We start from the raw sequence: 63,022 nt of genomic DNA, 5'->3' as shown, positions 1-63,022 counted from the left end.
AGGACCAAAATTTTGGAATTGAGCCAGGAAAATCGCTTGTGTGCTCACCAGAGACTAAAGAAAACTGGTGAGATGATACTCGGTGCAGTTTGCTTGCCAGGCACTCAAGCAGATATTAAATGATTTCTCTGATTGTGTGATTCACGCCAAAGGACTTTACGGAAGAGAATAATCGGCAAAGCTCCACTTGGGCGTAGGCCACTTATTGATTCGAGCCATTCGAGCGAGTTGCAGTGGGCATCATCGGTCCTTTGTCGTCACTCTCTAGTAAAGGGAACCGCTATATTGCGACGCCGGTGGATTTCGCCATGACCTATCCTGATGCTGTACCACTACCGGCGATTGATTGGGCTACTGTGGCTGAATGGCTATATGGAATGTTTTGAAGTGTTGGGTTTCCGCGCGACCACCCGTGTCGCAACTGATCGTATTTCGCATCAAGTTTAATGAAGGAGGTGACTGAAATGTTAGGATTCAGCAGGGTTGGACAAAGATACTTTGAACTCGTATAGAGTAATGATACACGATACTAGGGTGGCAAGTACCTGAGATGAAGATACAATACACCAACCCCCCTTACTGTATACGATAGGGTACTTTGAAATTATATCTCAAGACACTTCGACATATTGAAAAATTTGTTGTTATAGACGAATACCGGGTGCTTCACGCGATGTCTCCGAAGATACTGAAAAAGAAGAAAAATGCAATATTTACTCGCTGCCTACACACACACACACACAACACACACACACACACACACACACACACACACACACACACACACACACACACACACACACACACACACACACACACACACACACACACACACACACACACACACACACACACACACACACACACACACACAGCTTTGACGAAGTTGGAAAATGAGACAGCGTGCGCATCTCAACTGCACAACAGTGCCTCGTTTTTCGGGATCATAGTCAGTACAACATGCCTTCTTAACCGTCAAGGACGCCACAGCAGCTGGCACTTAATGGCTGCTCTTCTGGTGGGCTCGGTAGGTCTACCTAGACCTACGCCGTCTGCAATCTAGTTTGAGCTGTTCATACAGCGCTAATTTTCGCGAAGACAAGTAACATTTGTAATTATTGTCGGGCGTTAATATATACATTTAGCTTTCTCAATGTTCTCGGCATGAACAGCAAAGGTGGAAGCGAAGCGAGACGCTTCAGTTGTCGCTGTTTACCTGCGATATATGTACTCCTATCCGGGCAGTCGCGGCTACCGATCTCTCTAGGGGTTTCCTACTACGCTTTAATTCCGAAAGAGCCACATATTCGACATAATTTTCTTAAGTTAGGCAATATATATTGTCAGAAACAAATTGTAGCTGACCCTTTTCATGCCGCTGCGTGCGGTGGTGCAGGCAAGTACCTTGGTTGCTTTTGCGATGCTGACGCGTGTCAACGCGCGGCAACTCGAAAACTGTGTAGCTGCGTGCCCTGTCCCTCCAGAGGAGCTCGAAACGTCGCAGAGTCTGCACGTCACGCGCTAATACTTTATAGCGAGTACGAGTTGTTGGAGCGTTATTCCGGATGTCGTTGGCCTACGGAGCTTTCTGTTACTTCAAATCGCCTGTTTCACTTGTGAAAAACGGGATTGTGGCAGAGAATTACATCGCTTTGTGTCGCCTTAATCCGCATTTATTGGATTACGTCTAAGCTTGTCCAAGAACAAGCTTAGGACGAACAAAGGAACCTGTGCCGTTGGAAATCGCTTTGATTGCGGATTATAGCATTTGAGGAATTCGAGAGCTGTGGTTCGGGCGGAAACGGAGTCTGTTCCTTTCCTTCTCGCAGTTTCATGGAGTGATTGGCATGTCAGCTTCACTGTTGAGCCGCATTGTTCTAGAATGCGGTTATTGTGGTTTACTTCAGATATTAATCTTATAAAGATTTGTTCATAAAATTAGATTAAGTAACACAAAGAAAGACCCCATGACCATTATTAAGGGAGGACAAGCTAAAGTGACATTATAAAAGTGAATGCTGCTGCGTTAAAGAGATTCGCCGACGATTACGATACTGCCTAATGTGAATTCTGGCCAACTGTGTTTGAAGTTTCGGCTTTCCGCAAGGTATCGAATACGCCATAAATCGTAATTTTTCTTAAACAGGACAGCACCTACTACGACATTATTCGTCTGTCTGCGGATAAGCGAGGTACCGCTACACATCCGTAAGGCACTATGTGCACTTTGTCATGCTGCGTGTGGCTGCTGTCGATGAAGAATTATGGCTGAGCGCTTTGCAGTGGGTGGGAAGCATTACACCACCACACTCATAGCGCAATTAGCATTGTGCGTTGACTGGTTGTTATTTTACTCTTCGGCCACACCTGTGTCCGCAATAACGTAGGTAGGAGCATCGGTGTCTGCAAAAATAGAAGCGCTTAGCACAGTTAAAACAGCCGGAACTACCAATCCAAAAACAAACGGTGTCTGCTGAATGACTCGAGACATTGAGGTGGAAAAGTGACTGTGGCCATTGGCTTTCATGAGGGGCATGTCAGGCTTTGATGATGACAGGCCCGACAGTTCTGAAGTCTGCTGGCCGAAGGAACATGTTTAGGTGATAAAGGGCGATTTTTTTCTTGGCAGGTATAGTTAATGAAAACAGACTTCGATGACATGTGTAGCGTGGAGAGCACTGACAGCGTTGACGTCACTGTGCAGTTCGTGGAAACGAAAGAACAGAGCTCAAACTTGTACTTTCGTCCTTAGATGAACGTATGGACTGTACCAATAGCGGACGTCGTGATCAAGCTGCCAGGGCCAAGAACTACTGCAGAACTGAGTAGGATTGAAAGTAGGGCGAGTTGGTAACGATTCACAGCTCAGAGAAGATAGCTGGTAGACCGGAGAACATAGCGTCTGTGGTCGGCTTATAACGTTCGCCGAAGACTTTCGGAACGATTTGTTATGAACGTCCCACTCTCCCCAAGTAATGCCCCGCGCAACCCATAGAGGGGGAAATGGGGCAGGTTTCGGCTGTTATAACCAATTTTTGTACAGCTGCGCCACATATGATAAGAACTAGTGATTCTCAAAAATAGTCTAGTGCGTCTTGAATTTTATTAGAATCCAGTGTACACTGTCTTGCCTTCAAAAGAAGACAACTAAAAATACAGTTGCGAAAAGTGTCCCCACTTTTCGGCGGACAGTTGCGAAAACTGTCTGCTATCTATCTATCTATCTATCTATCTATCTATCTATCTATCTATCTATCTATCTATCTATCTATCTATCTATCTATCTATCTATCTATCTATCTATCTATCTATCTATCTATCTATCTATCTATCTATCTATCTATCTATCTATCTATCTATCTATCTATCTATCTATCTATCTATCTATCTATCTATCTATCTATCTATCTATCTATCTATCTATCTATCTATCTATTTGTCTGTCTGTCTGTCTGTCTGTCTGTCTGTCTGTCTGTCTATCCGCGAGAACAATATTTGCGACGTTGCGAGCAGAGTCTGTTCTTACATATAGATGTGGCGGTGAAGAAAGTACACTGGCTCCATTGTGGTTAGGTAGCCGAAAAAGTACAACGTGCCGAAAACGCCGCGATGACAGTACGACCCCACGTTTTATCTGTGGTCAGAATTTCTCTCTCTCTCTCTCTCTCTCTCTATATATATATATATATATATATATGTATATGTGTATATATATATATATATATATATATATATATATATATATATTATAATATATATATATATATATTATATATATATGCCAGTAAATTTCCACTAGTGTTGAGCCAGCGCTCGTAATGCTTCCCTTTCCCTTTCTTGACAATTTCTTTGTGTGGCGGTGACCCAAACTTCCACGTGTCTAACAAAGAAAAACGAGCCGTTAAAATTTCCCTTCTTTTGTTCATTCATAGAAGGGGTCTCGTTGTGGCAGACATCATGCGTTCAGGTAGTATGCGCGGGATTATTGGTCAGCTGCCAGCTCGCAGAAATATCATGTGCTAAGTGACGCCAGCAGGCAGAAAAAGAGTGTTACACACTCGCCGTCACGGCTACGAAAGGCGCTGATTAACACTCCGAGGTTTAAATGCACGCATTACCCGATAAAGTGGACTGGAGGATGACCGCCGTAGCTTTATTGGTGGAGCATCGGACACGTCATTCGAGGGTTGCAAGGTTCGGTACCTGTAGGCGTCAAGTCATCTATTTGTGGACTTTAATTTCTTCTCATTTATATCATAATTACAACTAGTAACGTCATGCATACTTTCCTTGGCTTGATTGTCTGGAAGCCGGCCGAACCCGTCCTGTGCCCGCAATGTAAATACACTTTACCCAGCTCGGCCCGACCTGTGGGCTGGGAGTGGTCCGGGTTTCCGGGTAGGCCCGAGCCTGTGCAGTGCTCTAGTGCCTACTATGCCACAAATCATCACAATTTTTGCGAAGTAGGCAACCACCAACTATGTCATTATTCGTCAGTATTTGGAGAATTTAGGTACCGGCTACACATCTGTAACGCATCATGTGGACTTTGTTGAAAGTGTGGCTGACGACGACGAACAATTATGGCTGAGCCCTTTCTATTGGGTGAGAAGGTTCTAACCACCCATTCGTTACGCAATTCGCATTGTGTGAGGCTGCTTGTCATCTTACTTTACTACCACGCTATATTACGCCTGTTGACGTAATTTCTTGCCTGATATGACGCCTGTATGGGGTCTTTTTGCAAAGGAGTTTCAAGCATCAGCGTGGCTCTGTGGTAGAGTGCTAGCCTGCCACGAAGAGGACCATGATTGAAATCTTGCTCCATGGTGGATATTTTTTGCTCATTTTGTGCGATAGTGGTTACGGACAGCGGCGGCGAAACTTCACAACTACGGCACCAAAACGGGCTGTGTGTGTAATCTCATAACAGCTTTCGCTGTCATAAGTATCAAGCGTGGTGTATGCCCTTTAGTGAATACGACTCTCGTGTTTGTTCCACGGTGGTCGATCGGAGTAAAGTTTATTTGCAGTTGTTGAAATGAATGGAGCGCGCGATGACATCCCGCGGCAGACGTCGGAAAGCTTTCAATGAGCGGTGACAGCAGGCTTGACAGAAAAGTTACAGGCCCAGAAAACTCGGCGTGATACCCAGACAATGGTATTAACATTGCGCATGACGTAGCAGAAGCCAGAAGCATTCTGTGTATAAGCCAATATGTAGTTTGTTAAGGTAACGTCACAGAAGCAGGGCTATGGACATTTACTGAAAGATAACAAAATCAAGTGCGACAATATCTGTGCATCATGACATGCTACAATACGTGAGTGCTTGCGTGTGGATATCAAAATGTGAATTAACTCAAACGAAAAATGCGTGCAGTAGTAACAACTCGTTCCTTTTCAGATAGCTTTCTTTAAATTCGACTGCTGCGGGATGTATGGAACACAAATATGAAGACATTGCGCGGGACACTGCTTGTTATCATCGCAAGTTCTGTGTGGTCAATTTGTGACGGTAAGTTAGTTCATTGATATGATTATAGCTCATTGCACGTACTTACTGACATAGAGAGCTCGGATAGCGGTACTGTGGGCGCTGACCATGTAGTTCATTGTCTTTATCCTATATACAAACCATCGCAATCATGAATATCGTTTGTGTCGCGGGCTTTGGCACCTTGACCTCGCTCGACAGCGTTCAAATGTAATCTTTCTTCTGTCATACCGGACGTCATCTTATAAGTGGTGGAGCGTGCTTTGATTTCGCGTCCTCTTGCTATGCCGGTCACCTTGGAGCTACGGTCTGGTCGACGGCTGTGCTTGTAAACAACAGTGATGACACAAAACAACGCGCCCGCTGTGGCGACCCCTTCTGCTCAGCCAGCTGGGTCTAAAAATAATGTGGGGACATCGCAATGAGACCCTGCAGTATTTTTCGGCCTTCGTTGGAGACGTCGAAGACTGGCTTGACAATTACGACAGAGGCAATGCTTGCGATTATTGGGGCGAGGCACACAGACCGCGCTATGTTCCTTTTTACATCAGAGAGGTTGCTAAAACGTGGTTTTAGAACCATGAAAGCGGCTTTGCTGATTGGGCACATTGGCGGAGCCACTGCGTCAGATACTTGGCACATCTGCAGGATGCTCCTAGGTAGTGAAACAAGCTGGTTATTCGCATCCAAGGGTCCGACGAATCATGTGCGTCGTACATTGAAGACGTTCTGGTTCTCTTTCGTGGGGCCCAAATTGACATTACGGAGTCCGATCGTATCTGCCATATACTGAAAGGCGTAGACTCCATTGCCTTCAATGCTCTTGTCATCAGGGCCCGAATATATTTCAGTACATTATCACTCCATGCCAACGCCTGGACGGGCTCTATTCTATGCGCCTTCCACACACCTCCTGTGACTCTCGCTTTACCGGAGAACATAGATTGCGAGCGCTGGTTCATACCATTGTCCGAGAGGAATTTAAGGTGTTGTTCTGGGCAACACATCTATTTCTTCTGCGCACTCTCCTCCTCTTAATCTGCAGGATATTATCAAGGACGAACCGGCGTCGATGACAAGCGTCGCACGTGCCCCGTGTCCGGTGGCCTTTCGTTCCCCTCCTTATGCAGAAGTTGCATCAAGGCCTCCTTCACTAATTCCATCTGTGGCTGCCGACGTTGTATGCGAGCATATGGCCTCGATGGCGGCTAATGCGCCAGTGCAACCACATTACTCTAACTGATGTCCTTCGTGCCCCGTCTGTTCCTACTGTGGCATACGGGGTCATAGGTTCATAAATCCCGTTTCCGCCGCTGGTGTGAGCAGGATGAACGACATGGCTATTCTGCCTATGGAATAGACTGCCCTAAAATCTGATGCCTACATAGCAGCACCGCATACATCCTCCTCACATCAGTCGCCCTGACCTCCACTGTACCAGGGCGTGTCTCGTCCTTCCCGCTCACTTCGCCACCTGTTCTCCATCACCATTCCGGCGTACGTCATCGTCCTAGCGTCCTGCTCCGATTTCTGCGGACAGCCTCTAGGAAATCTAGAAGCGGAAGTTTTTGGAGCTGAAACTGCTCGTTACCGAAACGTTACAGTTACTCCGTCTCGCCCAGCAACTTCCCTGCCCGTTTGTGTGGAAGGTGATTCTGTTGACGCCTTTAGAGATACCGGATCCGCCATTTCCGTCATTAACCGCGAATGTTGTTTTCGTCTACGAAAAGTGCAAGCTCCTCATGCCGTTCCCATGTTATTCGTTTCTAATGACAACCTGATTTTCCCTACCGGACAGTGTACTTCTCATATTCTCATCGACAGAATCCCACGGGTAGTGTACAGCTTGCTGTGTATTCTTCATGCGCTCATCAGATCAATTTAGGCTGGCATTTCCTATCAGCTGCGTGTGCTGTCATTTCATGCGGTGAACCTCTTACTCGTATTACGGAAACTGAGCTTTCTTCTGCTTCCGATTTTTCGCCGTCCCACTTTCTCACAGCTGCGGATTTTCCTCTGCCTTCAGGCCAAGAATGTGATCTTACAATTACGTCAAGAAACGTTATAGACGTCGACACAGTGGCTATCTCTAACCAGCGCTGCATCTTTCCAAGAATCGCCATCGCCACTTGTCTAGTGCGGTTCTCACGCTGTTCTGCAAGCATCACCGCCTACAACACGTCAGAACCGCCACTGCTTCCGGAGGGGCCACTGTTACCAACAATATCGAAAAAGCACCGGTATGTGTCATCACTGTTTCGCCTGTCTCGTCATTTACGCAGTGTAGGCTGTCGGAAGGATCATCCTGTGCTTTCCAAAACCACTTTTAGTACAGATCTCAATCCTACTCAGACAGATACCTTGCTGACCCTAATAATGAAAATAAGCCGCCGGAGGACGAGAGAGAGGGAGAGCAGAGGCCTGCTGCCGGTACGACACAAGCCGAGCATGCGAGGGAGGGAGAGGAGAGGCTTACTGCCGGCACGAGACGAGCCGAGCATACGCAGTGGGGGTGTGGACGGCGCCGCCGACGCCGCAGGTGCGACAAAGAAATGGTCCGCATTTAAAACAAAAGTTGATATGACGTTGATTCGGTTGGCCAGGGTCAAGCAACGGTGGCCGCTCATCATATCGAAACAGACAAATGTCGAGTCATTCGCTGCCGGTCTTATCGCGTATCAGCTTCTGAACGCAAGGTTATAGAAGTACAAGCCATTCACATACTCGCACGCAACGTTATCAGGCCTTCGGCAAGCCCGTGGTTCTCTCTTGTTGTGCTAGTAAAGGAAAAAGGTGACTTGGTGCAATTTTGCGTTGAATATAGAGCACTGAACAAAATTAACCTTAAGCTAGTCTATGCTATGCCCCGGATTGACGATGCTCTTGTTACTTTACAAGGCGACGAATTCTTTTCAAACCTCGACTTGCGGTTTGGTTATTGGCAGATTCCGATGCACCAGTCCCATAAGGAGATAGTGGTCTTTTGAATTCGATGTGATGCCTTTTGGACTACGCAATGCCCCAGCCACATTATAACTAATGGCACAATACTGCATGGATTAAAATGGAAGACCATCCTTTGCTACATGGACGACATCTTCATGTTTTCATCCAGTTTCTTACAGCACATGGAACGTACAGACGAACTTCTAACGTGTCTAGCTCAGGCCGGCCTACAGCTAAATGCTGTGAGGTGCTTGTTTGCGAGCCGTAGCACCAAAGTATCAGGTCTCGTTTTCAGTAAACATGGCATTCAGCACGATCCCGACAAGGTTGCAGCTGTACCACACTTTTAAACACCAACCGCTCCTAAAGACCTGCGCAGCTGCCTCGACTTAGCGTCGTACTTCCACTGCTTGGTGCGTGATTACGTCACTATCGCAGCTTCTCTTCACAAACTCCTGATCACGAGCCCACCCTTTGTCTGGTCGAAATAGATCTGAAGCCGCTTTTCACAAACTCAAGCTTAACGAGGCCCTGTATCAGGTTGCATGTCACCGAATTAGATTTCTTGAGCACCAGCCGCTAAATCAAATCTTTTTTGTTACTGTGGGTATTTTGACCACATGACTCTTTGCACGGGCATATATGTGTGTGCTTTTGAAGAAAACTCAGATGATATTGCGCCGTGTTCGAGTGTTCCTTTCCTTATCCCTGTTTTTTCTACTAAAGTGTACTAAGATGCCGAAGCTACTCGCCCAACAAGCCGCTCTTCTGAAGTACAAAGAGTTTCGTCCCTATTTATACAGCCGCCATTTCACAATCGTCAGTGACCGTCATGCTCTGTGTTAGTTGTCGTCTCTCAAGTATTTGTCAGGACGCCTTGTCCGCTCGGTGCTGCGTTTGCAGGCGTACGAGTACAGTGTCACATTTGGGTCGGGTAGGCAACACCAAGATGCCCACGCTTTGTTGCGCTACCCGCTCTCGCCAGACGCGCAAGTGTAACCTTCCGTCCTTGCGTCACCGACCAGCTAAGTGACCAAGCAGACAGCCATTCGTCCGGAAGCGTCCAGTGCCTCGGTGGACTTTCTTTCATCTGCAGATCTCGTCTCGCTCCCGCATGTAGATACATACTGCCTTACAGTCATCGATCGCCCCACTGGCTCATCCCGTGCTCCCAACAACCGCTTAAGACGACACCTTGTACGTTTCAGACTTAAAGATGGAATATTATATCGACAAACTTACCATGCTCTTGGTCGTCTCTCGCTGGCTTTTGTCCAGGTAGTACAGGCCTTTCACGAGGACGCGACGGCTGGCCACTTAGGTTTTCACAAGACTTACGTCCGGATCAAAACTCGCTGCTTTTTTTCTGGCCTCTCCGCCTGTGTGGCCAAGTACATTGGTTCCTGCGCGTCATGCCAGCACTCAAAGGGTACCAAATTTCTCCCCGCTGGCACTTTACAAGCTCTGCCGTGCCCGTTCATTTTTTTTTAATTCGTTGGTATACACGTATACGGACCCTTTCCCCTACCACCAGCCGGTCACCGCTGTATTGTTAGTGCCGTGACAACCTGATTCGCTAAGCGGACACGGCAGCTCTTCCCTGTGGTGCTGCTTCTAATGTCGCGATCTTGTGCTGCGCCCCATTATTTTGCACCACTGCGCCCCGTGTATTCTACTTGGTGGCTGTGGCAAGACACTTCGTTCCCATATCTTTGCTGAAGTCCTCTAGGCTTCTAGCACCATCCATAGGACCAAATCAGCCTATCATCCGCAAAGAAATGATGTTAGCGAGTGTTTTCACCGAACTACGTCTGGCATAATATCCAAGTATGTTCCACCAGATCACAAAAACTGGGACACTATTTCCTTTCCTCACGTTCGCCTATAAAGCGAATATCCTGCACTTTGTACTGTTAAACCGCGCATGTCTGAGATTACTTTGTGCGGTACCTCCAATTAACGCATATTCTATGCCATCCATTACTAGCCACTAGGTGGTTCAACCATCTTTAAATGGGCCTTCTGTTCCTACGTGCTCGTGGCGCAGTAACTCCATACATTGCAGCAATGCACCATCAAGGACCGGTATCGACGATGTGGGCCAGGTTCGCGAGTAGGCCAACGTCCTCAACCATTCTGCTCAATAAAGTCTTCCGTAAAAAAGGCAGGGTGCCCTTATTTTTAAGTCTGGTAGTCCCATGCCGCGAATTTCCCGTAGGGTGGGTCCCCGCCCGAGCGATCATGTGATTCGTTCTGCCGAGCACGAGGTCGGAAGTGCGCTTGTACCTCTTTATCATAAGGCACCCGGCGGCAGCAATTGTGTGCCTCCCAAAGCAGCGGTAGATGCTCGGATATTTCATCAAGGCTGTGGTGGGTTAAGGTGGCGTCAGGTGCCTTTAACGACCTTTATGGGGCCACCTTTCCATATGAATACCCAAGATCAACGGAGCCCCAGTTCGTTGTACTCAACAACCTTTGAGGAAAAAGAGTGGGTTTTCGGTCAGCACTGAATCAAACCCGGTACGTACCACATAGGAAATGAACGCTCTACCATGTAGCCACCGCAGCGGTTAACAGGTGTAGCAACGCGTGGTAGACGAGTAAAATAACTACCAGGGCTCACATAATGCGAATTGCGTAACGAGTGGGTGGTTTGGAGCTTCCACTCAATAGGAAGTGTTCAGCCATAATTCATCATCGTCATCAGTGACGGCTTCAACAAAGTCCACACGATGCTTTACAGATGTGTGCCCTCGGCGTGTGAAAGCGGTTTATCCACATTGTGAGCTATTCCGCTACTTCCGCTTCACATCTGAGATGGCCAAAAACGCTTTTGTCGTAAGTACACTGAACCCGCTCCTCGCAAGCATTGGTATGGGGCATGCCTCATGCTCGAATGCCCGCGGACCCGTATAAAAACGTAAAACGATAGTTGCTTCAGCACCGACTAAGCTCTAAAAGTACAAAAGAACCCGTGCAGATGCTACCTCTCGGCGTCGCATCCAAACTAATACGTTGCCCAGCCTTGCAGTCCACCACTTTTTACCCAAACCTGTACCTAGATCAATGTCGTTTCTATAGGGGTCACCCATCACTTTTGTAGTCCTGGCTCAAATGTCCCAAGCCACTTGCCCAACCTAGAATATCCAATCGTTCACCCTCAGTGGAAACCGCTTTTTCCAGCATAGCCCTCGAAGACCAGTGAGGACTGATATAGCAGGCCAGCCGTATTGCATTAAATGAAGCACTGGACTAAGTGTTCCACCCTCTGTGACAACGGAAGCAAAACAATGTGGGCAACTTGCACTAATTTTCTTCATTAGCATGAACCCGATTAACGTTAACCTAATTAGCGCGGTCTTAACTAGAATTTTGTGAATAGCAAGGTCTTATTTAGCCTTGTGGTAATTCGCGAAATCGTAATGAGCATGGTCTTAATTTTCACGATGCTAATTATCATGCCCATGACTGGCATGGTCTTAATTAGCAAGGACCTATCTCGCTCTTTTCCTGTATGTTTCTTTCTCTAGTTTTTTTGTTTATTTATTATATGGTGTTTAGGGGATGTCTGCGCTTATTTATAGCGCCGGTTACTCCTTTTCGCAGATAATATGACGCTCTTTGTTCTCTTGCGTTTATCTGTTCTGTGTTCAGAGCAAAGAGTAAACGATTCAGAGCACATGTACTACGCTAAGTGAGAGCAAATGCGGCCCCGCTTTCTAGGGATCAATCCGTGTAGGCCTTGTGACCACTAAAACATTGTGACTACCAACCATCTGTGCTCCTCTTTTGTTTTCTATTTTGGTTGTATCCGAATTTCTCGAATGTACGTTGCCAAGAACAAACCGCCTTTACTCATTTTCAGTTCTAAGATGAAGAAGAGGTCGAAGAGAGCGTGCCGACCGAGTTATTGCGTTGCACGTGCTATGCGCAGCTATGTTTTCTGGTCACACGAAACGGAGGAACGAAAAGCTTAAACAAGACCGCTGTTACACAACAAAATAAAAGTTATCTACTATTGCTACAAAGCCAATGTGGCGTTTACCTGCTGGGCTCCTAGATACGTTCACTAAATGCCTTCTAGACAAATGGATTACTCCTTTCGTTTTCACTGGCACCACAAGGAACGACAGCTATAGGAAACTTGAGCACTCCTTAATTAGAGCTCTGTCTCCCCTCCTTTAAATAAAGCACATGCGATATGGCACTCAGTTTCACTGTGAATGTAACGAACTCGCTCAAATTTCAGCTGCACGTGTTCAGCGCCCATCGAAGCAGTCTCTTCGTGCAAAACAACCCACAATCCTACGGACTTCCTTCGGTTCGTCTTGGCACCGCTCTCAAAGGAGGTAGTGTGTGCTTGCAGCGGATGCATATTTCGGCGTGCATTAGTTTGGACAGTTTATTTGAAACCCACCTCTACTTATATACAGCTCTACGCTAACATCCTGTCTTACTATTGGGACCGCAATTTATCAATTACCGCTTCGCCACAGCCCCTATCCTACAAACGTGACCACATTTCTATTCACATCTCTGTTGTACTGATCCTTCAGAACGCTGCCAGCGCTCCGATGCAAGTACCAAAGGATGTGTCAGTTGAATACTTGTAGCGTAACATTAAACGTTTCACATCTATAGTTTACGGACGCAGAGAGACTGCTTCTGTCGTTTGCTTGAAAGAAGGCAGCACTTCCGGCTGCGGCCACTCAGGGGACGTACGGACTGACGCTACTAGAGAAGGTGCATCAGCAGTTGCGAGCGTTTAGACGGAGGTCGTTCGGCTCAACCCAACCGCAGCTGGCAAGGCTGTTACTTCATTTGCGCCCCAAAAAGAACGGGTTTAAGCATTAGTGTGGCTCCGCTACACTTACATCGAGCATAAGTAGGACTGCTGAAGAGCAGCGTGAACACGTGCTAGAGCAAAATGAAAAGCGTCAGCAGTATCAGCATAGGCGGCAGCGTCAGTGAAACACACTGATTATAGAATTGAACCGCTGCAATAATGACGAAAAGTGTATCACATCAACAGTTGTGATTGTAAATGACGACCGTGGTGGCAGTGATTGTATGGCGTCGTCTAATGCCAGATGTGGCGATGGCACTTGGCTAGCGTCGGTTCTGCTTGTCCATACGCCGAAAACATCTTTTGGGTACCTCCATTTTGTCAGTGTCGAGTGAACGCTGATTTGTTATCAGGACTCAGTTAAAACCCGAGCATGGCGTTTCCACCGAAACTTGCCGAAGCGCGTTGATTATTAACCTGCAAGCTGAACAACAATACGACCAACAGTGTCTGCGCTTGTGATATGCTCGCAGGAGACATCACTCTGCGACGTTTCTCTCAGCGACGATCCTATATCTTTTTAGGTTCCTTGATGATAATTATTGGGCTCAACGGCAAACACTGTATTTCAGCTGCGTGTGTTTAGAAGCGGCTGCTGGGTATATGTTAAGGCGAAGGCCTTCGATGCCTCAATAAACAAGCAAAGTGACAGTCAGCGTCGTCGTCAAAACGAGCTATGCAGAAAATCGTGACCTAGTGAAGTGACCATATGGCGTCAACTTGACGTGAAAAATCGCGAAAATTTTGCGTTTTCCGCAACGCCGTGAAAACGAGCTAAGCAGAAAGTCATAATCACGTAGTGACGTAACCATATGACGTCATCATAACGTGAAATATCGTGGAAATTTTGTGACGTCATCACTTGACATTGTCGCTCCGTCTTAGGTGGGCCTATCCATGAGGTATGTGAGATGCAGAAAGCTTGCAATGCCTCCGATCTCGGAGGCAGTGCGAAACCACGCTAGAGGCCGAAAACGTTCGGGGAAGGGGTGATCAATGAAATGCAGTGAGAAGAGAAAGGTGGCTTTCGCCTTCGAGTCATCTAAGGAGAGTCCATGAGGGACCCAGTGAGTTTTCAACATGACGCACGCCAGGCAACAGAGATCAAGTGGAGACGTAGGTAGCGTTAAAACGATATGCAGCTAGACACAAATGAGTTCAGTCCTCCCTTAAAGGGACACTAAAGAGCAAAACGATTTTTCTCGCATTAGTAAAGTAGTCTTCCACGATGCCAAAGACACCACAGTTTCTGCGAGGAGACGCTTAATTAGCGAGAAAATGCGCAAAAAGAAAATACAGGTGTCGACGCCACATTAGAATTCCCGAACCATTTGCCGTGACGTCGCATATTTTTGACGGCGCCTTCTTGGGCCTACGTAGTTTCTAATCGGTTAAATCGAAGTACGTTGTACTCTGAGGGGGCCAGAGACTTGACATGACGAGTTTGTGGAAATTTCGTCGAGCCAGTGGCGCCAAAATACGTTAAATGCTCTTTGAAATCCTTTACGTCACGAATTACGAAGTTCGGCGCGAAATTTAAAAATGAAACTTTGAACTTAGTTTTCTGCTCTAATAATAAACCTATGGTGGTGAAATAAAGTACACAAGAGTTCTCCGAACACACTTTATCAATCTAAACCAATTCATTGTTTCTCTTTAGTGTCTCTTTAAGGTCACGTCGCGCGCTGCAAGCGCGCCAAAAAAGTTCGGACGTTATGAGTAACATTTCGAGATATCTGAGTGCCTTTTAACGTTACGATCAGTTCTCGAATGCAGCATCTGCGTCTGCTTCATTCAAATGCAGTACGTTGAAATACTGCCTATAAATAGCACGTTAACAGACGCTGCACATTTTAACGTTGTTGAATACACAAAGGCAAATAAGATGCTTTTTATGTGTTGCACAAACTTTCACGATCAGTCATGTTCAGTCATATTCAGTTATATTCAGTTAAAGAAGTGTAATAGACCCTCCGCAAATGCTTTACTTCACTTTGGCAACTTTACCCGAAGAAGTTATCATTGTTCCTCAAATGCGCGCGTGTGTGCGTGCGTTGTGTGGGCATAGAGTTTGGCTAATTGGCACTGGCTTTTTTGTGCCATAACGAAATATGAGTCGTCTTCTTTTTCTGCCCTATATCATTATGTTTCATGACTGTGTAAATATTTGTGTCAATGACCGCCCGTATGTTGTTTGCTGTTACAACCACACAGAACAATTTCACTGAAGAGTTCTCTGCAGCAACTGATAGCCTGGGATCAAAATGGCTATGAATTCCACAAACCATTTTGCAATGTCCTTAACATGAAACAAAATAAAGAACGTTTGTGCGTCATTTACAATTTTTGACAGCATCTTCGACTATCCGTCGAATAGATGTTTTCGTCGAGTCATCTGTAAATCACCCGAAATAGGTTCAAGACGTTGGAACATTGAAGAATCCTGAACGCCCCACTCTAGCTGTTTGTTAAGCGAGAAAGAATTTGCGGGCATTAAAACGAAAACGAAACTTGTTTCACTGTATACGCTGCATTAGCCTGCCCTTAGTCAAACCATTTCAGTATAGTTTGGATCACGGTGCAAGAAATACATTAGGTGAGCGAACGCCAATACTGCCCGTTGTGCGATAATGTGCTGCTTTGCAAGAAGCCCGAGAGGTGGGGCTACCAACTTCGACCCGGTAGGCTACCTTGACAACCGCGCGCGTCGAGACGCTCTACGACCCGTTCAAGCGGACGCAACGTCACCGTTTGCACAGCGGCCGGAGCCTGCGCCTACTGTTGAAGCTCTTCCAGTTAACCAGTGGGCATATAGCAAATATGACGAATGCAACGGTGCCTGACGTATTTAGCAGAAGAGATATCATCCTCTTATCACGTTCAGCGAAATGTCTTCGCACACACGATGTGTCCTTTGCAGCACGCGTTCTTTTCGCGGTATGGCACGTCTCCATGCCTGAAGCCTTTCTTTGTTAGCTGGCGGCGTGAAAAGCGCGTACTCCTCTTTGAAAGATTTGTAATCACTTTTGTAAAAGGACACAAAGCACTTGCCCATTCTTTCGCAGCGCAAAAACGCTTGACCAATATGACAGTTTCAAAAATGAGCTCAAAAAGCAACGGCAGCAACAAGAAAATTGCGTGCGCTGTACGGCTAAAGTAGCACGTGGACAGAGAAGCCCAAACCACATATGCGCAAAAATGAACTGCACAGCGACGAACGACGCTATGAGCGACGAAACGGGCCGTTCGCGAGACGTGTCCGGTGGTCGCTATCACGCGATAACTCGGTTTTTCAGATTCGGAAACCGTCGCCCACGTGCCGGAGGTGCTTTGCGAAATTTGCCAGCAGCCCGCAACGGTCCTCAGTCCGGCGCGCTCAACTAAGTATTTCTTGCACCGTGATTTGGATCCACGGAAACTCGCCGGTATCAGCATTCAATAAAAGTGCATAAAAAGTATTTGAGCTAATTCCGATAGTTATGAAACCGACCTACGTACATTGTTCCTCCTTTAAGGTACAATATCGCACATCTGGTGACCTCTTTTATGGTGATCGGAGATTTTTTTGAGATGCAGTGACTGCCTATACAAGTACAACAGCTTTTACGCAGACGGTCGAAAATTACCCTTACCGGTATATTGTTACGAGATCGTGACGTCGACGAAGGCAGGAGTCAGCGTATCGAAGATGAATCTTTTATTTGGCCGAACTTGTGGCCGGGAACATGAAAGTCAAACTACAGCAATACACACTGTACACTGATAGCGGCGAACAGAGCGTGGGCCGTTGAGAAAACTGCTCATCGCTGGGACGCGCCGTCTTTTTTACATCACGCATCGAACTTTCCAGCCTTATCACTGGTGCTCGCACAAGCTCTGGAATAATCTTGACTATTCGCGTCACGTGCGCAATCTAACAAAATGATCTACTACAATCTCGAATGTTCCCAGACATTCTGGCGCGGCTTGCGCAGGGCGATAGTAACACGTGTAAGGGGGCGGTAACATGAAACACAGAAAGAAACGAGAGCATGTGGCAATATCAAGCGCAGTACATCTTTCTTTGCTGAGCCTCTTCCTCAGATGCTTCCGAGTCGCTCTCCTCTTCAGGTAGAGGCGCCTTACGCTTTGCTTTAGTGAGACCTAAGCGGGGTACCTGTTCGACTGCCTCTGGCGACTGGTTACTCGCGTCTATTTCACAAGGCCTGGGGTTTGTTATGACGGATTTGAGGTGGCGTACTCCTCTCCAAGCTCCTTCACTTCCTTAAGCAATGCATCAACGTGCGACCTACTACCATGCTCTGGCGAAGCCGACCGCGCTCCTCCTTTGGTCTCTGCTGCTCCTTCTTCTTCTTCCCTTTGACACGATCCGCCCAGGTAGGCTCCTCCTTGATTCTCACGCTGGACACCGAGCACCCTCTGGATCGAGAGCGGTCCCTTGTGGCGTCGCGCTACCGCGCTGCTGGCGTGCGTGAGCGGCTCCTCTCGGTGGTGCGCTCTCGCAGAGCTGGCGTACGCGAGCGGCTCCTGCGACCCGCCGTGCTGACGTTGGTCGAGTCACGTGACCGATGAAACCCCTGCCGCTGCTCGGCGCGTCGCCTCCATTGCCTCCGTCGTCTTCTTATGATATATGGAACTTGAAATTTGTCCCTGCACTCCTTGGCCGCCGTCCCACCATCTGCCGCGTGTATTTCCACCGCCTTGAGCCGAAGAATATGCCTCCCTGCTCTTGCCGGGCCGGCGGCCATATGCCACCTTCCATCGCGGGTCGCATGCCTCTTCTTGAGAAATCTCTTCTCCTTCCACAACTTCAATCCTGGGTTGGAAGCCCCACATGTGCGGGAGTAGGCCTAAGCCTACCCACGTCGCTTCGCCGTGGTAGGCTTACCACGGTAGGGTTAGCTGAACCGCGGCGTGAACGAAAGTTCAGACACTCACAAAACATTGAAAAGTCCTTCCACCGACGAAAATCCGCTAGCGGCAGAGTCCTCGTAACTCGCCTCGTCGATTAAGCATAAATCACCGGTTCTGCAGGGCTCACTACCCGAAAACTTTTATTATAAGCCGGATCCTATGTGAGCGCGGCCGCACTAGTCGGCACTTCTCCCTCAACAAAGTCGCCTTCAGGTGGAGAATTCATTTTTCAGCCAGAATTCCTCTCTTTTTCTCTCTATCCATACTTTTTTTTCTCTCTAGCCCATCATTGTGTTGCATTCAACAGCGGACAAAGTGCACGAGTTCTGGGAGGGAATCAGTAGATGAAGAAGAGGACGAAGAGGGAAAGAGAACAAAGATAGTGCGTGCCGGTCCCTGATTATGATAGTTTCTGTTGACGGATTACAACCAACGGCTTACACGGACAGCTCCACTGTTATAGCTGCTTAGACGAAAATAAATTGATCTGCAGTTTACCGACCACAAATGGTAAGAGCGGTTGACCTCTGCGGCCATTTCATAGCGATGAAATAGCTGTGAAAGGGAACCTATCGCAGCAACCGGCAGCTTCAAAGGAGGGCAGCAAAAACACGTTAATAGTAAAATGCTAAATTTTTAGGTTAAGCGTTATTTGGCGAGCTGCCCAGCAATTACATCAGCATGTCGCATCTAACGCAAACAGCGCGGCATCTTTCCCAGAGACACAAATACGGCTCCAAGAAAATACGTGGGGTTGGAGAGACCGAACTTGAGTTTTTGAGAGTGGCAGAAATAAATTTGGGCGTTCTAGCACGTAGTCTTTGCGTCAGGAGAACGCAAGCTTGACTCAATGTTATTTTCACATAAATGCTACACACATCCGCCGCAGCATTTGACTCGCTCGCTATGTTCACCCGCCAGCAAACGACGTGAATGTTATGAAGGATAAAGAATGAGATGCCTCATGAAATGTGAAAATTGACCGTTGGCGTACCCGCCCCGCGTCGGCAGCGCCAACACGAGTGATAAAAACGTCATCATGAAGTGATCACGTCACCATGACGTCATAGATAGCGAAACATTGTGGCATCATGATGACGCCACATGATGACGTATTCACACGACATTTCTCCGTCATTGCCCCCAATCACGGAGGCAGTGCAAAAGCGCGTTAGTTACAGAAAGCTTTCGTAGATTGCGAAAATTTGTGGCATCATGATGATGACTTCACATGATGACGTATTCACACAACATTTCTCCGTAATTGGCCCTCCAATCACGGAGGCAGTGCAAAAGCGCCTTAGGTACAGAAAGCTTTCGGAGGGTGGTAGGGAAGAATCAATACATCGAGTTGCATAGCGAAGAAGATGGCTTTCGCCTTCCTTTGAGGGATCTTAGAGGAATGACGTCAGGCTTCAGCCCCGCATCTAAGCCAGCGGTACCTCCCTGGTGCTTCATTGGACCTGAAGTGCACCTCAGTGCACCGGGAATCAGAAAAAAATTGAGCTCTCATCTTCATTGCTGAAGCAGCTATCCGTGATTCTATTGCACGAGAGGTACGCTGATCACGTGCATGTTTATAACGATGGGTCAACTACCCTCCAGTGTTCGTCCGGAGCAGTGGTCGTCCAAGCAAAAGCCATTACCGTCAGCTTCAAGACAGACCACCCAACGACATCGACGGCAGACGAACGTGCTGCTCTTCTCGCTGCACTTTGTGCATTTAACCGCGAACAGCCTCAACGATGGTCAATCTTCTGTGCTTCGAAGGCAGCCCTGCAATTTTCGCTATCAGCCCGGCGGCACGGGCCATACGAACAGTTGGTCTTCCTGGTTAGATATCTCCTCCATACTTCGTTAGAGAAAGGACACCACGTGACATTTCAGTGGCTGCCAAGTCACTGTGGCATGATAGGCAATGAACACGCCGACAATGGGGCTCGATCACCTTTTCAAAGTTACAGGCTCGAGACAATACCCCTATCAAGAACCGATGCTGCTTCCTACTTCGAGTGGCCGCACAAGAAATGACTTCCTCCACTTGTCGTACAGCAAGCAGACTGCACAACCGCCACCGCCACTGCCCGACCACTTTACGTCTTGCGATACCTACGGGAATACGGCGAAATGATGCCACTCTGCTTTGCCGATTATTGCTAAGAGGGACTTTCACAAAGTCATTCTCATTTCGAATGGAAATGTCTGACAGCCCGTTTTGTGACAACTGTGGTAACGAGGAGACACTACAGCACATCTTCTGCGACTGTCATCGCTACAATGCACATAGAAAATTACTCGCAGTCGCTCTTGCTCGTATAGATCCCAGACCGATGGCGGCAGAAGCCATTCTGGAATGTTGTCTTGAGAGGTCATCGCGGGTGAAGGCGACGAAGGCAGTGCTCAACTTCTTGAAGGCAACAGACGTGCACCGGCGTTTATAGACTAACAACGTTAGCATGACTATGAGATGTGTGTGACTTTTTGTACGTGCGTGCTTGTCTTCTTTCCCTTCCTTTCTCTATCTTTATATCTCCCCCATCCTTTCCCCCAGTGTAGGGTAGCCTAACGGTCCTTCTAGACTGGTTAACATCCCTGCCTTTTTTTTCTCTCCTAGTCCTTCCTTAGAGGAATTCATAAGGGACCCTGTGAGTCTTTTTAACCGAATATCTCTAAACAACGACTTAAATATCTGCAACCGCGTTTGTGGACGCTGAGCACGGGGCCGACGATCGAGAGGTCGCACGGGAAGCTTCTGAGATGGTATCGCACCTGCCGAAAGGTAGCCTCTATTCCATCCTGCGGGGGATAGGCACCATTAGCCGGTGAGAAGCGCGCGCGAACGATCGCCTCAGTGCGCGCTTTCTACTCTATACTCACCGAGCATCGCAGCCCCGACGCAGTAGTGAAAGTTTTCATCGCGGAAGTGCTTGTTGCACACACGACTCGTAGCCGATGGCTGCTTGCTAGTTGTTAGCTTCACAAACCACGCATCACGCAGTTTCGTGTGCCACGGGTACCAGTACAGGCTGACAAAGGGCTTCATTGCGTACGTCCGGCACTACGACACCGAGCAGTAGAGCAGCATGTTCGCCAGCGTCCGAGACAGCCACTCCTATTACAATGGGTTAAATTGTGTTCAAAATGCGAGAAAACCTTCGCATTTGAACAGACCGCAGCGCAAGTTGAACTTGAAGCTCGTTTTCAAAGCACGCGGCAGCGCTCCACAAGTACCCAACGCAGCCGTTGAGACCACGTGATCCTGCCGAGCACGTCATGCCGAGGGTGTCCCTGGCGGTTCCAGTGGTGGGCCTCGCACCCAATATCGTGACAGCTCCAGGTAAATTGTGGTGCTGGGACAAACGCACTATATGCGACAAAAGCAATGTAGAAATGGTTCTGCCCGATCGCAAACACGATTCATAAAGGACGAATAGCCGTACGCTTACGCTGCTGATACACTGATAGGTGGTCATGTGAAAGCTTTGGGACTACAGCGGTTTAGATGATGTTGTGGGGCACTGAAGAAAAACTCACAAGGTCCCGTATGAATTCACCTAAGACGACTCGACGGGAAAAGTCACCCTATTCTTTTTTCTGCTCAGTCGATGTACTCATCCTTCCGCTCCGCACTCCGAACGCTTTCTGCAGGTAACGTGGCTTTGCACTGCCTCCAAGATGGGCCCAAGTTTGACCAAGCGACGATGTCGTGTGATGACGTGACCTTGTGACGTCATGTCTTGATGACGTCACAAACTCACATGCCGCTATTCCCTCACATCCCTTTCCTCTCCCCAATATCCACCTTTCTCTCTAAGTCACCTTTCCCTCAACAGCGCCCTTCGGTTGTATACGTTGACTGCTTAGATAAAAACCTAAAAGGCATCACGGACGTCCCTGTAACTTAAACCCCGCACTAGGTCGCTTTCCCACTTCCGCCATGCGCGAGCAGATTATTACTGTGCGTCACACAATGTGCAATGGAAGCCTGCATTGGCGCCTCGGGATCTTTCTCCGCAGCACGGTGTTAGAATAGGTTAGGTGTACCGACGTTCCGCCTCCGCCACGCAGCCTCCTCGCCGAACATGGGGACGCGCTTCGCGTTTTTTCCGACAGGCTGCGCTGGGTGTATCGGGGCTTCAGGTCAGCCGCTTCAACGGGGGCCGCGTCGCTTACAAAGCTGCATTTGCGACAACTCTTCAACTGCTGGCCGTTCCTTTTTTATCAGGGTAACCGGATATATCAATCTGATTTGAAAGTAAATGCACAACATCAAGAAATTCAGTGGCGGTAGCCAACAGATGGAAATACATAGGAAATATAGCCTCTGCGAACAGCGATAAAGAGTTTACAGGTGAACACGAATTTCAAAAATATTTTAGCTCGTGCACAAATAAGGCCACCGTGGCAAATTGCTTGAGGCCACCGCGACAAACTGGGTTAATAATAACATCTGGTGTTTCACGTCCCAAAACCACGATACGATTATGAGAGACGCCGTAGTGGAGGGCTCCGGAAATTTCGACCATCTGGTGTTCTTTAATGTGCACTGACATCGCACAGGCCTCTGCCATTTCGCCTCTACCGTAATGCGATCGCCGCGGCCGGAATCGAACCCGCGACAACGGAAAACCGTGCCCACGACTTTCGGGTCAGCAGCCGAACACCTTAGCCACTGGTCCACCGTGGCGGACCCGAACTGGGTTAGTCAAAAAGAAAAAGGTATTCCCTGAAAAAGAAAGCGGGGGTGAGGGGGGTTGACGTCTCTCTATATGATGCTTGTAAGAAGAACGCAACACATTTGACAATGGTAGGCTAGAAATTCCTTTCATGGGTTGTCGTTCTGCATGCACCATATTTCATGGATTCAAGCAGCCGCCCACGGTGTTAGTTATTGTTCAGCCGCCTTTGAAACGTTTACACGTGCTGGCGCGTGTAAGTGAAGGTTAACGTCCGTTTACCGACCAATCCATCATGACTCACCATGTGCCATTCAACACCGTGCTCCGCAGTAAACCGGGGCCCAAAAGAACGGGGCCCTAGAGATATATGCAAGAAGCCACCGCTGCGCAAATCCCCCTTGCGTCTAGAGGAAGACCCATCCTCCAGAAGTGCTAAGGGCAGAAAACGTGTTGGAAAAGGTACTCGTCAGCTATTTGCAGCGCGCTGAACGGTATTCACAGTGCAGTATATGTGCAAAAAAGTTGAGAGTCGCTGTCTGCTGTTTTTTCATCAGCTTCGCCGGTGGTAGTATTTCCTACGAATAAATAAATACAGGAATAAATAAATAATTAAATAAATAAGTAAATAAATCAGGAAACCAGCAAATAAATAAATATGTGTTTTAACTCACCAGAATGCTGGCGCCCGAATGAATGGAAAGTCATATGTTACTCCTATGCGGTGCCTGAACACTTGTGCCCCGGAGTGCCTGAGACCTATTGTAATAAAAAAAGACGCCGATGTGTTTGCGGCTGCAAATATGGATATCATAGGAGGATGGACTGGAAATGCTCGCCGTACAGAGAATGCGGTGAGTAGTATCACAGCCTTGTACAAATACAGTTCTTGCCCTCGGAGTAGGATGTATATAAATTAATAATGATATAAGGCAATTATATTCGAATTAAAATTAGCAATAGCGCAGAATACTGAAGCTGACGTGGTTAAACTCCCCATATTTTTCCTTATTTCATTGCAATCTCTGAAGTGATCGCAATGCTGGAGCGTTCGTTCTTGTTTGTGGTGGCTTATAACAGTGTATATATATATATATATATATATATATATATATATATATATATATATATATATATATATATATATATATATATATATATATATATATATATATATATATACTGACACTCCTAAGTTTCAATCCACATATATACCCTATAAAGTGGACGGGGAGATGACCGCCGCCGTAGCTCAGTGGTAGAGCATCTGACGCGTTATTCGAAGGTCGCACGTTCGGTCACTGCCGGCGGCAAGTTATCTTTGCGTCCACTTTACTTTCTTCACATTTATATTCTATTTACTACAAATAACACCCCCTATACTTTCCTTGGCATTGCTGTCTGTTAGTTCTCTCTCTCTCTCTCTCTCTCTCTCTCTCTCTCTCTCTATATATATATATATATATATATATATATATATATATATTCTGCTAGTATATGTGAGTGTCATTAGTACTCATTGAGGTATTATACTTCAGAAAAAAATTTGTGTTGCCTAAAGGGCGCGTCGCACTTTGGGCCCGGAAATGAAACTGTCGCGCTAAATACTTTATGTAATGTTACTGACTTGAGCCATTACTACGAAATAATTTTTTTTTCTTAATCTCAAGGCGCTGATCTTCCGTGACTATGGTAGTTTATTCATTTTGTTTTAGCTTTAATTATTTTTTGCCTTGATGAAAAACCTAAAATGACGCATGTTTAGTGTTTTTCAGAAAAAGGTCAGATTTTTTCGCGAGTAATATATTCACATTGTGGGCTTTATAATAAGGCCGGGATAATAGATGATAAAATTAGCGTGGGAGCGATGGAAGCAGAGATATTTCAGAATGTCGTGACACAGTTGAGAAAAATAACATTTTTACCCACACTGCGGCTTCATTTTCGCAATGTAGGGGTCCAAGTAAAAATACGGTTTTATACATCACTGTGTGGGATGCTTCGTTGTTATGGCAGATAGAAAGTTTGAAAAGTTCCGTTTGTTTTAAGCGAGAACGTCAGTATTGCTTAAGCGTGTTCGACCGTATATAATATGCGCCAGAACAAAGGCTGCTGGTTCCGGCGGAGTACTTAGAGTGAAGAACAGCAGACGCATCTGTGAAGCCATTTATTGAGGTTGCGGCCTGTGTATGTGTATGTGTATCTGTGCAGCATATCTCACGTAATAACCACCACAAATAATAAAACAAAGTGCTTAACCGGAACTGAAGTAAACCAAGGATACACGGTTGCCCGTCATCTGGTGCTCGCTAGGGTATTTTTTATATTGCGCCTAATTGGTTAATTAACTGCGATCAATTATGCAAGTTTCTGACATTCGCATGAGGACCAAGTGCCTTTCGCCCCGCCACGGTGGTCTAGTGGCCATGGCGCTCGACTGCAGACCCGAAGGTCGTGGGTTCGAATTCTGCCCACGGCGGCTGCATTTTCGATGCAAGCGCAAGTGTTTGAGACCCGTGTACTTACATTTAGGTGCACGTTAAAGAACCCCAGGTGGTCGAAATTTCCGGCGCACTCCACTACGGCGTTTCTCATAATCAAAGCTTGGTTTTGAGGCGTGAAAGCCCAAATAATATTATTAATATTAATTTGTAGAGTGCATTCCAAAACTACCAATGCAATTTCTTGTGTCAACGTGCATGCTACTTCCTGATTTTGTTTCCGGCGTTTAAGGTAACCCCATGAAAAACGAAATAAAAGAAGCTGACTGCGCTCATGCGCTACCGTATTACAGCGATTTCAGCCGTGCTTAGAGCGAACCGCCAACCTATCGCTTATCTGGGACGACTGCGGTTCCTTGACCTTTGCCGCCGTTCACAATGCAAACACGCTGTGAAGCTGATGCCTAGAGCACTGGCACCTCATTTCGCCATGGCGCGTGCGCACTGCTCTTTCGCGGGAAGCAAGGTTGATGACGCTGAAATACGGTAGAGCACGAGGACAGTCGCGGAAGGCTGTAACCGAGCTCATTTAGAACAATCGTGTCATTTGAGTTTGTTTAATAAGGTGACTCCTTTGAAATAATGCAGACAGAAAACACCAGAACAAATATATATTATTTATTAAGAACCATGAATCCGGGTTTCATCAATGACGTTCGGCTTTCTTACTCTTTCCTTTTCGTTGAACCTGATTGCAATTGGATACAAAGTGGACGTGATAACCGACGTCGTACAGGTAAACCATTTTGCGTTATTCTGTGAGCACATTTTTGTTTCTTTTTTATTGAGAGAACTAATGTATTTTAACATATAATAATGTTTTGTTAATAGCTTCGAAGAAAGCTTTTCAGTTCGATTGTGATCACTACAGGCGCATTCCCGCCGTCGCCGTCTGCGCGTGCGTCACCGTGAAGTTCCGTATAAAATCCAAGGTTGACGACATAACCCCTCTTGTCGTATACTTTATGTGCGGGTGAAAGCGTAAGGATAGGGGCGGGCACCTAGCACGTCGACAGGATAACTGGTAATCAATAAGGTTAACTGACTGGATTCCAAGAGATGGCAAACGCGTGAGGGGGAGGCAGAAAATTAGGTGGGTAGATGAGAATAAGAAGTCCGTAGGTATGACGTGGCAGCAGAAAGCACAGAACCGGGTTGATTGGCGGTACATGGGAGAGGCTTTGCCCTGCAGTGGGCGTAGACAGGCTGATGATGATGATGGTGATGATGATAAAAGCGTACGAGAGCAGCCGCCGAATGCGACTCAAGCGGAGAGGAAACGCGTCAGCTGCACCGTCACGCACAAGACCCATGGCGGCTCCGGAAGAAGGATCTTCCGGAGCTGCCACCCTATCCGACGCCGCTGCTGGCCCCGCAGACACGGCCAAGTGAGACACAAATATCCGGCAAGAAGTCAGAGCAGCTGCTGCTTGCACTCATACGCAACACCAGTGACGAAACTGTCTGCCACTCATATGGGTTCCGTTACCGAATTGGAAGAAAAGAGACTGCTGAGGCTCCGCATGGAGCGGTAGGTGTGTAATGTGGGCTAAATGCAGACATATTTGCAGTTTCTTGTTGAAGAACATCTTGAACGATAAATATATCCAACTTGTCGTCCTTGAGGGGAGCATGAGAGCTTGGAATAATAGAACCCAGTTCGTGACTTGGGGCAATTGTTATGTTATGGCGCAAGGTCTTTACAGCATGAAGTCACGGCCGTGTTAGGTAGTAGGTCGAATCATTGCAGGACACGCAATAATTTATGCTTTGTGAAAGTGCCGACACGTTTTAATGATGCACTCAACCGTTGCGAAGTTCTGGCGATGCAAGAAGTTCAATGCAAATCTGCAAAGCCCTTCAAGAAGTGTTCACCCTTATAAGCCTCCGGCATGTCGTTGTCCCCTTTTGAGTAAATAGTCAGAACGGCTTGACTTTAAGCTGCAGAAGTGTAGATAGCTGGACCAGTTGGTACGAATCCATGGAAGTAAACAGCGCGAAAATCAAGACGACGCACACAGGAAGAAATGACAACAGGCGCTGACTTATATGTTCACTCCTGACTGTATGTTCACTCCTGATTAAAGAAGCTTAGTTGAAAGTAAGGGCCTGTTCTTGTCTTTTCTTCCTGTGTGCGTCGTCTTGATTTTTGCACTGTTTACTTCGATTATTGTAAGCGATGCACAATTCAGTAGATATCTGGGGAACGACTCGGAAGCTCTTCCGGGTCTCAAGTTTGCGTGCAACGTGTCTTCCGAAAAGATGCAGCAGCTTATTCTTTGCAGGTTTCCCAGGTTCTCGGGTCTGCGCATCTAAACCAAACCTATTGCAGTTCGTCCCCATTGAAATATCACGTTCGCCAGCATATGTACAGCGTCATACATGTTGTGGATGCCGACACGATCGTACCACGTAAATCAATATTAGAAGTCGACCTTCCCAGTGCCAGTAATATTTCCCGGGTGACGTACATGAGGGCCGACTTGCAATGGCCTATAGACGGCCGTAAGAGCGTCGGTAGCCATGCAGCTCGAACCAATGTTGCACCCTCTGCGCGGAAAGAGATACAATTTTCCGACAGACATCCCCGCACCTACACCAAATGTTACGGGAATAACACTTACAATACGTATACACATGAAATACATGGCCTTATAGCACTATGGCCAAGGTGATGATGATGATGATGACGATGATTATCGCCTTTATGCATGGCTCAAACCCACTCTGGGGGATTGGCCAAGAAACGAACTATATATAGAGAAAAGTGGTCACATGAATTATATGAGTCATGAATAGAGAATCCTTAGAATAGATTAGCAATGCTAATTTAGAAATTAGAAATTAAAATCGCCCTGACTCAAGAATTTTTCTGCAGCGGAACAGACATCCCGGTGACAATGACCTAATGAGGAGGCTCCCAAGGATAATATATTAGAAGCAATGAAATCTAATATAATTCGGTTAAATACCGCTTTGAGAATGTTCTTCTTCAGTAAATTCTTCTTTAGTAAATGATAAAAAATAATGTTAAACTGTTTTGTCCTTGTTGCAAAACAAGCAAAGAGGGGAAGGAGCCAGACCATTTCTATGCATATAAAAGTTTTGGAACGTTACAGCGCATTTTTTATAAGTAACTGCCTCTCTTCTTCTTGAACAAATATTCCTACCCCAAGGAAACAAGAGGCATCGATATTCATTTAGATGAGTGAATTATGTTTCACAAGAGTATTCAATCATGGCAGGACTTCTAAATCTGTCACGAATTGTGAGTGCTGATGTGGAAGTAATATGGAATATGGGACGAGTGAGAGTGGCTTTCGCCTGAGTGTCCACCATTTCATTCATTTTTGACCCTTTATGGCCCGGTACGCAGATTAATCTCATCAAAGTTACGTGGGCTGGAACAAGAAAATGAAATGTGCGTGATAATTGAGAATCACTATTTGCAACGAGTGCTGAACACAAAGATAAATAATCTGTAACTATAACCCACTTGAGGTTGATGGGCGGAGTTTTCGAAAAGCCACAATCACCGCTTGAAATTCCGCCGAAGGTACCGATAAGAAATCGGGGTCTTAGTGAGAACGACCAGTGGAAGGTCTCAGAGAAAATGCCAATGACAGATTTTACAGTCGTGAAGCATCTGCAGCTAGGATAAATGATGATGATGATGATCATGATGATCTCTCACTGATGGCACTTGCCCACAAAGGGAGATGGATAGGTGATACGATCGAGCCAGGATCGACGCGCTTCGACATCTTGTTCGCCTTATAACATGATTGTATGCATGGCGACACATACCCCTATGCGACAATATTTAGGAGCATGTTATAGGGCTATTAGCCCCGAGAACGAACACTGGCGGCGCGGCAGTCGCAGTGATGTGACGTCACGGCAAGGACTACCGGCTCCGCGGCCGATGATCGCCTTTTTCTGCGCCCGCCGTGCACCCGGCCTTTCTCGAAACGGTGGTGGTTATTACTCGCACGGTAGAAGGTGGATGTTTTTCACTACTAGCGAAGGTTCAGTAAGCTGCAGAAAGTTTGAATAATATAGCTTATAACGGGCAAACTCCCGTCCGAACGGAAGATATTTGTTGCAAGAAGCAAGACATTCGCTGTTTTCACCGCGTATATACTCCAGGAAATCGGTTCTAAAAAAAACATTTACGCTAATAGTTCTAACTTCATTACAACTTGGCGTACATGGGTCCCGAAGAATTACAAATACAATTACGATGGTGTGAATTCACTAACTACTGCGGTTTGTCGTACAAGTTATGTCGTCGGCCTCGGCAGATTATCTAGGTTATTTGACAAAGTTGCGCTTTCTGCTACAGGAGACTTCAGATGAATCTGCCTATCATGAAGAGTTACTTAATATATCCGCAGCATTAAACAAAATAATGCTGCCACACAAGACGGTTTAGGAAACACTGATTTCTTCTCAACATTCGTCTGCGATTATGTGGCCGTGTACTCCGATTTGCATGGACTGGTGGTCCAATCAACCGCCGCGCCACAAGCGGTGATGTTAAATTCACGTGGGAGCACTGTTGATAGCAATCGCTTCCAAAACAAACTCCTGAAAGTCGAAATTAGCGTTCTGAACTGTTTCGATGGTGGTCTCAGCGACGTGGCTTACGTAATAATTAAACGTCCTTCGCCTCAATGAGCCAATGACTGGTCTCGCACGTCGTGTCCGCATACAGGTTGATGGCGGTCAGGGGTAATCAAATGCAAGAGAAATTAATTTGTGAGCTGGCTATCTAACATGATACTTAGGAGCGCCGTTGACGATGCGGCACGAAGACACAACCTGACAGCATTAAGTTTCATCATTCATCAAAAGTTTGAGACAGGCGAAAAGCGGCCGTAAACAACAGAACAGCGTAGGAAGCGAGCGCACGTTATGTAGGCGCGCCACGGCGGGCGTTGAAGAGTCCGTGCTTTGAGGTCACCCGGGCCTCCCGCCAGGCGGCGCCACTCCAACTTCTTGGGGCTAATACAATCACACGGACGATTTGCCGCTAATGAGAATCTTAGTGATGGCCCTCACTCTCCCGGAGCCGTAATTTGGTAGAACCAATATTGAGTCAACCTCATCGACAACGTGAGGACGATATGTTTGCTAATGAAGAGCTTCAGCGTACCCTTTACCTAATGTTAAGATTCGTCACACATTGATTTGACTTCGACCCCACCAGTGTGTCATGAATCTTGAATCGTTTCCAAAAAATGTACAACCAATTCAGCGCAAGCAGGCGCAATTGAAGCAGAACAGTGAGCAACGAATTGCGCTAACCTGCCCATTCGTTGTTCTTTCTCTTTTGGTTTTTGTCCGCTGCCGCATAAATGTTTTTCGCGCTGTATTTATTTATGGAGGCGGCACAAATTCTTGTACTTGCAGGCCCTAAAGTTCTTTTGACAATCTATTGAAGCGGAACGAGGCGTCACCATATGGTCTCATGGTTCTTAAAGGGGCTGCTGCGGCCAAAGATTCCTGATGATAGTTAAGAAAACAAATTCCATAAAGTGAAACACCGTGCGAACCTGTCTATTTGTTTGTATGGTGTTAGGAATGCATAGAAATTGGCTATTGTTTGTTTGAATATTAGGAATATTGATAAGACAATAATAATAATATAGACAGAAGTTTCACTTGAAAATTTTAAAACATTTCTGCCCTATGATTTGCCATTGCGCAATCTTGTTGAACACATTCTGTTTATTTCCAATGTTGGCTGGTATTTTGAGGGCTTTCACTTATGTTCGCAGTTTCTGCACCAAAATAGACACCTACATTTGGTTGCGTTGTCGGATGGCATAACACTCGGAACAACTGTAAGGTGTATGCAGTCCAACTTCTCATGGAGTAGCGCTAACGTTGCTGCACACAATCTCTTTTATCAACAAACTGTACAGGTGAGTCGTTTACTTCGTGCCTCACAAGCAGATTTTGAAGCACTTGGTAAATATGAAGGAAACTTAAACAGCTTATCACTTCGACAAAACGTTTTGTGAGAGCGAAGGAAGAGTTTAAGCATTGTGGGAGAGAGCTACACGCAAAATTCCGCTGTTAGCGATAGGCACTAATATTAAAAGCGTTTTTTTATTTTAACCTTTTAACGTATAAGACCCCACAACACTGCATGGAACTGCAGCGACATTCCCGAGGGCAATACCACACTGCATTACATCGCTCACGCGGCGTCCTCGATGCTAAACTATTGCATTTACCCAGCTCCGGATTCGCAGTGTCTTCTCGCGGCTTATGGAGCTCTGACGCTCACACAGAGTTGCTGCTAGGTATGCGATCGAGTTAGTTGGGTGTCGTTCCGTAACGTGTAACAGCGCTCACGCAGACAGGTATATTTCCGCGTTCTTAGCGCCGTGTAATGGCCAAGTGATGACTTCTTAGACATAACAATAGTACATCGAGCTTTAGGATTATTCCTTTGCCTATTTACCCAACGGGGCAATGGGAAGTGATTTAGAGCTCTCGCTCTGTCGGGCGTGTGGTTGTAGCAGTTCTTGTAACAAAGTTTATTATGCTTAAATACACGACATAGTATCGCTTGTTTCCATCACCGTCGCCTCTCAAACCTTTGTAATGCTGAAGGAAGGACGATAGAAGGAAGAAAGAAAACAAATGCAGAAGGCAGGGAGGCGAACGAGAAAAGTGCTTGTTTGGCTACCATACATCGGGGGAATTTGAAAAGAAAATAGAAAGAGGGAAAAACAGGTGGGAAAGAAGTATGTAAATGAAGAATAAATGGGCTGACACGTTTGGGATTGCAACATTGATGAGAGGCACTCACGGAAGCCCGTCGTCATGAAGAAGCACAACAGTGCCTGCTCTGCCTTGTGGGCTGATGACTCATTAGGCAGTGTTCAAGCAGTACCTGCACGGAGAGCGTCCGACTGCCCAATCGTTGCAGCGCGTCAGAAAGTTTTCGTATTTCTGAGGCGAATTGAGCGCAATAGCATAACCAGTGCTTGATGTTTTTCTTCAGTGTCGCGGACCTCGGGCACTCCAATTAATGTTGCGTGCAGTTGCGGGAAGGGAACCTCTACTCAAAACCTCTAGAATACACTGTATTCGGTCAGGGCGCATGATATAAAAGACAGATTTTCATGCGCTAAGCATGTCGTCCACAACAAAAAGAAGGTAAACAAATATTCTTAAGCGATGGTGTTTTAATGGCAGCAGTGGATACAAGTGAGCACGGGATGGCTACAAAAAGGGCTAACTAGGAGCAGGAAGCGATCACACGTCGTCTTCATCTTCTCTCTTTTCAAGCCCTGCGTTCACTTTCGAGTTACGAATTCATAATTTGTAATTACGAATTTACGAATTCCATACGAATTACCATACGCCTGGTCACCAGACACTCACGGAAAGCAACCATCTTTCCTCCATCACATCGTGCTGCAAGCCGTCATCCCCAAGTCCGATTATACGACGTCCTGACCCAATTCCTATAGTAAACATATGAGTAGGCTGCTTAAGAGATGGATTGCTTTGTCTTCACTTTCCGACTCGACACCAAAGTTGGCGAGCATAGTACTGTTCACATTTGCATAAAAAAACGTAGATATGAAGTGCACAGTGCTGCAGCATAACAAGTTCCTAGGCTGCTATACATTTTTTGTTTATTATGAAGATTATATTTGCTGCAAGTACTAGTGATAAACGTATTTTTTATTTCAGAATACCAATGCCGCCTGGGTAAATAAGTAAGTATAATTATCGTGTAAGCAGTATATACCGTGCTGTAGTACAGGCTGCTCTCTAGCGCTTTGGCATATGTACGAATGGGCAATCTGTAATGGCTACCTAAATCAGTGAATGACCTTCGAGAAACCACAAGTTTAAAAAAATATATTTGTTTGTACGTTTGTACAAAAAATTGTACGTTTTTGTAGATATTGTACGTTTTTGTATGGGAGTATGCTTATGTCAGCGCTTGATTCCCACCTTTCTTCTTTGTTTCTCATTCAGCTGCGTTCGATTCGCCGCTTTTTTTTCGCATTCTACACAACAGTCGGTAATATTTTATATGTACAAGTGTCCACACAGTGTACACGATGTAAAAACTGTGGTGAAATAAACTTAAACTCAAACAAACTAACGAGGGTGTGTGCGCGCTCTATAAATTATTCATTTAGCGTATACGTACATACGTCTCTCGCCTAATTATAACCTGTAATCTGAATAACTGATGGATATATTATGAAATAATATTTTGAAAATATTCCATGAATACTACGCTCGACAGCGCGCGATCTATTATGAAGTTTTATACAAAGTGCAACCTGCCCGCCTAGTTTTTTCTAATGGTTTTGGGACGTTAAACCCCAGATATTATTATTATTATTATAGTTTTTTCTAATGTTACGCAAATGATCTCTGTGCACGGGCAGACACTGTACCGTGTCCTCACTTCCTCTCTGTGCGCTGCACTAATACGGCGATCTGGGCGAGTTGGTGTACTAACATCTTCGGGATTGCATCTTCGAGCGCTCGTGTTGTGCGTTTCTTGTCCTTCGTCCGTGCCGCGCTGCATATTTCCCGAAGATGCTGTGCGCTGCAACACACTGGACACACTGTACAGTATTCCCAAAGCCTTTCAGTACACTAGGCGGCACCTGAAACGCTGTTTTTGACAATAAGGAATGGACTGAAATCATCTTAATTTCAGAACTGTATATTTACCTACAAGAAAGGCACTGGTGTGAAAAAATGCGATAGCAACAAATTAGAATGTAACAAGAAGAATGGAAGGCAGCTGGAGTCTCGCAGCGCGCCGCTAGGAGCAAAGAATGCAGGAAAACAACGTACACAGGATGAGCGCGAACTAACAACGGTTACGGCTCGACACTTGCAGCGTGCTGCTCAAACACAGGGAAGGCTGCTCGAAAATAACGCAGTTATACACAGGACGAGCACGAAGAAACAACTGTCACAGATGTCACTTGGTGTTTGAGCAGCGCGCTACAACCCAATTTTCTTAGACATATTTTTTTCTCGAAAAGTGCGGCGCGTGAAGTGACCCCTCCGCGTCTCCTGCCGCGCGGTGGCGTTCAACACATTGTTTGCCCGGTGTTCCATATTTCGACTGGGTACCGAAATGGGCCATTTCCTAGTGCACGCCTCGGGGGCATTTTCACGCTGAATCAAAATCAAGGAGCGTTGGTTTAAGGCGCGCCCTTCGGGCAGTCTCGCTGGTGATAGTGCACACGCTGAAGCACCTTCGAGCTCTGTGTAGCGCCAGTGGTAAATTGTGTATAAAAATAGCTGGCCGTTAGTCTTCCTTAGAACGGATGGTGCGTGGACTAGTTGTCTAACACGCTGTGCTGAGGAGTGAGGGATAGCAGGTTCGATTCCCTGTGTCGCGCTTCGGAATCTTTTTCTTGCGTTTTATGTTTTCTTTCTGACTTTCCCTTATTCATACATACATATATACATGCCTATAACAACCGGGACATGACGGCGATGGCAAAAACCCGCCGAGAGTGTACATATAGTAGCGACGGTTTAAACGATCGTTATAGCAACATGTTTTCTAAACCTTATAGGTCTCTGGAACTTAAAGTCCGAAGTTTCGGTGGTCCTATGACATTTGCCTTTCTCTCAACAGGTAAGAAAAGCGTGAGCTTCCCCCTTTGATGAGTGTGCGTATATATATATATATATATATATATATATATATATATATATCACGGGCTTTGATCAAGCGGCCGCACACACACACAGATATATATATATATATATATGTGTGTGTGTGTGTGTGTGTATTCATTTTTTTGAGAATTTTCGGAGACATTTCTTAAAACACCCTGCTTACCAGGGGGCGAACTTGAGCCCAAAGCTAAAAAAATGAGCCACCATCCCGCCCTGCCTGCGTCCCTGAATTCCAGCGAAAATACATCAAACACTCCACATGCTGATTGGGGAGGGGGTCGGTTCTATTACTACTTTAGAGTAATGGTATTGATAATCGCTTTGTCGTTGCTGGGGTAGACCGCGATTGGTTCCGCGACCATTTTCAGTAAGTGAGTGAGCGACAACTTTATTCATCAAGGGGTGTGGGGGTAAGGGGGGTTCAGGCTACATATGCTGCGAGGCCGTGCTTTTCAATGATGTTTTCAGCTCGTGCCAGGATCCGTGTCTGGACTTCTCGGTCTGTGCTGAAGAGAAGGGCCTCCCATTGCTCCTCGGTGTGGGGCGACGAGACGAGGTCGGTGGGTGGGAGATCCTCCGGGCGAGCCCAGAGGACGTGATTGAGCGAGGCAACGCCTCGACATATGCGGCATCTTGAATCGATGACGCCCGGGTGGATGTAGGTGTATTCAAGAGGGCACTGAAAGGTACGGGTCTGCAATCGGCGCCAGGCTATCGGGACCTCTTGGGACGGCTGTCGTGAGGGGGTGGGTAGGCGTACCGTTCAAGGCGATAGTGCTGGGCGATGTCATGGTAGGTGACCAGGGGCTCCGGCACTAGGGCGTCTGACTCCAAGGAGCCCACCGCTCGGTTGAAGAATCCACGAGCGTGTTGGTGGGCCGACTCGTTGCCGGGGTGACCCGAGTGGGCGGGGGCCTAGACCAGTTCAATGCGGCGCAGGTTCGTCCCGCAGCAAGAGCGGGCGAAGGAGCCGCAGGGTGGAAGGCGAGACGAAGCGTCTGGCGAAGTTCGAGATGGCGGACTTAGAATCGCTGAGTACTACACTAGCTTCGGTAGACATGGCAGCCAAGGCAATGGCGGCCTCCTCCGCCTCGACAGCGTAGGTCGTGCGCACGGTGCCGGCTATGACTGTCGACTTCGCAGGCACCGGCGAGGAAGGCGAGGCACAGACGATGGCAAAGGCGTCACCGAACGAGGTGTAACGAGCAGCGTCCACGCAAACGACGGCTGGGTGGTTGGCGTACTTGTTACGAAGCATGACCACGCGGGCTTGACGGCGGGCGTCATGGTGGCCCGCGAGCATGTTCTTGGGTAGTAGCTTGATGTAGAAGACCGCCCGAAGGACGTGCGGTAGTGAGACCAGGTCCGGCGGATGAGAGGGGGAGGTATCGTGGCCGATGGAAGAGAGGATCCAGCGACCAGTCCGTAAACGACAAAGGCGTTGCACTTGAGCGGTACGGTGAGCTTCAACCAACTCGTCGATGGTATTGTGTACCCCCAGGCGGAGGATGCGTTCCGTTGACGTGTTAGAGGGAAGACCGAGGGCAGTCTTGTATGCACGACGAATGAGCACGTCGATCTTGTCGCGTTCGGATTTAAGAAAGTGAGTGTAAGGCAGGCCGCAGGTGAGGCGAGAAATGACGAAGGCGTCAATTAGGCGGAGCAGATCACGTTCGCGCATACCCCCGCGCCGCGTTCGAAGACGAGCTAGCATGCGCGCAGTCTGCTGAACCGAAAGCGAGAGCTGGTCAATGGTGTGAGTGTTGCGACGGTTGGATTGCAAGATGAACCTCAGCACGCGGAGATGCGAGACAACGGGAACGGGGGTGGAGTTGGCGTGAACCATGATGGTGGGATGGGGTGTCTTGAGGCGGCACCGGTCACGGGGCCGTATGAGAAGGAGGGCTGATTTCGCCGCTGAGCATGTAAGGCCAGCAGCGTGCACATGGTCCATGACAACGTCGGTGGCGCGTTGCAAAGTGAGCTCAATATGCCCGTCGGAACCTGACGTGACCCGAAAAGTCATGTCGTCCGCATACAGGGTGTGTTTTAGGCCAGGGATGCGGTCGAGCTTCTCAGGAAGCGAGCGGAGGGCGAGATTATAAAGGAAAGGCGACAAGACTGCGCCTTAGGGTGTACCGCGAGAGCCGAGAGCGAACGTGGGAGACGGAAGATCTCCCACGATGAGTTCGGCAGTGCGACCGGTAAGGAAGCAGCAAACGTAGTTGATCCGAGTGCCGGGGTTGAGGGGTCCAAGTTCAGTGAGGATAGCCGAAAGAGAGACCTGGTCAAACCCCTTATGAAGATCGAGGCTGAGGAGAGTCTTCGTGTCTGAGAAAGTGGATGAGGTGAGGAGGTCGTGGTGAAGCTGCAAGAGAACGTCTTGCGTTGAGAGGCCAGGGCAGAAACCGAGCATAGTGTGGGGAAGGAGGCCATGGGCATCAACGTGCGTTTACAAGCGAGCAAGAACGGCGTGTTCCATGAGCTTGCCGACGCACGAGGTAAGGGAGATAGGCCGGAGATTCTCAATCGTGGGTTGCATGACTGGTTTTTGAATGAAAGCTACGTGCGCATGCTTCCACGACTGGGGGATATTGCCGGAGTGCCAGCAGTCATTGAGGAATGAAGTAAGGGCGGCGACCGAAGGGGCGTCGAGATGTTGGGGACTCGGTCTGGGCCAGGGGCAGAGGTGGTGCGTAGCTGTTGAAGCGCCGCGCAAACCTCCGCTTCCGTGATGTTGGCGTCTAGTTCGGGATTGGGGGACCCGGAATAGGGCGCAAGAGGGGGAGGGAGACCACGAGACGGCAGGAGTTAGAGGTATTTGGCAGCCAGGTCTGCCATCAGCGATGATGTGTAGCCGGGATAGGCCTGAATTACGCGCTGCAATTGCTGCCGGGTGACCGACTTCGCGGACGTACGGTCGAGAAGATGGCGTAGGAGATGCCACGATTGCTTGGAGCCCAGCTGATTGGAAAGTCCTGAGCACTTCGAAAGGTCTTCGATGTCGGCAATGGCGGAGTGTTGGCGACACGCACGAAACGCGTCTCAGTCCATGTGACGCATAACATATGGACGTGGCTTGCACGGGGACGTGCAAACTTGCATGGTGATGACATAGTGGTCGCTGCCCAGGGATTGATGTGTGTTGGACCAGCGTGCATCGCGGACGTAACGGCAGTAGCTGAGATTTGGGGTGGTGTTGCGGCACATGCTGTTGCCGACGCGCGTAGCTTGCGTGCGGTCAGTGAGCAGTGTGAGGCGAAGATCATGAGCAAGTTGCCTCAGCCTCGTGCCCGGGCCGTCGGCCTTGGGGTAGCCCCAATCCGGGTGTCTGACGTTGAAGTCACCGAGAACCAGGAAAGGGGATTTAGCCGCTCTTACTGTTGCGGTGTGGAGTAGGGCGAGCAGAGATGAATCTTCGGTGACCCGGGGGGTGGTTTGTAGACATTCAGTATAAAGAGAGAGGGACCTTCTCGTCTCTGAGGTAGAACTTCGATAAAAATGTGGTGGACCGCAGGGAAGGGTAAATCGACAAGGTTGACCGTAAGCGTCCGTCGGGTGAGGAAGGTGCGGGATGATGAGCCACTAGATTGTGGGCAATGTAGCCCGACAGAGAAACAGCGGTTTTAGTTTCCTGGAAAACGAGGACGTCAGGTGTATCCGAAGGGTCAAGTTGTTGGAAGTGTAAGAGAAAATGGCTGCTCTTGGGGCGAAACCCACGGCAGTTCCACTGCCAAATAGTTACAGTAGACCGGTCAGCCATGATTAGCGTTAGCAGAAGACGTCTCCGCGGCTTGCGATTGCGATGGTCGGGCAGCGGGCGCGGTTTAAGAAGCGCGGGTGTGAAGGGGTGGCTTTGCTCGGACGCTATCGAGCATAAAAGCGTGGAGGATATCGACCGTCTCCTGAAGTGATTGAAGGGACGTAATCGAGGAGAAAGCAGCAAGGTCCGTGGGCTAAGAGTTTAGAGTCTCGTGCTGCGTCGTTAGGAGCTGGTGGACAAAGTTGGAGCGGCTATATAGCCGCCTCTCCAAACCCGCTTGGGGCGTTTGATGGCTGCTTGGATTTCCTCACAAAAGTGTAGAGACTTAATAAGAGGCATGGTGCGCGAGGGAAGAGTAGATAAGTGGTCGAGGGCTGCCTCGAGCTTCTGTTCAAGCGCGCTCAGCTGGGCTTGGAGGGACGTGATTTCAGTCTTCTGTGCCTCTAGCAGCGAACCTTGTGCAGCGAGTTGTTGTCGTAGAGAGGCGTTTTCCTGCTGCAGTGCGGCGACCTGCGGCGAGGGGAGCGCTGGTGGAGCTCCGGGGGAGGACACGCTGAGCGGGTGGGCTGAGAAGCGAGAAGCTGCTTTGAGCGCCGTCTCGGCAAGGGATGGGAAAACTGAAGTCTTCTTGTCGGGAGGAAGGGGCTGCTTCGGTGGCGGTGCAGTGCCGCGTGCCATTGCATTCTAAGGGGTCGGCGCAGCATCTGCGGGTTGCTGTGACGAGGAGCGATTCGCCGTTGGGAGAGTCTTTCGGCGTTGGGGGCGCTGTGCATAGCCATGCTTGCATTTAGAGCTGTGCGTCGAGTGATTCCCGTAACACACGATGGAGCAAGGTGTGCATGTGGGCGGCGATGCCCCTGGAGGCAGGGGGATGTGTAGCGCCGAGACGGTGGCACCGATCCTGTCGTAGCTTGGGGCACACGTCGGTGCGGTGGCCGGTCGAGCGGCGCTCGAAAGAAGCCCCTACTTTGTCGTGGAAAGGAAGAAGGCCAAGGTGGACAGCATGGTAGAGAATCCAGCGGGGTACCTTGGATTCGGTGAGGGCAACCAGAAAATGAGGAGTCATGCCCATACGGCGGCCTCCCACGATAGAAAGTAGGGTTACTAGCCTGGAGATCTTCGAGGATGGCTTCGTCCGTGAAGTCGTCAAACGCATGGTATAGAATGCCTCACAGGGCGTCGTCCAGTGGCGGAGCGTAAAGGTGCGGAGCGTAAAGGTCCAGTGGCGGAGCGTAAAGTGCCGGACACCGTGAGGGATGTGATGATGAGGCAGGCTTGCGCACGAGCCGAGTCTGCGACGCTCAGTGTGAATGTATGTCCGTACCGCGTCGCGGGATGCGGGCAGGAGATCTTGCAAGTTCGCTGCTTGCAGTAAGACGGAGTATAAGTGCCATGGCTGAAACTTATTAAGGTCGACGGAAGTTTTAGGACGACCGACGACGTGAATGCTGTCGGCCGGGAGGCGAGGAATCGGCGCGCGACGGCGGGGCCTAGATGACGAAGCACTGGTCTGCTTCGATGGCGGCGAACGTGGCGGCGGCGAGGCTGGCATGGTGGTGGGCGTAGTTTTGGTGGCAGAGGCGCGGCGTAATGCCGCGCGGCGTTTTTCTTGGGCGCGAAGGCCTGGTGACTGCCAGGAACCGTCCTATAGTAATATTGAAAGACGAACTAGTTGGTATGAGTGCATCGTAACTTATTTTTAGCGCACACTGACACACGGACACAGAAAAGAAGGGTACACCACCAGCGCTACTATCAACTGAAGGTTTTATTCAGAAAAGGAACATTTATATATCAAAGTAGTCACCCTCTGCCCATGCGCACCGTCGTAATTTCAAATCCATGTCATCGTACCGTATCTCATGTGTTCATTATCCGCTTTAGCAGTGACACTTCTTTTTCGAAAATTGTCACTGACGGGTGGCTGATACAGGATGATTGCCTAATGTTGATGTGAAATACCTCCGCGGTCTCTCATGCGGTGCGATCATGGTGCTTAAACAAAATGATTGTATTTGAAAAGCGCGCCTCGCATCCACACTTTGCACAGTGTAAGGCCAAATGCGTTAGCGGCCTGCCCTTTAAAGATGACTGGTGCTCCCTTAGGCGAATATTTATGTAGCGACTGGTCGCTACATAAATACTCGCTTGTCATGCTGGGTCGTTATTTTTGTTGACTTTATATGCAGAGATAACAAAATCTTGGTGCTAAAATCAGATGTATGTATCTATGCGGGTACGCGGCCACTGCCGCAGTGTGCTTGCACTAGCCGGCTATGCCTGCTCTGCAGTCGCAGGCCGTGTTAATGACGCATCTGTTTAAAGAGACCTTCGAATCAACATAACAGAATGATATAAAACGGGACCATTGAATAAGAATGCGTATTTACCGTCAACTTCATGGTCTCCGAGGGAGCGGTGATAAGCGTTTGGGACACACACCGACTTTTCACCAAGCTTCCGTCCTCAGAGACAAGTTCTTTACCATTACGTATAGTCGCACTCAATATGACTGGAAACACGGGAGCGTGTGGCTACACGATGAAGATTTTGCATTCCTTCCACTAGCCCTTATTTCTACAACTAAACGCTGTTCTTTCACTGGGGGATGTTTCGAAATAAGACAGTAATATTAAGTTACAGAAATGAAGCAAGTTGAAGCCGTTCGTAATCATTAAACTTGGGAGGCCACGCGCTCCCGTGTTGGAAGTCATAATGAGCGCGACCGTACATTGATAAGGCAAGCTCCGTACTGAAGCTTGCCTTTATCAATGCTTACTCTCCGGGAAAATTTATCCAAACCTTAGACGGTCTGAAAACCAGCCAGCAGTTGCAGAGGAACGCGCGGGGACGACACCTTGCTTGCACAAGCAGCCGCGCGAGTGGTCTGGGAGGGAATCTGGGAGGGAAGCAGCCGCGCTGGTGGAGCCGCCTATGCAAGCGCAGAGTGTACATACAGCTTCAGTGTCAAAGAAACGCCGCAGTTCGGAAAGAACAACAACTTAGTAGTTTTCGCTTGCCACTCCTTCGAACGCCGTTCTTTTCTTTACGACCCGCGTGATCGATGGTCGGTGGAAGCTCGCGCGCATGCAGGGCTAGCAGGTGCACTGCGGCTGGCTTCACCTGTCGCAATGGTGCCATCAGCGTTTCACCGTGAAGACCGTTCCGCGATCGGTGATTACAACGGTTGGAGCACACATTCTAGAGAACTATGTTGTGTACAAAGAATGCGGCAACTTTAGCCGCCGTTCCGCGGGGCAAGGAGTCACTTTCCTAGCATCTGGCTAAGTAATAGACGTCAGGCTCTGGAGTTTCCAAGATGTGTGGCGCCTACTGTCGGAGAAGTATTGAGTAGTGCATAGACCGACTCTCTCTCACAGTTTGCTATGGGACCAGGTGCAACAACCGAGTGCGAAACAACGATTGAGCTTAATATCGCGTGTGTTTGCGCATTTAGCACTTAGAACGAGAGCTGTGAATTGCTCTCCGCTAGTCGGACGCACCACCGAGCCGTCGTGAAGTGCTTGCTGGATCACTCGCTTGACTACGATCACTCGCTTGACTATGAAGCTCAGCAGAGGCTCTGACCGCGGTGCTTGTCGTGTAACACGAAGTGAGCAGCTAGAGGCAGACTGGAGACGCGTGATACGCACACCGCGACGAGTTGGTCGTCACAACACAGCATCGCGGACGTATGTACGTTTTGAAGGCTCAGAGTTCTGGTTCTAACTAGCTAACACCACGTGCGTCATACAAGTAAATCGCAGAATGTTGGTCGTGACCCCCTTCAGGTTTGTTTCGCCCGTGTCCTCCGCAGTTGCCGTAGATATCTCGGAGGCCACGGTTTTGCCTTTGGTTGTACCCCGCGAAAGTGGACACGCACGTATCCCCATTTGCAGTACATACAAACGGAAGACGACCATCAAGAGACCATTTGAGGATGCGTAATAAAACACTCCAATGCACAGGAAGCGAGAGATGAATTAAGGGAGAATGCAACTGAAAAGGCGAAAATCGCCGGAGCCGTTCGCCCCTGATGAACCGACTTCTGTACCACTGATCGTAAGATGCATAGCTAAGTAAACTGATCGTGTATGTAGGTACTTTATCGCTGTGGCATACGTATATACCCTATTTTAATGCATTTAGGCTCTAGAGAACGGATGTCGGAGGGCTTGCCTCGAACTCTGTGTCGTGTGATGCTCGCTTGTACTTGCGAGTTGCAGCGCGCGGGAATAACTAAAACCTATTTTGCATTGTACTCGCAGTTCGCTTTGATCAGCTTCCTTTGTTTCTGAAGCGTGGATTGGCGGAAGGAGCTTTCCAGGTCCTCGATTTTCAGGAAACCGCGCCTCGACACCAACGAAAGAGGAAGGTTATATTGCGGCCTATGCACATTCGCTTGCGGGCGGCTCTCTTTGCACTACCCAGTTAGTGCCAGGGCTACGATGAGGGCGCTGGTGGCGGTGTTTTTCGCAGCGCCGCCTGGGCAGAGTCTGACGTCTATCGGTGGCCACGGCGATCCTCTTTTTGCCGAGTAAAGAGGTCGGGGAGGGCCCCAGGAGGACAACTCGAACTTGTTGAAACCATGCTTTCGGTGGATATATAGGGTGTAGAAGGCCCCCTGTTTCAAGTGGGAATGCGGTGCTAAAAACACTATTTAAAAAAACACGTTTTCCAATGAGACTTGTTTTGGATCGATGGTTCAATAAAGAACGTGCTCACAAAGTTGGGTTGTCATCTGTGCAAAGCAAAATAATAAAAATTCTTTTTACGAGAGGGGGGCGCGAATTTGCTGGGGCGAGCATCTCTGAAAAGGCCCTTTCAAGACGCGGCTATAAAGCGGCTAAGAAGGCGAACACGAAGTGAATACTTGTTTTGGATTGTTTGTTTATCGAGCTTTCTTGTCACAGAAGACCTATGGGGAGTACATCAGAAGACTGAGAAATAAATTAGGAAGACACATTTTGAATTACACACCGACCGCAGAGTCGCTCGAAACTGAAACTAAGCTCAAATTGGCGGAAACGTATCACGTGACCATCCACCGCTGCTTTCACGCCAATTCTGAGCTACTCCTGCTGTGTATGTATACCACGCGGCTTACATATTCATGTGTCAGCGGTATGCAGTCTTATCAATGCGCGTCACTGCCACGTCACATGCGTTTCGTATAAAAGCATGCTGCTCAATAAATCGTACTTCTTGTTTTGATATCTGGCTTCCGTGTTGCATCTCGTCAGCGACTAACAGTGGCGACGAGGGTGGGAAGCGAGCGCTCCTGATATCGTCGCTCACGGACAGCGCAGTGGGAATGGTTCAGGGGCGTTGCCACCCGAGGAAGGTCAAAGAATTCAGCTACGATGAAGTCGTTGGGCATTTGGAAGAATATTAGACTCCGCATGTCAACGAGACCGTTGGAAGCTATGCATTCTTCATGCGTCCACAAAAAGCCGGTGTGTCTTTTCATGATTTCATTGCCGAAGTTAGACGGCTGGCGTAAAAGTGCAATTTCGGGGCAGCGTTGGAGCGCACGCTGAGAGACCGAATAGTGTGTGGCATGCACGATGATGTTAGGCGACAATTACAGACGCTGCGGAAGCACACGCTAGAACAGGCAGAATGCTTTGCAATTTTGGCACAAGAAGCCGCTGAGAACGCCCGAATAATGCACTCTACAGAGCAAGGTTCTGCAAATTTTGCACGCCAAAGGAGCAGGACTGGGAGAGCTCGGCCAAAGCCGGATATGCGCGGCGAATGTGGACGGTGTGGTAACGAAAGACATGCCGGGGATGAATGTAAACACTTGCGTACGGTGTGCCACAGATGCGGCAAACAAGGCCATCTGAGCCGAATGTGCCAGTCAGCCACATCTAGTCACCGACAACATATGCCGCATGTGGATAGACGACGGCAAGGGGCTACGCAACGACAGCTGAAGACTACACAACCTCGAATGATAACGAAGCCTTGTACACGATAGAGGCCGTCCTTCACCAAGAAGCAAGCATCCGCAAGGTTAAACCCATTTACAAAGTCGTAAGCTGGGATAACGTTCCTCTACAATGCTGGTGGACACCGGATCACCTGCAAGCATCATTTCAGCAGCGGTGTTTCGGAAGTACGAAATGAAGTGGCCGCCGTTGCGAAAAACGAAGCTAAAACTGTCCTGCCTATTGGGTGAATTTCCAGCGTTTGGACAACTAAGCATGACGGCCAGATGAGATGGGAAGTATATGCAAGGCATGGCCGTAGTGGTCGACCGCTTGGGACCGCCGTTATGTGGCAGACACACGATCAAGGCTTTCAATGAAATCGGAGTGCCCATGCTGACAAGCGTCGTCGCGAGCGTGGAACCGATCAAGTTCAACGGAACCAACACGGGACTAGAGGCCGTACTCAGCGAATATGCTGACGTCTTTGCTCGAGGTCTCGGATTGTGCAAGGGACGCCCGATGACATTCCAGTGAAGGAAAACGTGGTTCCACTCAAGGCCCGGACTGTACCTTACGCCTTGAGGGACAAGATGTCGGATGCGCTGGATCATCTAGTAGCCCAAGGCGTCCTTACGCCTGTGAAAACCGCCGAGTGGGCAGCGCCAGTCGCACCCGTTCTAAAAAAGTATGGATCGCTCAGAATTTGCGGAGATTTTCGGATGACTGTCAATGCGGCCACTGCGACGGAGCAGTACACGTTGCCGCGAGTGGAGGACATTTTTGCCAAACTGAATGGCGGGGAAGTTTTCACGACGTTGGACCTGCGCCAGGCCTACAACCAGCTACCATTGGATGAACACGCTCAAAAACGTCTTTTTTGCTTGAAACGGCTGCCTTTTGGTGTAAATTCCGCAGCGGCCGTGTTTCAGAGACGGATGGACGCGCTCCTGAGCGATATTCCAGGAGTACAGGTGTATCTGTATGATATTATCGTCGCGGAAAAGCAAAGTGACATGTCACGGGTGTGGAAAGTCTTTCAGAAATTGCGAGAATATGGTGTACGGTTGCACAAGGAAAAATCCAAATTTTGGCAAGGCGAGGTCACCTTTCTCGGCTATCATACCGACGCTAAAGGACTGCGGCCAAAATACGCGAACATCAAGGTCGTTCGCGAAGCCCCAGAGCCCACTTCGGTGAGTGAGCTGAAAGCATTTTTAGGTCTTGTGAACTATTACGGGAAATTCTTGCCGAACATGGCGATCGTGCTCGCTCCGCTATACGCCCTTCTCGCCAAAGGTGCCGAGTGGCAGTGGAAACAGGAACACAAAGAATCTTTTCGGAAAGTTAAAGAGGCAATGGAGGACTCCCAGTTGTAGGCCCATTTTGATCCTGATAAGCCGTTGAGGCTGGAGGGTGGAGTGTGATACACTCCAGCCTCAACACACGGTGAGACAACACAACACACTCAACTCAACACACTCAACACACGGTGAGACAAAACGGCTCCGACACCAGTAGGTGTCGGAGCCGTTTTGTCTCGCCGTTTCAATGGCGGTGATTACCCAATTGGTTTCCGCTCCAGGAAGCTTACAAGGGCAGAATGTAACTCTCAGTTGAAAAAAGAGGCTGTGGCACTCGCGTTCGGGGTTGCCCGATTCAAGGCCTCCTTGTACGGATATGAGTTTGTCCTGGTGACTGACCACAAGCCATTTACTGGTTCATTAAATTAAAAAAAGACGATACCCCCGATGGCAGCCGCCCGAATTCAGCGTTGGGCCTTGTTTCTCGCTAATTACAGCTGTACGGTGCAGTATCGTAAAGGCAGTGATCATTCAAACGCAGATGCCCTCAGCCGATTGCAACTGTCTGGTTCAGAGCCACGAGGAGGCCATTTCGACGAACGGGAGTAAGTTTTGTTCGCCCAAGCGATGGAGGAAACGGCGATATGCGCCCGAGAGGTGAAACAAATGACTGATCGGGACACCACTCCTCTGCAGGTCAAAGAATGGATTGTAATGCGATGGCCGCTGTTTCGACCCCAGGATCACGAGCAGTACCAGCTATGCTTCAAGAGAAGGATGGAATTGACCGTAAGTGACAATTTGGTGTACTGGGGTCATCGCATTGTTTTACCATTTGCGGCAAGAAGACGGTGGACCGACACATGATCCGGTGGACGGACACATGAAGTCCGGTGGACGGACACATGATCTTCGTCATCGTAGACTGGGAAACGAAATGGATCGAAGCGGAGCCAATGAAGATTGTCACGTCTGAAAGAACGGTGAGAGCCATGAGATCAATATTTGCACAGTTTGGGCTTCCAAAAACGTTATTGTCTGACAATGGACCTCAGTTTGTGAGCGGGTTTTTTCACGAGTTCTTGGCACGTAGCAAAGTACAGCAACTAACAACAGCACCCTATCATCCCCAATCTAATGGGTTAGCCGAGAGAGCGGTGCGCACGCTCAAGGAAGGACCAAAGAAAAATCCGGGCAATGACTTGATAACGCGGTTCGGTCGGTTTTTGTGCAGGTACCGGCGAACACCCGGGGAGGATGGCAAGTCACCGGCTGAACGTTTGCTGGGTTACCAAATTAGGACAAAGATACACAGCATTAAGCCGAAAGAAAAGTATGCTGATGGTTTGCCAGCAGAAGCTACGAGAAAATTTAATGCAGGTGAACCGGTGTGGATGCGCGCTTTTGGAAGAAGTCGGAGGTGGATTCCAGGCGTAGTGCACGACCAAAAGGTTCCAGGATGGTCACCGTAGATTGTGCTCAAGGACGGCACCTACGGCATCTAGATCAGCTGAGACGTCGAGCTGAATCGGTGGGCAGTGACCCTGGCCAGAAAAACAAGCAGGAGCCAGCCGAAGAGGCTGGGGAAAAGGTGCAAGACAGCCCGGAAGAAACAGCGGTGGAATCACCACCACCGCTCTTGCGAAGATCAACTCGGCCACGGAAACCACCTGAAGGTTATGACTTTTAAAGGGGGAGAGATGATGTATCAGCGGTATGCAATCTTATCAATGCACGTCACTGCCACGTCACATGCTTTTCGTATAAAAGCAAGCTGCTCAATAAATCGTCCTTCTTGTTTCGCTATCCGACTTCCGTGTAGTATCTCGACAGCGACGTAACACATATTTGTTTTCCTCAGAGTTCATTGCCATCAGAGCGTGGTGCGTTTTGTCAGCAACATGTGGTATGAGCAACTTTCAGAGCTCGAAAGCTGCCAAAAATTGAAGACAATTGCATTAAATTGTCACAGAACAGCGTCATGTTGATGAGGAAGGTCGTGTTTATGTAGGAGGTCACTTTGATAATTTTTTGACCATCGAAATAAATAGCATGTTGTGAAATCTTTAATGTTATTTTTCTCAGTTCGCACTTTTGGGTGGGGAGGGGGGAGGAAGCCTCTTAAGAAAACTATCATTACCGAACTGCTTGGCGAAAACCTGCTTACAGGCTTGATTCTAGGCTGAAATTTTTTAAGGAACAAGATAAGGTATTTATTGATCCGTAAGAAGTTTCTAACACAAAAAAATTCACAAGTCTGACATGCAGTGACAAGGACAGAAGTAATCTTCACTTTTAGAGCGATAGCGGCTTTAGAGAAACGTCATAAAATACTTGATTGGCTTTACCCTGCACTACTAACTTTTCAGAGGACTTAAACTGATATATACTTCATACAATTTTAATATTTTTGAAATGATAGTTTTCCTAATTTAGCATATATGATAAATCATTATAACAGCTGTAGGTCATGTCCAACACAGAAGAATGGTTCCGTATGTATGTCCATAGTGTGTAGATGGCCGGAAGGCAGCACAGAGGAGCGATGTAGCATTGACAGCGGTCTCAAGCAGCGACATAGCGGACCGGAGTACGATACATGCCCAGCCAGAAAAAACCACTTAGCACGCGATCGTAAGTATGAGAGGCATCAGGGTTACCGGCTGTTGGTACATCGTGGAGTTCTTGTAGAACACGTGTGCATAAATGGTGAGCTAGCACAAGAAGTTCTGGGTCATGGGTGGTGAAGCTACGGCAATACAGAATGTTATCGCGCAACTCGAAATGGCGAACCGAGGGGCCTGGTGATGGGGACATTATACGGTTGATCATAGTCAGTAACGATGGGTCCTGTCGCTGTTCGGTGGAGATGTCAACCAAAGTCTGAATGCAGAGCGTGCAGTGGTCTGATTCGAGGTAAGTTAGCTGGGACGCTTCAACGGGGTGACGTGACAGTCCGCGTCGACGTGCAGTTGCCCCGACTTCTTATAAACCATAAACGAGGATACCTGCGCAAGTGGTGTCCAGCAACCGAGACGTCCAGACGGGTATTTTGGCGATGAGAGCCAACAGACAGCGTTATGTTCTGTGACCACGGAATAAGTTCGGCCATACATGTAGGGTGTGAATTTCGTCACGGGCCACACAAAAGCTAGTTATTCACGTTCAGTGATGAACTTTCGTTTGGCGGGTGAAAGAATACGGCTGGTGTAAGCAATTACTCGATCCTTGCTGTGCTGTCGTTGGCCGAGGAGCACCCCAACTGTATGGCAACTGCCATCCGTCCGGAGCTCTGTATGCGATAGACAAAATGGGCCGGTACTGGGTGCGTAGTCTGATGATGGATAGGGACAGAAAAGGAGTCCACTTGCTCCACACGCCACATGAAGGAAACGTCATGTTTTAAGAGGTCAGTACGCGGTTGGGCGATGTTGGCGAAATTGCGGACAAAGCGAACATAATCCTAGAAACTTCGGACGTCGTTGGTTGACGATACAGGAAATTCTCACATTGCTCGCAGCTTGTCCGGGACTGGTTTAACAATGGAAGCACTCAAAAGGTGACCGAGTGTAGTGGTTTTCCGCAGTCAGAAACGGCATTTTGCCGAATTTAGCTGGAGAGTGGCGTTTCGAAAAACACCCGGAACGGCGGAGAGACGTGTAAGATGGCTGTCAAATGCAGGACAATAGACGATGACATCATCTAAGTAACATAAACAGAGGGACCACTTATATATCCGGAGCAAGGAGTCCACCATGGATCAGAAATTTGCCGGGGCATTGTAATGTCCATGCGGCGTGACCTTGATGACCTAGACACAATGGGGCATAACGAAAGCGGTTTTTTTCGCAGTCCACGCAGTCCGCGGGTGTTAGGAACGATCACTGTCGCAGGTGTAGGTACATGAGGCATTTTCTTCATCCGCAGAGACCTGGTGCAGACGCAGACGCCGTATATTCTGCCACTATTCCAGAGAGACCCTCCAAACGACGGCCGCTGCGGAGTTCCGTTGCGAGGTGTGTTGTACCCAGCAGCTCTACTAAATATGACTCAGGCGAGATGTCGATTGAATACATATTTACACCACTGAATCGGCAGCCAAACGATATGACTGATGAGCCCCATGTGCAAACGCCTCACGCCCATTCGTCGTCTTCATTTTCGGAGAGCACCGCACTAGGTCATGCCTATATCGCACCTAAAAGCATTAACAAAAAAGATCAGCGCATATACAACAAACAAGGACCTGAAAACATGTAAGCGATGCCTTCATGCCAGACATCTTTGTTCTGTGTGACCTGGAAAATTTCCTTAACGAATTCCTATCAACTCGGAGAGTTTTCAACGATTTTACATTATCTTACCGTGTGCGCTGGTGCGCCAGCCTTCGTTAGGATGAATCATGATTAATAGATTTCCTATAGACTTGACACCAATAACGTTACACTTATTAAATTACTCATTGCTTTCCTCAATTACAGCCTGTCCGCTTCTATGATATCAAAAAAAGTTAACCAGTTAAGGAAAGGAAAATAACAAAGCCAAGTTAATGGGAGTGTCAAATCTCAAGCTTGCAAACGATGTAGGCCAAGATAAAAATTGCTTAGCATATGAACTGGAAGCCTTGTAAACGTTTCTCGAAGGCAACGGCCCACGAAACATCAGACAAGAGGTGTCGGCTACGGATTCACGCTTTGCTGTCTTTGGGACAACCGAGCAGTGCGATGCAGAGGTTTGGAACGCGTAACTTTGTCCGCCCGAGAAAGAGGTTTTCTTGGACAAAACGACATACGTTTTGTGGTTCCAGACCCCCGCCGCCCAACTATTTTGTAGTCAAGCAATCTCCGAGACAGATTAGACAGACGTGGCATGAAAACCGCGACAATCTGTCGACATTGCGGCTTAGCTGCTAATCCCTAGAAAAAGGATAGCGCGAAGTCTCGGCTGAAGAGGTTGTAGGGCGGCAGGTGAGTAGTTGGAGGAAATGAAAGAAGGGCAAAGAAGGGAGCCGCTTGGTAACATCTGGTTATAGCCAGAAGCGACCGAGAGCTCCCCGAAGATGAACCAGCAGTCATTTTCTTGAAGTGGGAACGTGAACGAACGTCTCATGAGTGCCCAGGGCTTCAAAGGACCATATAAAGCTGCAAATGCCTTTCTTTCTTCCTTTCATTCATTCTTTCTTTCTTCCTTCCTTTCTCTCTTTCTTTCTTTCTTTTTTCTTTCCTTCTTTCTTTCTTTCTCGTGGCTTTAATATCTTGGGAAACAAAATAAGAAGCTTCCGCACGCGGAAAAGAGTGCTTGCAGCGGATCGCGAAGTTTCCATTTTCTCAGGAGACGTCTTTCATACAGAGGCCCATATCACACGTCGAACATCGGGTAGCATACTGCTGGCCGATAGCCAACACAAATCAAAAGCGGCGTTTGGATCAGATGCGCTTCTTGCCACGGGGTGGCGCTACGTACCGGCGCAGTGCTCTATAGTGTGCTAACATTACAGAGTGAGCCGCACTCGCACAAAATGACAAGGAAGAGACCGATCGCATTTCATCACGCACGCTCAAGCTCATGATGCCCGGTGACGCAACTTCTTCCCCCGTGTAATGCCGCGCTCCTGAACTACCAGCGCTAGCGACGAGAGAAGAAAGCACTTAACGACGCGAGAAAACTCTACAACTCAGCCCGTTCTTGACAGATTCAAAAACCTTTTGCGGCAATCGATTTATGAGGCAATCAACTCCGATGCTGAGGTCATTTGACGACTACGTGGAAAAGTGACTCTTGCCCTTTTAAAAGGAGACGTCTTTCACCGACGATCACAATATTGACGCCCGTGCTCGACCCTATCAATGTTCTGCTATTCTTACATGCTTGTACTTTGAGTGCTCCTTTTTCCATGGACGTATGTTAACCTAATAAATCGATCAATCGTTACCAATGTCCAGAAGCGTAGCCAGAAATTTTTTTCGAGGGGGTGGGGGTGATTCAACCATGTTTTTTGTATGTTCGTGCGTGCGTTTGTATGTGTGCGTGTATATATTGCCACGCCCACTTCTTGTTTTATTTTGATGTATTCGGGTTTGACAAGCAAGGACGGTTATCGACGCTCGACGCTGTCCGCGAAGAAGTGTTCGAGAAGCAGAAGCAGTTCGAGATCGTAGATGGTTTTGTTAAGATTGCGCGCCGCACACGATGTTCTAGCCTTGTCGAGAGATAACGCCGCCACCAGTGATATCGCTGGAAAGTTCGATAGCGCCTGTATAAAAGCCGACGCGCTTGACCGCCTGTCAGTTGGTCGACGGTCGACGCTCTGTTCGCCGCTATCAGTGCATACATACCGCGTGTATTGATGTAAATTAACTTTCGGTTTCCTGGCTACAAGTTCGGCCAAATAAAGTTTCATCTTGAAAAGGCCGACTGCTGTCTTCGTCGACGTCACGACCCCGTGACAATATGCACATGCAAAATAAAAAAAATTCGGGGGGGTTTCCAACCCCTCTGGCTAGGTCTCTGCCAATGTCGATGCTTGGCTCTTCCCCTTCACAACTGTGTGACACCAGACGGAGGTGTTTGTCTCTTCACATACCGGACACTTTCATCAAGCCGTGAGCCAAGATCCGACCTTGAAGAAGACGCTGAGACCAACTCGTCTCGTTGAGATACCACAAGCTACAAGGATTGCAAAATGCCTATGGACCTCCGTTTATTGAGGCAAAAGCCACAACGACATAGCCCAGCAGCCACGATGACGTACCTCGTGTCACCTATAATAGTCGCGATGTCGCAGCCGAGTGAGTCGCCAACTTTTCACGAAACGACGTTTCGGGATGAAAGCTTACAAAAAATTTAGAAAAGGTTTGCTCCCTACAGCGGGGGGGTCTCAACATGCATCGCCATTTCTGTTTTTCTTTCTGTGACTCTGTGAGGACATAGTTCGTGAATAGGGAGTCCACCATGACATCGTTGAAGAACTTCATAAGTAGTTTCATAGCCGCTTTTGCAAGCGTAGTCCACGAGGAAAGGGTCGAAGCACTGTTCAAAACCCGCATGTAGGGCTCCATCGCCGACGACGACGCTGCAATATTCACGTTATCGAGATTCTACGAACACGCCTACAGCCACACGGAGCACTGAAGACGACACATCGCCGCCGGAAAAAAGAAGTGACGGCGCGACGTAGCAGAAGCGCAAAAAGCCGAATGTAGGCGGGACCCGACACCACGACATAACCGTAATACAACAGGATCAACTAGTGAGCTTGACGTTTTTATCGGCGGCCACAACGTCATTGTTCTGATCGACCTCCAAGCCGAATACTCCGTCATCGTGCGGCCGTAGCACGAAGTTGAATAGTGTTAACACTGCCTGGCAAGGCTCCGAAATCCGGACACGTTGGCGGCTGTAGTCAGCCGAAGAACAGTCGCGGTCATTAAACGGACTCTACTGCGAGCTTGGTAATCCTACACCATGACTGGAGGGATTTCTTTCTTGGAATAGATTTCGGTAGCCAAAACGGAGCGGTCACTGACACAAGAATGAACTCCATAATATATGGATGAAAAATTGTATTGTGGTCCTTTAGGACAAGCGTATGCGTGCAAGAGGCCGCTCCCACGTCGGGACGAGCAACAAATAAAGGGGCAGGGCTCGATACGACCCTTAACCTTCTTGTGCATTATGACCATTGCGACTCACTCCAGCTTCATAATTACCGTGGGCACCGAAATACCTGCATATATAAAACGCATCCTCCAGAGTGCCCAACGCCTCCTGCTTGACAGTGGAATTTTTGTCGCAAGAGGAATCGTTGGATTACACGAAGGAGAAGGGAACGTGATCTTGGTGGACTTCAGCCACGTATACAGGCACCTCAGCAGTCGCCCGACTATGCCATAACATGAACAGCTCACGGCCGCGCGGTATGCGTTCGCCTTCTCGTATTCTACCAAAGCTGCAGCGACAACCCGTACGCCTGAACTCACATTTGACATACATCGAAGCCTTACTATTTAGAAAAAAAGGCGCAACATTGAAATTTCCCCCAAGCGACGTAATGACTATTTTCAGGCATGGATCGTCAATGATTAGGCGCTCTCCGTTCCTGAGCATCGTATAAAAACAGGAGATAATGCTTGACCACGCCGACAGAGTTCCTACCGAGTTTCTACGCAAGAACAAGTAGCTATAAAACAACAAGCCCGCGAAATGCGGCGAAACGAAATGATACAGCCGGCCAAAACTGCGTGGGCATCAGCAGTACGCTTAGTGAAAATGAAGTGCGGAGCTCAACGTTTCTATTGGATAACCCCGTTCGAATAAAACCATCAAAAAGGATGTATATTCTCTTTCGCGCATAGACGGCGCCTTCGATCGACTCTGTAGCATAAAATGATCTTCGTTAATAGGCTTCAAATCGGGCAACCGCTCCTGCACTTTATACGGAAGGTAACGGCGATAGCAATAGCAAGCATGCGCCTAGAGTATCCGTATAATAGCTTATCACTATAACGATGGCACTTTCCGAGGCGTATTTTTCAGCAATTAGAGTATACATTTCAATGTACCCACAGTATCATTATTTTTCTTTCAAAGCGAGAAGTTCGGTGTAACGAATAACTCGTATGCTCTTCGTTCCTGTATTATGTGGTCGATCCTGATTTCAATGTCGTGGCCATCAATTTCTCAGAAGAACGTGCTAGAGTGCTTCTAGGTTTTGATGGACAGCTGGGGTGTGGGTTTGAAAAGCTATTTGTGGTTTTTAAAGTGTAAACGAAAGGGAGAGTCTGCTTTGGTTCGTGGGAAATAGAGATAAACAAGGCGCCAAACCTTTTTGGTACCTTGTGTAGGTAACGGGCACGTTGATGCTACTGATGGGGAATCATTCTTTACATAGACTTGTGCATGATTTTGCAGGAAGGGTGCTAAGTAAACCCCTTCAAGAATTCCAGTTCCAGTCTGCGGGATACGGTTGCCTTATTTTAGGGAAGTATAGGCCAGACCTGAATGGTACGTATTGTGGCAAATGAAAGTGACGCGAATAGTGCAGCATCTACATTCTATGCTGTTTGGCATTGATTTTCAAGAGCTTGTAGCCTGGACGGTAATAAAAAGCCCATAGAGTCATTTATGGTACAATACAAAATCACTCTAGCATCTTTATTTTTGCCACCAATTTCAGAGCGCAGTGAAAGCAGCGCGCCGCACCTTTCGCGTTTCTTTCAATCCCCCCTGTGTATATCCAATACGAGTATCTGGGAAGAATTCATATATGTCATGCTGCAAATATGTGTCATTACTCAGGCATGTTGAGTTATCCTCCACAACACAGGTGCTGCTGCACTTGCACTTGAGCGCCCGAGTTGCAAGTTGCATAGTTCATCCATATCGCCTAAATATGCGCTGCTGTTATGTGCAAAGAAGTCACCCATAGAATGTTTTGATCTTTAACCTCCGTGAAATAATCTAGCCGCAGTCATGATTCTAGGACAGTGCACAAGTTAGAGGGCTATGGCCAACGCAATTTTGTAGTGATCTGGGAACACTGCCGGCATTCGTCGCCATATTTAAGGCTCCACTGTAAAGGGCATCGGTGCTTCAAAGTACCTAGGTTGTGACAACGTGGCTACTCATCGATAAAACGTAGCCGAGCGGGCTTCGTATTCACGCGGATAATGAAGAGCGTATCTCCCTGTGTCAGGAAAGAAAGAAACCATGCTAGCTGGTTTTCACACCATGGCATATGCGTGCACACAGCGTCCTGGGGACCGGTATGCGCTGATGTGAAAAGAAAACGTTTGGCGAATCTGATTCGGGGTAACGCGCACTTCGAAACTGATCGGTATACGCTTTGAAATTTCTCCTCTAACATTGAAGTTTCGAACAAGTCTTCTTCCACAATATTTAATTGCATTACAGCGGTACGTCTTCCCCGGATGCGCAGAAAAAACGTCTAGCGTGCAAAAATAGGGTCCGCTACAAGTTGTGTTTCTCGAAGTCGATAAAACTCTATGCTCACAGCTAGCAAGCACAGTAGCCGCTCCTGTCGCATCCAATCATCTCTTCGAGCTTCGAGCTGGTCAACTGAAACGTGAGAGTGAGGTAACACGTGCATGCCCAGGGCATAATCATGTTTTCGCGTAGCAGGGCGTCGCGGGTTTTCTGTTCGCTCGCGTCTGGCGTATTGCTCAATATTCAGATTGTGGTTGTTCTAGAGCCATCTGTCAGTATCAGACATTGTCACGCGCTACAGTTGAATAAACGACTCAATTTACCACTGCAGCGCCTCTTCTCAAAATGATAGTAAAAAAAGCTATGGAAGGCAAGGTAATAACACAAGTAATAACCGCCGTATTCAAACAGCAACTTCACCGTTATCTTTAGTGTTTCTTGTGTTTTCGACTCCTTACTGCATTTTAAGAAGCGACCTTGCTATTAGAGGCCCCCTTTAGCGCAACTTCGGTTCACGAAAAGGCAGCCTACTTAAAGTAGGTTTTTTATTTTCAAATTTATTTATTTTCAAATACTGCCAATCCCTCAAAGGGATTATTACAGGGGTGGGAGTTAATTCATACATGATTGTACAGAAGTAATGCGAACAGCAAATTATGCGCTCTGTAAGAAATAGACATTTACACGTATAAACAAAAATTCACACTCTAAATTTACACACAGTAAGCATTTACATCAAGCATACCACAGCAATAACAATAAAACAACAATAAACTGAGTGACATGTGTCCGCGTCAAACAGCTTCCTCCACGAGTTCAGAGAATAACTCTAGCGTAGGCAGAGTAACAATAAATTCATCTACGGTACTCCAGTCTCTTAAAGCTCGTGGAAAAAAGAGAAGCGAAATACATTGTTAGTATGACGAAATTTTTCTAACGTGAATCTGTGTTTGTGTCACGTTTCTCCGGCAGAGCTGTATGTAAGAAATGACCTGGGGTTGATCTTAAAACTATTTTGTAACAACAAATACAGGAATTTCAATCTGTGCACTTTCGCTCGGTTAAACAAAGTAGCGAGGCCAGCCAGCCGAAGAAGTTCTGTTGGGGAATCACTACGCCTGTAACGATTGAAAATAAAGCGGACAGCTTTCCTTTGTACCCGCTCAAGCGCAGCGATGTTGTGTTTAGTGTGCGGAAACCACGCAATACTGGCGTATTCCAATGTCGGCCGGATGAGACTGGTGTAGGCAAGAAAACGTGTTTCAAAGGTAGATCCGGCAAGCGATCGTTTGAGGAAGAACAATTTATTCATTGCTTCTTTAGAAGTTTGCTGCACATGCGCATTCCAGCTTAGGTCACTGCTTATCGTTACACCCAAATAGGTTCCGATGTAAAGTACGGCACACTGCTAAAGGGTACACTCGAATGAGCAACTGTCATTTTCTTGGCCCCCAAAAGGCCTTGTGGATGCGTAAATATTGCTTGTGCGCGTTACTATTCTGTCATAAGGGTCCGGAACTGCCACCCACCAATAGTTTTATGCAGATTTAAGCCACTATACTTTTGCAGGTGATCGAAATCCGGACATACCCGAAACGCAAGTGTTCCCTTTACCACTGGACCCTTCTGTACGTCAAGGGCTGCTTATCTAACTTAACGTGGCGACGTGCGTGCTTGCGTTCATGAGCACGACGCTTTCGAAGCAATGGCTGAGCAATGCAATCACACGTCTCGTAGTTAATCAAAGGAACATATCGCGGCGTGGCTATGGAGCTGGCACAGCTGAACCACAGTTGAGCCATCCACCAGACACAGCTGAGCCATACTCCACAGAGCCTCCCTATCAGCAAAATGCCGCTGTTTTCGCTACTCGACAAGAGCAAGTAGTGTAAACGAAGCAGAGAGAAGGGAAGGTCACATGTTGGAAGCGCTTCTTTTGTGTATTGAGCCTTCCCTTTTGTTTGAAGTTATCCGGACAAGTTCGCAATGGGACCTCGGCGCTTAAATCCAACGGGAAAAGTGGTAACAATGACCGGAGTAAACACACGTACGGTAAGAAAGAAAAATTGCTGAAGCTTACACTAAGTCGCGCAAGGCTTGACACAGCGAAGAGGGACGATTCTGAAGACTAATCTAGATGCTTCTAGATGATGTCTAGGCCTTAGCTAGGTGATTAGTGTTCAGTCTAGGCTGCTCCTCGGTAATTTCAAATGTTTATATAGGTGATGCTAGGTTGTTTCTACGTTAATTCTCGGCGCAGACAGATTCGACTTTACCTACAGAGAGTCACAGACACGGCCCAGGTGTCCAAACTCCACAGACAGAAACCCGCGCTGAAACCAAGCCTTTGCACCTCTTAGACAGTCACAGTCACCACACGGATGTCCGAACTCCAGAGATAGAAACTCGCGCTGAAGCCAAGCGTTCGCAGCTCAAATAGATGTACCGGTTGGCGTAGGCCTTCCATCGCTTGGGAGTCTTTACGCAGCCGCCGTTGCCTTTCCCGTTCTCTCGTGTTGTGCTGTTGTCTTCTTACTTTTTAGTGGACGAGTGGTGAGTAGTGGGATTTACTCAATTTCTGTGACACATACCCGTTTATGATGGTGATAGCTTTCCTATAGGCCGCACTGATTTCTGCGGCACATACGGTTTGCTGGAATAACTGTTGTCTTCTTCATTTTTTGTGAGCTGTGGTGAGTAGTGGGATGTACCTAATTCCTGTGAAACATACCTGATAGGCCAAACAGGACAGGGCATACAGGATAGAACGCACAAATTATTGCTGCCCAAAGAGCTTCGCTGTTAAAAAACATACTCGTTTATCATAAGATAAATGAATTAGTTCACATTCAAAGGTAATATTCACCACAGCCACACACATCGCTCACACGCCTCCACTTCGGTTCACTCGTTTCGCACGCAGTGTCCGCACGCACAAACACAGCGCTCTCCGAAGGTCGCCAGAACAAGGCCGCACAACAGTTGCCTCACGCCTCATCGGTACATTCCGAAGATTCGGCCTTGAGACATCCCCTTTCCCTTGACGACGCTCACTGCATGGAGGAAAAAAGGCACCTCGCGCACGACCCATCGACCCCGTGCTCAACCCGGGCATCGCACTCAACGCCCTTCGCTCTCGCATACGAAAGGAACCGTATACCATGTACCTACACAAATGAAGCGACGTGAAATTTAGCAAGCGCGTGATTATGACGTCTACGCCACATGGTGACGAGCCGACAACAAAATTGAGTCAACAACGAGCAAGCTGCCTGTCGAACGTTGGTTGCGTTTGTGTGGAGGATTGGTGCTGTACAGTTTCATGAACTTTCGTTGTAGGAATAAAAATGGGCGTAGGCTCGCTCCGATGGAAATCACTTACACGGATAAGGGCATTGTAGCAGAATGCATCTGCTTCGTCATCTGCACGTGCGCACAAGGCTACCACTGCGCATGTCTGAGCCCAAGAACATCCAGATAAATACCGGAACACTACCACAAGCCGACCTTAGACGACGTAGTACCGCGTCTTTCAGGAGCCGGGTACTTTTCAACCTTGGACGCGTCATCGGGGTTCTGGCAGGTGAAGTTGGACGAGCCGAGCTCACGAATATGTACTATGAGCACCCCGTATGGCAGATATAGGTTTCTGCGCATGCCGGTCGGCATAGCAACCGTTCCAGAAGTCTTCCACCGAGCGATGCACGGAGTTGTAGAGGGCCTTCCTGGTGTAGCCGTTGTTATGGACGACATTTTCGTATGGGGAAAAACTCGTGAGGAGCACGATAGCAACCTGTCCAAGTTGCTGGGGCGTTGCCGAGAACACAATATGAAGCTTAACAGAAACAAATGCTATTTTTTGCAGCCCCGAGTACGTTACATGGGACATGTACTCAACGAAGAGGGACTCTGCCTGGACCCTGAAAGGGTGGAGGACATTCTACAAGTACCAACCCCTCCAAATCGTAAGGAGCTTCAAGTTTTTCTTGGCATGGTCAACTTTGTGGCGCGCTTCGTGCCAAACGTGACCGCTCTGTCTGCTCCACTAAGAGACCTCTTAAGGAAAGACATAGCGTGGAACTGGTCAGACCTTCAGGAAAATAGTTTTCAACAGCTTCGTACCAGTCTCACGCAAGCACCAGTCCTGGCTTATTTTCAGCGGGACCAACCCGTGGTATTGTCTGTGGATGCTAGTCAGTTCGGGGTGGGGGCCGTGCTCTTGCAAAATGGACAGCCAGTCGCTTACTCATCACGTTCGCTAACCGCAGCACAACAACGGTACGCGCAGATTGAAAAGGAAACCTTAGCAATTGTCCACGGCTGTACGAAATTTCAAGATTACATATTTGGACAACCGAAAGTAACGGTCGAATCAGATCACAGGCCACTGGAAAGTATATTCAAGAAGCCTTTGTGTGAATGCCCAATATGCCTCCAACGCATGAGGCTGGTACTTCAAAAGTACCCAATCACCGTCACGTACAAACCAGACAAAGAACTCCTGATAGCAGATGCCATCTCACGTTTTCCAAGTAAAACTGAATTGCGAGAAGAAACTGAGCAGTCTGAAGTGAATGTTGTTTCTTTGCCCATTGCAGACAAGCAACTCCGAAGCATCCGGGATGAAACGAAGAATGACGCAGTCATGGCACAATTGCTTCATCAATCCGGCACAGAATGGCCAGAAACAAGGCTACAAGTACCAGATGCCTTGCGAGCATTTTGGGCCTACCTGGACGAACTGCATACAGAGGACGGCCTGCTGCTTCGGAGCAACAAGCTGGTCATTCCGCCAACAAAGCGCCTGGAAGTCCTCCGCTTACTGCACGCAGCACATTGGGGAGAAGAGAAAAGGAAGGCAAGGGCACTACAATTGATGTTCTGGCCTAACATGAATTCCGACATTCGGACACTTGCAAATTCTTGCGCTGTATGCCAAAAATACAAAAACAGAATGCAAGGCTCCCAATGCTCAGTCATCCGCCTACCCAGCCTACCGTGGCAATCTGTGGGTGTAGACTTGTTCTACTTGGGGGTGACGAGTACTTGATTATCGTAGATTTTTGCTCGTTTTTCTTCGAGATCCGTAAGCTTAACTGCACAACAGCGCAAGCAGTGACACAAGCATGCATGGAAGTTTTTGCAACGCACGGTATTCCTGCCAATATCTGCAGTGATAACGGACCCCCATTCAGCAGTGCGAATTTCAGGTCTTTCACGCTTCATTTCCACATTAACCACGTCACATCTAGCCCTCGCTATCCACGCGGAAATGGCATGGCAGAGCGTGCGGTTCAAGAGGAAAAAAATTGCTCAAGAAATGCTTATTTCGAACCTTTGAATTTTGCAGGGCCATGCTGGAATGGAGAAATTCGCCGAGAGACCACCTTCTGCAGTCGCCAGTCGAAAGATTAATGGGCCGACACACCAAGACGAGGCTTTCCAGTAATGGACTGTCACCTCGAGCCAAAGACCATACCCACCGAAACCGTCCGAAGACGTCTGGAAGACATCAGGAGCAGGCAGGAACAGCACTACAACAAGTCTTCCAGACGTCTGCCAGATCTTCAAAGAGGGTCTACAGTGTCAGTATATGACACGTTGCAGAGAACATGGGCTCCAGCAGTTGTTGTAGGCACGGCAGGCACGCCGCGATCCTACATAACAGATGCTGGCAGCGGGTACCTACGTCGCACAAGGGAGCACCTCAGAGCTGCGAAAGAACTGCAGGACCTACCTTCCCAAGCGCAACATTCAGGCGATACTGCGACCCACCAGGAAACTCCTGAAAACGAGCTTCGTAGAAGCAAGCGCCAGCGAAGGGAACCGCAACGTTTCCCCTTGCCAGAGCGACGTACTTAACGTTTTTTTGTTTGTTTCTTTTTCTCTCTTTCTTGCATTTCTTTTTTTCTTTTTTTTTGGTGAAAGGAAGATGTAGCAGAACGCATCTGCTTCGTCATCTGCACGTGTGCACAAGGCTACCACTGCGCATGTCTGAGCCCAAGAACATCCAGATAAATACCGGAGCAATGTACAATAAAGCATGCATTCTCGTTCCCACCTGCAGTGTGTTACAGGCATCTTTCGTAAGCTGCTTTTAGAGTGTCCTAAGGTGGTTTTTTGAAAGGTCCCTTGGCCTTATCTCACAGTTTACACTAAGTTCTCTACGAAAGGCCGCCTTTACGCATAAGGAAAGAGCGCTCGTGGACACGGAGGTTGATATCACATGCATTAAAGGTAAATGAACGCACATGCAGCATAACAGCTAGCCGCACTGTGAAATTGTAACAGCATGAGCAGTGCAACTGGAAATTCGTGCGTTTTCTCATTGTGTGTGATTCATGAGACGCGGTGACACGCAGGGTGATGCGCTTCGTATGTCCCCTGTAGACTTAAGCGTATATGCACTTCTTTTTGTTCTTTTCAGGTAAAACGCCTTGTATGGTATGGGCGCCCCAAAATGACTATGCGAAGTTGAGATGGGAGTGCGCCTTCATAATTGAAGAATACTGCGAAGAGCCTTACAGAATTCCATCAGGAAGTGTTGCTGCATGCCCGTAGGTTCAATAACGTCGTCTCCCACGTTTCTTCCTTACATTGAAACTGTTGTAGAGGCTACGAGTAAGGAAGCGGACTGTAAAACTCATGTTATGAATTAGTTCTAATGTAGTGCCCAGAGTTATGAATAATAAAGGAACATGCGGTAATGAGAAAATTCCGCCAATTGAATTGTTCATACTTTAAAAGCAATGAAAACTGGGCTAGTTGGTGGGAACTCATAATGGGATGGTATCAGCGCGCACAGAACACAAAGAGAGCACGAAGTGGACAAACAAGCGCTGACCCACAAGCGCTGCGTAAGCGAGCCTTCAGTAGTACTAATAGACAACGCATTGAGCTTTCTGAGTGCGTTGCGGTCACTTTGTGCTTCTTCATCAGTGTAGTTGATTATATTTTTCAGCACGCATTTTGATCTTACTGTTTGCGAATTTGTGTTTGATTCA

At 47.9% G+C, this 63,022-nt stretch overlaps 1 protein-coding gene across 1 annotated transcript; it reads left to right on the top strand.

The window, feature by feature from the left end:
- The first annotated feature begins 26,095 nt into the window (after positions 1 to 26,095).
- LOC119398799 (uncharacterized) lies at positions 26,096 to 62,641 on the top strand. Its single transcript, XM_049417608.1, has 6 exons — positions 26,096 to 26,116; positions 31,164 to 31,310; positions 33,100 to 33,125; positions 34,968 to 35,029; positions 54,984 to 55,076; positions 62,446 to 62,641. The coding sequence occupies exons 2-6, from the start codon at positions 31,239 to 31,241 to the stop codon at positions 62,577 to 62,579; spliced, it is 387 nt and encodes a 128-aa protein (XP_049273565.1). The 5' UTR covers positions 26,096 to 26,116; positions 31,164 to 31,238; the 3' UTR covers positions 62,580 to 62,641.
- The last annotated feature ends 381 nt before the right edge of the window (positions 62,642 to 63,022 follow it).

Source organism: Rhipicephalus sanguineus, chromosome 7, assembly GCF_013339695.2.
Source record: "Rhipicephalus sanguineus isolate Rsan-2018 chromosome 7, BIME_Rsan_1.4, whole genome shotgun sequence".
Taxonomy (NCBI): Eukaryota; Metazoa; Arthropoda; class Arachnida; order Ixodida; family Ixodidae; genus Rhipicephalus; species Rhipicephalus sanguineus.
Note: the sequence above shows the minus strand (reverse complement) of the source record. Positions and strands in the feature narration are given on the sequence as shown.

Excerpts from the sequence above, each read along its gene's own strand:
- LOC119398799 (XM_049417608.1), top strand. The coding sequence starts at position 31,239 with ATGCAGTCCAACTTCTCATGGAGTAGCGCTAACGTTGCTGCACACAAT. Across the intron at positions 31,311-33,099 it reads TTTATCAACAAACTGTACAG|AATACCAATGCCGCCTGGGT; the intron begins GTGAGTCGTTTA and ends TTTTTATTTCAG. Across the intron at positions 55,077-62,445 it reads GTATAGGCCAGACCTGAATG|GTAAAACGCCTTGTATGGTA; the intron begins GTACGTATTGTG and ends TGTTCTTTTCAG.